At 46.8% G+C, this 61,944-nt stretch overlaps 2 protein-coding genes across 2 annotated transcripts; one reads left to right on the top strand and one right to left on the bottom strand.

Annotated features, from left to right (window-relative positions):
• Positions 1-13,986: 13,986 nt before the first annotated feature.
• Positions 13,987-28,963, bottom strand: LOC137304998 (zinc-binding protein A33-like). The gene is made up of 5 exons (XM_067973770.1): positions 28,943-28,963; positions 19,414-19,644; positions 18,027-18,049; positions 15,790-15,905; positions 13,987-14,538 (listed from the first exon to the last, which is right to left on the bottom strand). Exons 1-5 carry the CDS (start codon positions 28,961-28,963, stop codon positions 13,994-13,996), a joined length of 936 nt encoding a protein of 311 aa, XP_067829871.1. The 3' UTR covers positions 13,987-13,993.
• A 5,918-nt stretch (positions 28,964-34,881) lies between these two features.
• LOC137304929 (zinc finger and BTB domain-containing protein 22-like) lies at positions 34,882-44,916 on the top strand. The gene is made up of 2 exons (XM_067973714.1): positions 34,882-34,962; positions 43,465-44,916. Exon 2 carries the CDS (start codon positions 43,478-43,480, stop codon positions 44,906-44,908), a length of 1,431 nt encoding a protein of 476 aa, XP_067829815.1. The 5' UTR covers positions 34,882-34,962; positions 43,465-43,477; the 3' UTR covers positions 44,909-44,916.
• The last annotated feature ends 17,028 nt before the right edge of the window (positions 44,917-61,944 follow it).

Here is a 61,944-nt window from a genome sequence, read left to right as displayed (position 1 = left end):
TACCTCACAGACCCTCGTCCCACACAAATCATCCTACAATACACTATAAATAACTGTGTCGTGAGTCAGAGAGTTTAAAGATACAGAAACAATCACACTGTTCTACATTTTAAATATCTGTGCATTGAGACAGAGTTTTTAAAGCTGCAGAGACACTCTTCTATTAAAAAAATTCAAGATATACTTTATTTCATAGAATTTAAAGATACACACAGTTCAATGTAAAAAACACAATTCCAAAGCAATACAATTCAAAACAATACAATACAGATCGTACACAAAACGATCCCAATATTACAATTCAAACACAGCGTTTATCTCCTAATACATGGTGTACAATACAAGGTGTGATGTCCTTACTCGGTGGCCTTTCCCATCGTGTCGTCCGCACCTCTCTTCATTGCGTCTCACAGCACGTACTCCTGGATCTTGAAGTGTGCCAGTCGGCAGTACTCGGTCATGGACAGCTCCTTCAGCTGGAAGACCAGCAGGTTTCAGGTGGACCAAGGGGCCTCCTTCACTGAGTTGATGGTCTTCCAGTAGCAGTTGATATCTCTCTCGGTTTGCGTCCTGGGGAACAGCCCGTAGAGCACAAAGTCCTGTGTTACCGAACGGTTGGGAATGAACCGGGACAAATACCAACGCATCTCACTCCACACTCTCTGCACGAAGGGGCAGTCCAAGATGGGCGACGGTCTCATTCCCACTTCAGCCTCGACGGCAGCTCGCAGTGTCACTGAGATTCTGTGCATGCTGGAAAGACCACACCAGGAGGGCCCTTCTCACCACCATCCAAGTTACATCCTATCCCTGTTGGTCAGTTCCGGCGACAAGATGTTCTGCCAAATGGTTTCGACTGTCTGGTCGTGGAACTGCTCGATCGGATCCACCCTCTCCTTTCCCTGCAGGACCCCCAGAAGGTCCTACTGTCCAGACCACTCGCTGACAGCCTTGTGATCGAAAGGGTTCCTCTTCAGGAACTTCACCACCTGGGAGAGGTCGTGGGGTATGGTCCAGCTGGACGAGACGTTCTTCATCTGCTTGGCCAGCATGGCCAGACCCACCCTTCTCAGTGTGGTGGACAGGTAGAAACTCAGCATTAATGACACTTGGTGTTTGCCTAATGGGGCCCTACACAAATCTTGAGGCAGCCACTCAAAGGTGGCCATCAGGATCAGGGCAGCATTGGGGACGCCCTTTCCCCCTGTTGTCTGGGGGTTTGTACATGGTGGCCCACCGGACGGCGTCTGTCTTGGATCTCCAGACAATGTGGAAGATGGCTAGGGTGATTGTGTGGCGGAGCATCGGGGAATGGGCCAGACCTGGACCACCTAGACCAACACCTCAGGCAGCTCACACATTATCACCTGGTGTACTCAGTCTAACCTTCATCCATCTCTCTCTGCTGGTGTCTCTCAGTATTCATCGAGGGTCGGGTTCTCGGTGCTGGGAACTGAATCACATTTTCACGTTGTTCATGAAGTACTCCCAGGTGAATTACACCACGTGCTAAATTCAGAATAAAATTCCCTGTTCTCTGGCTGAACAGTATATTGAAATTATACATTTAATTAGCAAGTGACAATGCAGATATGCTCACTGACCGCACTGTGATGGCGCAATGTTAAGTTATGTTTTCTTCCCTTTTCTTTTTCAGGAGATTAAATGCCTTCTTCAGTGGTACCGAACTTATTTACTCATTTCTTTCTTTTCTTCTTTTTCTTTGCATTTATTTGATCTGATCCCAAAACACACATCACTCCCCAATCAGAGGGCACTCAGACAATCGGCCCCCTGCGATCTGCCAACACTGCTCTGAAAAGCAGTCCTAGGTCAGGCACAGCACCGTTTAGCGACAGAGTAAAGCTCCCCCTACACTTTCCATCATATAATCCCAAGGCAAGTACAGCACGGGTTAGATACAGAGTAAAGCTCCCTCTACACCGTCCCATCAAATACTCCCAGGGCAGATACAGCACGGGTGAGACACAGAGTAAAGCTCCCTCTACACTGTCCCATCAAATACTTCCAGGAGAGGAACAGTATAGGTTAAATACCGAGTAAATCTCCCTCCACACTAGCCCTAAGATGTTTATGATCTCATCTGAAAGATGGAACCTTCGACACTGCAGCACTTCTTCAGTACTGCACTGGGAGTGTCAGCTTGGATTATGTGCTCAAGCCTCTGGAGTGGGATTTGAACACATAAGCGTCTGACTCAGAGGCGAGAGTGCTCCCCACTAAGCAACGTAGCACTTCAGTCTGAATAAATTTTCGATGCTTATCTATTCTATGTCAGTATCAGTGACTGGTGTACATGAATCTGTTGTATTTCAGTATCAGTGACTGGTGTACATGAATCTGTTGTATTTCAGTATCAGTGACTGGTGTACATGAATCTGTTCTATTTCAGTATCAGTGACTGATGTACATGAATCTGATCTATTTCAGTATCAGTGTCTGGTGTACATGAATCTGTTCTATTTCAGTATCAGTGACTGATGTACATGAATCTGTTCTATTTTAGTATCAGTGACTGGTGTACATGAATCTGATCTATTTCAGTATCAGTGTCTGGTGTACATGAATCTGTTCTATTTCAGTATCAGTGTCTGGTGTACATGAATCTGTTCTATTTCAGTATCAGTGTCTGGTGTACATGAATCTGTTCCATTTCATTATCAGTGACTGATGTACATGAATCTGATCTATTTCAATATCAGTTCGTGCTCTACGTTTATTTGTTCTGTTTCTGTTGATACTGGAAATTTTAAACAAAACTTGAAAAGAAGAGGCAGCACAGGATCAAAATATTCTTCAAAATAACATTTTTATTCTCCAACAGGACCTGAGATTTACAGTATTCATTTTGTACACGTTACACGGGCAGACAGCTGTATAAACTCCCAGGAAACACAGTTTCATGCACACACTGCACCTTTCCACAGAATTGTATCTTGTTTCTCGTCATAGAATGAAAGAAAATACAATTGATTCCAGTTTGAACAACAGAACAATCTGCAGAAACTCATTCGGATGCTGATGCGATATAAACACCCCGCAGTCTGAAACAAACGGAGGTACAAACTGCCTTCCGCATTAAGCGGGTTTTCAACCCTCTGACTCTGCTAATTATGTGTTTCCTATTGATGACGGAGGGAGGAGAACATTTGAATGAAAACGGACTCAGGATTGTCCGGTCTCCACTGTGTTACCGTGAATCTGACAGAACCGGATTAAACAATCCGGATTGGGCTGGGGTTATTTTGACCCTAAAACGGCCACCGGTAACCTGACGGGATTCGGGGCGACGCTGGTTTGACACCCCGCCCCGATTTTTACTCTCCGCTGAAGTCAATATTGGGCGGGGTGTAAATCCGGTGTGATTCCCGCCCGGCCAGTTTAGGTTAAAATTAACGCCCTCATTCTCTCTCGTACTTCCCAGTCGTTTCTTACACAGTAACTTCGGCGGCCGGTTGCAAGTCCCCCCACCTGTGATCATTCACCCTCTCAGACAAGGGAACTGAATGGGGCGCAGGCGGACAGGAAGGATTGGGAGAAAACCCACAGAAAATGGGATCAAAGCTGCCATACGATTGCTCGATTTGCATAGAGGGAGGAACCAAGGCAAGCTCATGAATATTAATCAGCGCCCAGTACAAAATGCTTTTGCTTAGAAAATTATTCACACATTAACATCCAGCACATTGAACTGAAAGGGAAGGCCGGAGGCGAAGGACTCAGGAAAGCAGGTAAGGAGTCACTCGTTTTAAAAAATAAACTTATCTACAGTTCAGTACTTTAGATCTCGAAACAATCGAGCTTGAAATGGGTTAGACGGACTGGGTAAATTCACAGATATTAATAATGACAGAGTAGTTAATTCATAGATATTAATAATGACAGAGTGGTTAACTCATAGATATTAATAATGACAGAGTGGGTTATTCACAGATATTAATAGTGACAGAGTGGGTAGCTCACTGATATTAATAGTGTCAAATTGGGTAACCCACTGATATTAACAGTGTCAAACTGGATAACCCACTGATATTAATAGTGTCAAACTGGGTGACCCACAGATATTAATAGTGACAGACTGGGTGACCCACAGATATTAATAGTGACCAGACTGGGTAACATATAGATATTAACGGTGTCAGACTGGGTAACTCACAGATATTAATAGTGTCAGACTGAGTAAGCTACAAACATTAATAGTGACAGACTGAGTACCCCACAGATGTTAATAGTGACAGATTGGGTAATGCACAGATATTAATAGCGACTGACTGGGTAACCCACAGATATTAATAGTGTCAGATTTGGTAACCCACAGATATTAACAGTGTCAGGCTGTGTAAGCCACAGATATTAATAGTGTCAGGGTGGGTAATGCACAGATGTTAATAGTGTCAGATTTGGTAACCCACAGATATTAATAGTGACGGACTGGGTAATCCCCAGATATTAATAGTGTCAAACTGGGTAACTCACAGATATTAACAGTGAAAGACTGGGTAACTCACAGATATTCATAGTGACAGACTGGGTAACCCACAGATATTAATAGTGACGGACTGGGTAACCCACAGATATTAATAGTGACAGACTGGGTAACGCACAGATATTAATAGTGACAGACTGGGTAATGCACAGATATTTCTGCTCCCATGTGTTAGTGGGGGTTGGAGTATGAAAATGCACTTGTAGATGGTCATAGCGTTTCATCCAATTATGATACGCTGTTCTCAATATTTTTGCCTTAATATATACATAAAGGGTATAATTGCACCACAGTAGTTCCTTCTAACCTATGGGCAGGTGGTCACATAAACTGCCAGTCATCTAATTCAGCCCAGAATTTACTGTGTAGGATATTAGGATACAAATCTCTGAGTAATATGAACATACTAACCTTAGAAGATGTCCCATGAACAAGTTCAGCGCTTGGACGCTGATGTTGCAAACGAGTGGCTCAGTGGGGAGCACTCTCACCTCTGAGTCAGAAAGTGGTGGGTTCAGGCCCCACTCCAGACACTTGAGTGCATAATCCAGCGTGACACTCCCAGTGCCAGTACTGAGGGAGCGCTGCACTGTCAGAGGTGCTGTCTTTAGGATGAAACGTATGCCCTCTCAGTTGGACGCAAAAGATCGCTATTTCAAAGGGGAGCATTGGAGTTCTCCCTGGTGCCCTGGCCAATATTATCCCACAACTAACATCACCAGGAAACAGATTATGTGGTCACTATCACATTGCTGTTTGTGGGATCTTGCTGTGTGCAAATTGGCTGCCGCGCTTCCTACATTACAACAGTGACTACACTTCAAAAAAGCTTCATTGGGTGTAAAGCGCTTTGGGACGTCCTGAGGTCGTGAAAGGCGCTATATAAATTCAAGTTCTTTCTTTAACATTAATTTCTAAGTTTGAGCTTTTTTGGCACCATGCACTAGGTAGTTTTTGCAGTAAGGCCCATTTGATAATTGGAACAAATACACTTAAGTATTGCCTTGTGCCGTGGAAATGAGTCAAAGACCTTCATGCAATGAATACTGTTTGAAGAGCAGTGCCACGTCTCGTGCAGGCAGTTCTGGGATATCATAGAACTGACATTAGTCGCTGGCTCCTTGGTTCCTGCCCGACCTCCAGGTCAGAGGGCAGAGGTCACCATTTTGGAATGAATCTCCGCCCTTGAAAGTTTGTGAGCTGCTGACTCTACACGTTCCGTGTTGGTGCGACGCGGTTTGTCTTTGTGTCTACATGCGGCGGACAAAGGATTTCACTGGCAGTTATGTGCAAGGACATTGTAAGCACATCAAAGAACAACGGGGGTGGGCCATTGGGGGGTGGGGGGTGAGAAGTTGGTCTTTGGCCATAGTCTGAAACGGGCGAAAGCCAATCGGTTTCACCGCGGACGGTTTGAAAACGGGAGGGTCACCAATTTGCAATCACCGGTTTCACGCTACTGCCGAGGACCAATTTCACCCCTGACATGTTTACAAATGGGGGTTAATTTTAACATAACTCGCCGGGCGGCAATCCCACAGGATCGGGTGGAACGTCGGTTTTACACACCGTCCAATATTGACTTCAATGGAGAGTAAAATTGAGGCGGGGTGTAAAACCAGCATCGCTCCCGATCCCTTCAGTTGCCTCACAGGATTATGTTAAAATTGCCTCCAATGTCCTTTACCAGGCCTCAGTGTGTGGGATTACTGGGGAGTGAAGCTACAGAATGTCATTCTGCCAAAAAAACATGGGATCACCCCCCAGAAATCAGTCTCGTTTATGTAGAGCTTGCCACAGGTTGGTATCTTTCTAGATGTAATCTTCAATCTAACATTAAACTTAATCATTCAGTGGATAGGCGTGCACAGCACTGCTCCCACTAGCCCTATAGCTGCTTCATCAATGACCTTCCCACCCACATAAGGTCAGAAGTGGGGGTGTTCGCTGATAATTGCACAGTGTTCAGTTCCATTTGCAGCCCCTCAGATAATGAAGCAGTCTGTGCCCGCATGCAGCCACACCTGGACAACATCCAGGCTTGGGCTGATAAGTGGCAAGTAACATTCGCATCAGACAAGTGCCAGGCAATGACCATCTCCAACAAGAGAGAATCTAACCACCTCCCCTTGACATTCAGTGGCATTACCATCGCCGAATCCCCCACCATAACACCCTGGGATTCACATTGACCAGAAACTTAACTATACAGCCACATAAATACTGTGGCTACAAGAGCAGGTCAGAGGCTGGGTATTCTGTGGTGAGTGACTCACCTCCTGACTCCCCAAAGTCTTTCCATCATCTGCAAGGCACAAGTCAGGAGTGTGATGGAATACTTTCCACTTGCCTGGATGAGTGCAGCTCCAACAACACTCAAAAAGCTCAACACAATCTAGGACAAATCCGCCCGCTTGATTGGTACCCCATCCACCACCCTAAACATTCACTCCCTTCTTACCAGTGCACTGTGGCTGCAATGTGTACAATCTACAAGATGCACTGCAGCAACTCACCAAGGCTTCTTGGACAGCACCTCCCAAACCCACGACCGCTATCACCTAAAAGGACAAGGGCAGCAGGCACATGGGAACACCACCACCTGCACGTTCCCCTCCAGGACACACACCATCCTGACTTGGAAATATATCACCGTTCCTTCATCGTCGCTGGGTCAAAATGCTGGAACTCCCCATCTAACAGCACAGTGGGATTACCATCACCACGCAGACTACAGTGGTTCAAGAAGGCGGCTCACCACCACCTTCTCATGGGCAATTAGGAATGGGCAATAAATGCTGGCCTTGCCAGCGATGCCCACATCCCATGAATGAATAAATAAAAGCACTGCAGTACATCGTGTATAACTTCGCACAACCTTTCACTCCAACTTTCCCCTTTACTGAGGAAGAACTGTACTGTCGGAGGTGGCGTCTTTCAGATAAGATGTTAAACCGAGGCCCCATCTTCCCCCTCAGGTGGATGTAAAAGATCCCAGGGCACGATTTAGAAGTAGAGCAGGGGAGTTCTCCCTGGTGTCCTGGCCAATATTTATCCCTCAACCAACATCAATAAAACAAATTATCTGGTCACTTTCAAATTGCTGTTTGTGGGACCTTGCTGTGCGCAAACTGGCTGCCGCGTTTCCTACATTATAACAGTGACTACACTTTCAAAAGTACTTCATTGGTTGTAAAGCGCTTTGGGATGTCCTGAGGTTGTGAATGGCGCTCTATAAATGCAAGCTTTTCTTTCTTACTATGGTCCCTTGTGATGAAAGCAAAGTTTTGTCCTGAGTCAAATCGGGAAAAATAGGTCAAATAGGGATTATCTGTAATATATTTTCCTTATTTGACTTTTGATAGGTTATGTAACTGTGGACTGGAAATTGCGTCCATCTTTAAGAGACCTCATATGTCCTTATCTCAGGGGAGTGGCCAATACACCTAACTGTTGGGCTTCTCTCTGTCTGTATTCAGAAACTACTTAGCACATTTAGAGTACAATTGGAGTACAGTGCATGCACTTGGAGTACTGTGCACACACGTTGGAGTACTGTGCACAGTTCTGGTCTCCATATCACATAAACGATATAGAAGCACTGGAGAAGATACAAAAAAGATTTCTAAGTGTGATACCAAAACATTAGAGGTTACAACTGTCAGGAAAGATTGAACAGGCTGGGGCTCTTTTCTCTAGAAAAGAGAAGACTGAGAGGTGACCTGATGGAGGTCTTTGAAATTATGAAGGATTTTGATAGGGTAGAAGCAGAGAAGATGTTTCCACTTATTAGGAAATCCATAACTAGGGGTCATAAATATATGGTAGCCACTTAATAAATGCAATAAGGAATTCAGGAGAAACTTCTTTACCCAGAGAGTGGTAAGAATGTGGAATTTGCTACCACATGGAGTAATTGAGGTGAATAGCATAGATGCATTTAAGGGGAAGCGAGATAAATACATGAGGGAGAAAGGAATAGAAGGATATGCTGATAGGGTTAGATGAAGAGGGGTGGGAGGAGGCTTGTCTGGAGCATAAACACCGGCATAGACCAGTTGGGCGGAATGGCCTGTTTCCACCATTTTCTGTTTATTATATCAGGTCGAGTCTGTTTGATAGCTGGGCAAGTTTTTCTTTGACTTGTTAATGAATGTGAGCTTGTAGACTGGGAGGAATTAGACAAATACAATATCCCTAGTGGTTGCTCCATTACGAGATAGCTTCGTGACAAAGACAGCTAACATCTCAACGTTAACAGCTGTGACATGAAAGGCTTCTTTTGGCATAAAGGCACTGCCATAGCTACTCAATGTTAGTTCAGTTTGGTTCAGTTTCTTGAATTGATGCTTGAACTCAGTGTGGTGTGCAACGTTAGCACCTCACCAATGTACAAACATCACATCTGGAGGTCTACAAAAAGAAATGTTCCTCCAAAAACCTTGCAGATTATTAGACTGTAAGAATAATGTCCCAAAGAAGCTTTTTTTGAACTCTTGTGGGCTGACTTGATCTTTATTGCTTTCTCAATATTTGTACCCATTAGTATTTTGCTTTGTTATTATGCATCTGTATAATCGATTTACCTGTAAATAAATCTAGCTGTCAGTTTTAGCCTGAATGTAACAGTCTGCCAGTGTGGTATTTACAATGATTTGGAATGGACAGAAGAATGTGTTGGGCATCCCACATGGACTCTGGTGCATTACATTTTAATTGAAGAGTAATTGTGTCAAGTGGTCTCATTTGCAGCATACATTAGGATGCAGATTTTGGTTCATAGGAGACTCGACCTGCTTATAAAAGCTGACTTTTTGCAGTGAATATATGTTAAAGATTTTGGGAGAAATTCTGAATCATGCCAGTCCTCTCTTCTACATTATATCACGTGGCTGAAATGCTGCATTCCCCAATGAAGCCTAGAAATTACTGTAGGTGATATTAATGGGCAAACACTTAACACACTGACATTCCTCTGTCCACTATTTTAACAAGCGTTATTTCATTTAAAATAAATAAACTAACATGTGCTTTAAAATAACAGGCAGAGGAACATATGACGTGCTCGCTACCTAACATCAACAACTGCATTTTCTCAAGTAATATCATCCTCTGATATATTATACAACACAATTCAGTATGCCACAACAGCGACTATAACTGATTTGATACTACTTTCAATGTAAGACGTTCTAATGTACCATAGGCCTCGCTTTAACACCCCCAACATACCATTATTTTCATCGTAACACTTTGTAAAGTGCCACACCCTTCACAATAGCCATGTGATGTACGACATCCCCACTACAATATTCAGTCACATGCTATAACACATTGATATACCACACAATTCATGATCGTATTGTTTGATATACCACAGCTCTCACAACAGCATCCTCTGATTTACCATATCACATCACCATGACAATAATACACCTCCTTTTAACACGTACAATGATACATAATATCGTCCAATGTAACTTGTTCCGACATAATGTACTGTTCTGCTATCAACATCACTCATCATAAGACTGTAATATGTAACATCAATTTAATACATTTATCAGCAAATGAATAGAGAAACCTTTACAGATATACTACTCTCCTCACCATGACATACTGTGATATACCATAACCCTCACCATCACATACTGTGATATACCATAACCCTCACCATCACATACTGTGATATACCATAACCCTCACCATCACATACTGTGATATACCATAACCCTCACCATCACATACTGTGATATACTATAACCCTCACCATGACATACTGTGATATACCATAACCCTCACCATGACATACTGTGATGTACTATACTCCTCACCATGACATACTGTGATATACCACACCCCTTACCATGACATACTGTGATATACCATAACCCTCACCATGACATACTGTGATGTACTATACTCCTCACCATGACATACTGTGATATACCACACCCCTTACCATGACATACTGTGATATACCATAACCCTCACCATGACATACTGTGATATACCACACCCCTCACCATGACATACTGTGATATACCACACCCCTCACCATGACATACTGTGATGTACTATACTCCTCACCATGACATACTGTGATATACCACACCCCTTACCATGACATACTGTGATATACCATAACCCTCACCATGACATACTGTGATGTACTATACTCCTCACCATGACATACTGTGATATACCACACCCCTCACCATGACATACTGTGATATACCACACTCCTCACCATGACATACTGTGATATACCACACTCCTCACCATGACATACTGTGATATACCACACCCCTTACCATGACATACTGTGATGTACTATACTCCTCACCATGACATACTGTGATATACCACACCCCTCACCATGACATACTGTGATATACCACACCCTGATGATTCAATTTTCTAACACTCCATTCTGTAACAGCTATAAATATTGTTCAGTGTTACTAACAGAGAAACTCTCCTTCCCCTAAACATTGTTCACATTGTTCCAGAGACAGTGATAATTTGAGACTATAATCATATGAATATCTTTTACAGCTGTAATATCACATGGTCAACGTTAAACTCGCCAAATGACCAGGAACCATCGGGGGCGGGTGGGTGGTCGGGAAGGCATGGGAGATGTCGACTGTTTTGTTGTTTACAATGAAATGGTGAAGATCTGAATGAAGAATAGGTTTACAATTTCTCTAAACAGCGAGCTGTGCAAACCTTCTCCCCTGGTCAGCGCTGAAGAGCGAAAACGGTTTTAAAAACAAAAATCCGCAACGTCAGGGTTAGGAGTTACCACAGCCGACTCCTGGTGGCCAGATTTCCTGGCGAGCTCTCCGCCTCCGCCGCGGTTCGGCAGAAATCCCGTTTGCGCGTCTAAGCGGAGTTCCCGCTGAACCAGCGCCATGGTGACAGAGCCGCAGGGGACAAAGCTCCGACCGAAGTCCCCCTCCCCCGATAATTCATTTATTGCCCATCCCCTAGTTGCCCTGAGAAGGTGGTGGTGGGCCTTCTTCTTTGATGCAACTGAGGGGCTCGCTGGGCCACTTCAGAGCGCAGTTAAGAGTCAACCATGCATGGGGACTGGAGACACATTTAGGCTGGACTGGGTAAGGGCGGCAGGTTCCCTTCCCTAAAGTGAACCAGTTGGGTTTTTACTACAATCCCGATAGCTTCACGATTCACTTTTACTGAGACCAGCCTTTATTTCCAGATTTTTTTTAAAAAAACTGAATTCAAATTCCCTTGGCTCGGGATTATGAACTCATGTTGACCTGAATTATTAGTCCAGGCCTTTGGATTTCTGGCCCAGTAACTTAACCACTGACACTGCTGTAGCCTGAATTGTCACATCACGTGACGTGACAAATGGATTTGAACGAGATGTCTGCTTCATTGGTGATGTCAGCAGATGAATGTTTGATGCAATTTGTGAGGCATTTCTCTCTGCTATTTGAACGGAGACATCAAGCCATTTATTTTAAATGGGTTAACACTTCGCGCTAAATGGCAGACTGGAATTTCATAGAAGCATGTTAAGTGTTTGTCTGTTAACAGGACTAAAGTGATTTCAAGGCTATTCTGGTCATTGCTAAACAATTAGAATCTCAGTTTTTGAAAATGAAGAAATATAAATTTGTTAAAGGGTTTAATTATGAGGACAGGCTGCAAAACTTGGCATTTATTCCCTTGAGTATAGAAGATTGAGGGGTGATCTAATGGAAGTGTTTAAAGTGTTAAAAGGATTCGATATGCTGGATAGAGAGAAACTATTTCCTCTGGTGGAGGGAGGGAGTGTCCAGAACAAGAGGGCATAATCTTAAAATTAGAGTTAGGCTGTTCAGAGAAGCACTTCTTTTTCACACAAAGGGGAGTAGAAATCTTGTACTCTCTTCCCCAAAAGACTGTGGATACTGGGGGACAATTGGATCTTTCAAGACTGAGATCCATTCTGAGATAGAGTTTTGTTCGGTAACTGTATCGAGGGATATGGAGCTAAATGGGGTTGAGGTGCAGTTCAGCCATGACCTAATTCAATGGGGGGAGCGGGCTCGAGAGGCTGAATGGCCTATTCCTGTTCCTATGTTCCTAATTCTAAGCAAAAAAATCAGAAAATCTAGGCTGACACTCCCAGTGCAATACTGGGGGAGCGCCGCACGGTCGGATGAGACCTTAAACCAAGGTCCCAACTGCCCTCTCAGGTGGACGTAAAAAGATCCCATGGCACTATGCGAAGAAGAGCAGGGGAGTTCTCCCTGGTGTACTGGCCAGTATTTATCCCTCAACCAACATCACTAAAAACAGATTATATAATCAATATCACATTGCTGTTTGTGGGACCTTGCTGTGCGCAAATTGGCTGCCGCGTTTCCTACATTACGGCAGTGACTGCACCTTAAAAAAAAAAGTACTTCATTGGCTGCAAAGCGCTTTGGGACGTCCTGAGGTCGTGAAAGGCGCTATATAAATGCAAGTTCTTTCTGTTTTTTACAGGGGCTGGAGGAGCTTTCCGAGATAGAGTTGGGTAATGTCATGGAGGGGTTTGAAAACAGGGACATGGATTTTAAAGTTAACGCACTGGGATGGAGGTGGGGAGGGGGGTGGTGAAGGGAGCCAATGTAGGTCGATGAGGTCGGGATGGGAGTGCTGAGCGAGCCAGGCAGTGCGGGACAGGATTTTGAAACATGACCTTACGATGTCTACTGCGCGTAGGAAACAGAAGAAGAATTCTCACTCACGACATTTCTAAACTCAAACAAAATAATGCGGACTCCAACTTATTCATTACACGAAGCTATCATTAATTACAGTCCCTATCAAAGAAAGCAAGAGACTCTTCTTGTTATATACTTATAAGCTATAAGGAAAGACCCTTTAAGTTGCAAATAAAGGTTCTTAAGCAGAATTTCTTTCTTACACTGATATATAAACATCCGCTGGTCAGGGGTTGGGGATAATGGTGGGGAAGGGGGTAGGGATGGGGGTGGAGTGGAGGGTGTGGGGGAGGGGGAGATGGGGATGTCAGGGTGGGGTAGGATGGGGGGGTGGCGGTGGGGGTATAGAGGGGTGAGGTGGGGGGCGGGGGTACGAGAGGGCAGTGGAAGAGGTGATTAGTGCAACAAATAGAAACAGGTCCAAGTGGCCCATCAAAGGGCAGCCGAACAGGCCTGCAATGAAAGTCAGGAATCAAAGAGCCGAACACGACAGTCTCAGTTAAGAGTTGGGGAGAGGGATCGTCCGCACTTAAATCTCCATCGAAGCGTTTAAACTTTACAATTAAAAAAAAAACGAGCCAGCCTAGAAATACAGGGATAAAATCGCTTGAAACCGTCCCATGAAACTTCCCATTGCAGCGACAGAAAGTTCGACGTTATCAAAACTGCACCTTTGTTGCAAAAAAAAAAATCTTTCCACAAATACTGTATCAAAATATACAGCTCCTGAATTGTCTAGTGTTTTGGTAAACTGGAAGTTCTACAAGTGGAGGAGGCAAAGTGTTAGTGGCTCTGCGTTTTTCCCTCCGTCGCTCTCGCCTGGACTAAAGTAAGGGAAGAGTCTCTCGTTGAACGTGTCAGTGAATGTGTAGAGGACGGACATGTCGTCGGCATTGTAGAAAGAGATGTGGCCCCTCTCGTAGTCCAAGAAGACCCCGATCTTCTTGGGCTTCACCCTGAGGGAAAGGAAGGCCGAGGGGGTGGACAGGGCCTCGTACTCATTGCCGTTGCGCAGCCAGACCGTCCAGAACCCGTCCTCGGGCGACAGGATGATGTTGCCCTTGCGACTGATGGACTCCTTGGCCAGGCCCACGTCCCACATAGTCTTGCTGCCCACTTCGACCTGCCAGTAGTGCCGCCCCGAGTCGAAGCCCTGGGCGGACAGCACGCTGACGCAGTCGTCGAAACGCTCGGGGTTGTTGGGCAGCTCCTGCCACGTGTCGCTCAGCCGGACACTCCGGAGGTCTTCGGAGATCGAGAGCTCTGGGTGGGCCGTGTTGGGTTCCAGGGTCAAGGCGGCTGGGACTGAGAGAGAGAGAGAGAGGAGGACGGGCATTACTCTCAATGGACGTTGCTACATTCCCCCCTTTACACTAAAACCTCTTCCATTTATAAGAACATAAGAAATAGGAGCAGGAGTAGGCCACACGGCCCCTCGAACCTGCTCCGCCATTCCATCAGATCATGGCCAATCTTCGGCCTCAACTCCACTTTCCTGCCCGATCCCCGTATCCCTTGATTCCCCCAGAGTCCAAAAATCTATCCATCTCAGCCTTGAATATGCTCAACAACTCAGCATCCACAGCCCTCTGGGGTAGAGAATTCCAAAGATTCACAACCCGCTGTGTGGCCAGATACAGCGGGGGGGAGGGGGAAGAGGGAGCGTGGAGAGGGGAGACAGCCTGTTCCCAGCGGAAAGTATGGCGGCCTCTCTGCCACCTTCTCCATTTGGCGGTTAATTAGACACTTTTGGACAGCATTGGACACCTTACTCTTAAAGTGTCAGCCTTGGCTCACTGGGTCGCACTCTTTCACCTCTGAGTCAGCAGGTCATGGGTTCAAGCCTCACTCCAGAGACTTGTGCGACATAATCTCGGCTGACACTTCCCAGTGCCAGTACTGAGGGAGCGCTGTCTTTCGGATGAGACTTTAAACCGAGGGCCTCGTCTGCTCTCAGGTGGACGTAAACGATCCCACAGCACTATTTTGAGGAGTTCTCCCCGGTATCCTGGCCAATAATTATCCTTCAGCCAACATCACTAAAAACATTTTATCTGGTCATTATTGTTGTTTGTGGGAGCTTGCTGTGCGCAAATTGGCTGCCGCGTTTCCTACATTACAACGGTAACTACATTGCAAAAAGTACTTCCTTGGCTGAAAGCGCTTTGGGACGTCCTGAGGATGTGAAAGGTGCTATATAAATGCAAGTCTTTTTTCTTTTCTTGCCCCCGCCCCTTCTTTCCCTGGCTCTGTACTTGCTTAAAAGCTGTTCCTCTCGAACATCTTCCAGTCCTGACACAGGGTCATCGACCTGAAACGTTGACTCTGTTTCTCTCTCCACAGCTGCTGCCCTGACCTGCTGAGTACTAGAACCCTGAATCCTAGCCCAGTCAACAACTACAGCCGACCAAGCCTGAGACGAAACCCCAGGGGCACACGGACCAGCAAGGGACACAGGTAAAGTGGGCAAAATGGCCGTTGGTATATCAGGGCCGTATAATTAGACCTGGTGGAGAAATAAATAAATGCCACTGACCACAAGCAAGATTATGTTACCTGGACTGATGACACTTAACATCCGTCTCCACACGATTAGCTGCAGAGGGCCGGCAAATTCACCAAGAAGCAGATTGAGAGGAACCTCCGCTGGTTTCTTAAACTTCATGTAGGACCTTTGGAGGAATGGCATTTTTTTTTCGAAAGTTAAACAGTTTCCTTCTTCCTTTAAATTTCCATCTGAAAATACTTCGGGTTGGAAATCCGTCTCGGGGCGGTGGCGGGAAGCGGGAGATATCGGATCGTCCGGCCCGTTCTACGCCCAGCCCGATATCCAGTTCCATTCACCGCAGCGGAACTGAATATCGGGTGTTGGGCGGGGGGGTGGCGGTAGAACAGGCGGCCGTTTCGCGATACTTGTCCGAGTTGGATTTCTACCCTTCACTGCCTGTGCGGTGAAATATGAGCAACAGCTCGGGCTGGTTATGGGAGGGTGAAATGAGCTGAGGCATTGATGGCTGCTTTTTTTTGTACCACACGCCTGATCCCCAGATCCAGTGTGGAATGAATCCATGGATCCAAAGTGTCTGATGGGCCCATGACATTTCAGGTCAGCAGCAGAGATAAGGTCAAAATTGGACACGTTGGCCGTTAAAACAAAAAGGCGGGTGCATCTTACAAAGAGCCGGCACGGGCTCGATGGGCCGAATGGCCTCCTCCCGTGCTGCAACCATTCTATGATTCTATGGTTAACAACGTTCTAGCACTGGATATTGCCAGGACATTTAATGTGCTATCTCAAAGGCATGACGTAGAGGGCAATTCCATGATCCAATGGGGAAAGCCAAGCTCGAAGGGGCGTGCATCTCCGAGATGAAACCACGATATTGTAGCCCTGATTCTCCCACTCGCCCTCCCTGTAGGCACAGCTTCCCAATGGGAATGTGGGATTTTGTAACTCGTCCATTAATGGTGGATATCTCTTCATATGTTGCATTTACAAAGCCTTGTGCCCACTCATTCTTGGATTATGGATTAACATGGACGTGGACAAACATGTAGCTATGAGGGAGAGTGGGTTAGCCTGAACCAACTGCACCTCCACTCGGACTCTTTGAATCCGATATTCGACTTGGGTATTGAAGCTTGAATGGCCTCCTAGTTTTGGAATCCTAGTTTTCTTTTTAATTAATTCTGGGGATGTGGGTGTCGCTGACGAGGCCGGCATTTATTGCCCATCCCTAGTTGCCCTGAGTGGGACTTATTTTTGAACCACTAGAAGTGGTTTGATACAACTGAGTGGCTTGCTAGGCCACTTCAGAGGGCAGTTAAGAGTCAAGCACCTTTAGGACTGTAGTCACATATAGACCAGACCGGGTAAGAGGAAGGCAGACATGGCCTGAGGGAATATATAGAGCTACACAATGAGACAAGCTAGACAGTTAAAGTGGCCACTTCTGATCCATATGTCTGAGTTATGTTCTTCCAAATAGCCCTTCATCGGTGACTTCACAACTCAAGTCAGACTTATCTCCAATACTGAAGTTAACAAGAACTTGGTCATCTTCAATAGTGAGGTTAACCAGAACCTAGTCATCTCCAATAGGGAGGTTAACTAGAACCCAGTCACCTCCAATAGGGAGGTTAACTAGAACCCAGTCATCTTCAACAGTGAGGTCAACTAGAACTCGGTCATCTCCAATAGGGAGGTTAACAAGAACCTACTCATCTCCAATAGTAAGGTTAACCAGAACCCAGTCATCTCCAATAGTGAGGTTAACTAGAACTCGGTCATCTCCAATAGGGAGGTTAACTAGAATCCAGTCACCTCCACTATGAAGCTAACCAGAACCTACTAATCTCCAATAGTGAGGTTAACTAGAACTCGGTCATCTCCAATAGGGAGGTTAACCAGAATCCAGTCACCTCCACTATGAAGCTAACCAGAACCTACTCATCTCCAATAGTGAGGCTGGCCATAGCCCACTCTACTGCAGTAGTGAAACTAACCATAGCGTCGTTATTTTCCACATTGAGGCTAACCATAAACCATTCTCTTCAATAACCAACTCAGACCCTTGGCTCACTCTTGAGTTGTCCTTGGATTTATCGTGTCACACAGTAATGTCTCCCCTATTAATTGGAGGGGTCACTGGTCAACATTGGCTCGGTTTCGTGCAGGTCAGGTTCTCTGTGTTCCAAGATCATGCAGATCAACATTCATTAACAACAATGATGTGAGATTTTAAAAAAATGATGTGATAATACAAAGAAACTCTTCGAGAAACAGCACTTACCTTTCGATCAGAGATTTAACATCCTTCAGGCAGAAAGCAATAAAAAGAATAAAGAAAAGTTATAATTTTGCATATAGAAAATAACAGGGTTGTAATCGACTCACATCTAGCAGATGAGCCATAAAATGTAGAAGCAGAATACTGGAGCCATCTGAGCCCCAGCATTTGTTGAAAGCCCTGGGCTTGCTCACTGCTGTCTGCTTGAAAACTAATCTCCGGAAAACATTATTTCATTGAGCGAGTGGTCAATCTATGGAACAGGCTCCCCCAGGGAGATGATAGAAGCAGTTAGTGTCGATTCATTCAATTGCAAAATTGGATAGATTTCCTTCAGATAATAACATTTTGGGGATCCAGTATATAAATAGTTTGAGACATGACATGTGGTCAGTGCAGCATGTTTGGGAGGAACAGGTGACTTTGGACCAATGGTTCCCAAAACTCTCCATCACTGGGGGTTTTCCTCGCCTCATGGCTGGGTCTGTTGTAGACTAAATGATAGCGATTGATTGCTACGATTAGTCAACAACTCCATTAATGTATCAGGCGATTACCAGGATGGTGGAAGGTGAATTAGATGGACCTCGGTCTTTTCTCGTCTAGCGATTCCTACGTGGTGATCCACACTCACGTGGAGCAGATTTTGAAACTGCTACAAAGAAACACATTTCCCTCAGGACCTCCATAGCTGATTGAGAGAGGAGACTTTTCATCCCATCAGTGTGGGCTGGATTCAAAGCGGGGTCCCAAAGGTGAAAGGACAGCATACCAATCCCGCCCTGACCTCAACGTAACAGTAACGGTCCTGTTTCAAAATTCATTCAGGGGATATGGGCGTCGCCAGCAAGTAGAGTTGCCAACTCTGGTTCGATGTATTCCTGGAGGTTTCATCACATGACCTCCCGCCTCCAACATCCCCACCTCGGTCAAACAGCCTTTTGTCCCATCTCCAATATCTTTCTAAGTAATAAACAAAATTGTTCAAAGAGAATGAAAAAAAACATACAATTGTTTGTAACGGCCTAATGATTTTTCTCCCAGGTTTGCTTGTAGCAGTGTCCAGGAGATTAATCTTTAATTCCTGGAGTCTCCAGGGCAAGGCCAGCATTTATTACCCAACCCTAGTTGCCCCTTGAGAAGGTGGCGGTGAGCTGCCTTCTTAAACCTCTGCATTCCATGTGGTGAAGGTACTCCCACAGTGCTGTTAGATAGTGAGTTCTAGTTGGACTATGAAGGAATGGGCGATGTACATATGTCCAAGTCGGGACAATGTGCGACTGGGATGGGAACTTGGAGGTGATGGTTGTTCCCATTGCACCTGATGCCCCTGTCCTTCTGGGTGGCGGAGGTGGTGGGTTTGGACGGCGCAGCTGAAGAAGATTCTTACCGCAAGGAAGGCTGTCTCCTGGACATTGAGCCTCTCCTGGATTTCGAGGATTGTACTCTCGATAGAAGCCCGCTTCTCTGTAATTTTTTGCAGGTTCTCCCTCAGTTGCCTGGAGATCCTCTCCACGTCTTCCTTGAGCTTCCCTTTCATCAGCTCCTCTTCCTCATTGAGGAACTGATGCAGCGTCGTGAACTCGGCAGCGATGTTCTGCCCGAGACTATCTGCCATGTTCTGTCAAAGTCAAGAAGCCGATTAGTTTCGAGAGCAAATACCAAGCAAGGCGAACCTCGGCGGAGTTCAACCCTCGGAGGACTGAAGGGGTCTTTCTTTTTAAGTAACTGCAGTACAGCGAGGAGAGCCACTCGCTCTCCGTTCACTGGCACCGTCTGCACTGGATTCTCAGCCGACCAGCGTTACCGCTCCTTACAAGGCTTATTCTCTACTGTCAGATTACCAATTTTATATGTTGATGGCCAACGGTAAACAAACTGGGCATCCCTTTCGCTCCTCTCCTTGCCTCTGCCTCTCATTTTTTAAATTCATTCTTGAAGTATGGGCATCGCTGGCAAGGCCGGCATTTATTGTCCATCCCTAGTTGCCCCTTGAGAAGGTGGGTGGTGGGCCTTCTTCTTGAAACTCTGCAGTCCCTGTGGTGAAGATGGTCCCACAGAGCTGATAGGGATAATCGCACAGTGTTAGGGGTAATCCTACAATGCTGTTAGGGGTAATCCCACAGTGTTGTTAGGGGTAATCCCACAGTGCTGTTAGGGGTGATCCAACAATGCTGTTAGGGGTAATCTCACAGTGCTGATTGGGGTAATCCCACAGTGCTGTTAGGGGTAATCCCCCAGTGCTGATAGAGGTAATCCCCCAGTACTGTTAGAGGTAATCCCCCAGTGCTGTTAGGAGTAATCTCACAGTACTGTTAGGGGTAATCTCACAGTGCTGTTAGGGGTAATCCCACAGTGCTGTTAGGGGTAATCTCACAGTGCTGTTAGGGGTAATCCCCCAGTGCTGTTAGAGGTAATCCTCCAGTGCTGTTAGGAGTAATCCCCCAGTGCTGTTAGGGGTAATCCCCCAGTGCTGTTAGAGGTAATCCCATAGTGCTGTTAGGGGTAATCCCCCAGTGCTGTTAGAGGTAATCCCCCAGTGCTGTTAGGGGTAATCCCCCAGTGCTGTTAGGGGTAATCCCCCAGTGCTGTTAGGGGTAATCGGACAGTGCTGTTAGGGGTAATCTCACAGTACTGTTAGGGGTAATCCCCCAGTGCTGTTAGGGGTAATCCCCCAGTGCTGTTAGGAGTAATCCCCCAGTGCTGTTAGAGGTAATCCCACAGTGCTGTTAGGGGTAATGCCCCAGTGCTGTTAGAGGTAATCCCCCAGTGCTGTTAGGAGTAATCTCACAGTGCTGTTAGGGGTAATCCCCCAGTGCTGTTAGAGGTAATCTCACAGTGCTGTTAGGGGTAATCCCCCAGTGCTGTTAGGGGTAATCCCCCAGTGCTGTTAGGGGTAATCCCCCAGTGCTGTTAGAGGTAATCCCATAGTGCTGTTAGGGGTAATCCCCCAGTGCTGTTAGAGGTAATCCCATAGTGCTGTTAGGGGTAATCCCCCAGTGCTGTTAGGAGTAATCCCCCAGTGCTGTTAGAGGTAATCCCCCAGTGCTGTTAGGGGTAATCCCTCAGTGCTGTTAGGGGTAATCGCACAGTGCTGTTATTGGTAATCCCAGAGTGCTGTTAGGGGTAATCCCACAGTGTTAGGGGTATTCCCCCAGTACTGGTAGGGATAATCCCACAGTGTTAGGGGTATTCCCCCAGTACTGGTAGGGATAATCCCACAGTGTTAGGGGTATTCCCCCAGTAGTGGTAGGGGTAATCCCAGAGTGCTGTTAGGGGTAATCCCAAAGTGCTGTTAGGGGAATCCCACAGTACTGGTAGGGATAATCCCACAGTGTTAGGGGTATTCCCCCAGTACTGGTAGGGATAATCCCACAGTGTTAGGTGTATTCCCCCAGTAGTGGTAGGGGTAATCCCAGAGTGCCGTTAGGGGTAATCCCACAGTACTGTTAGGGGTAATCCCACAGTGCTGTTAGGGGAATCCCACAGTGTTAGGGGTAATCTCACAGTGTTAGGGGTAATCCCACAGTGCTGTTAGGGGTATTCCCCCAGTACTGTTAGGGGTAATCCCACAGTGCTGTTAGGGGTAATCTCACAGTGCTGTTAGGGGTAATCTCACAGTACTGTTAGGGGTATTCCCCCAGTACTGTTAGGGGTAATCTCACAGTGCTGTTAGGGGTAATCTCACAGTACTGTTAGGGGTATTCCCACAGTACTGTTAGGGGTAATCCCACAGTGTTAGGGGTAATCTCACAGTGTTAGGGGTAATCCCACAGTGCTGTTAGGGGTAATCTCACAGTACTGTTAGGGGTAATCTCACAGTACTGTTAGGGGTAATCTCACAGTGCTGTTAGGGGTAATCTCACAGTGCTGTTAGGGGTAATCTCACAGTGCTGTTAGGGGTAATCTCACAGTGCTGTTAGGGGTAATCTCACAGTGCTGTTAGGGATAATCTCACAGTGTTAGGGGTAATCCCCCAGTGCTGTTAGGGGTAATCTCACAGTGCTGTTAGGTGTAATCTCACAGTGCTGTTAGGGGTAATCCCACAGTGCTGTTAGGGGTAATCTCACAGTGCTGTTAGGGGTAATCTCACAGTGCTGTTAGGGGTAATCTCACAGTGCTGTTAGGGGTAATCTCACAGTGCTGTTAGGGGTAATCTCACAGTGCTGTTAGGGGTAATCTCACAGTGCTGTTAGGTGTAATCTCACAGTGCTGTTAGGGGTAATCTCACAGTGCTGTTAGGGGTAATCTCACAGTACTGTTAGGGGTAATCTCACAGTACTGTTGGGGGTAATCCTATAGTACTGTTAGGGCTAATCCCACAGTGCTGTTAGGTAGGGAGTTACAGGATTTTGACCCTGTGATGATGAAGGAACGGCCAATGTGTGTCCAAGTCGGGACGGTGTGTGACTTGGAGGGAAACTTGGGAGGTGATGGTGCTCCCATGCACCTGCTGCCCTTGTTTTTCTAGGTAGTGGAGGTGGCGGGTTGGGAGGTGCTGGTGAAGAATCCTTGGTGAGTTGCATCCTGTAAATAGTACACACTGCAGCTACGGTGCGCCGGTGGGGGAGGGAGTGGATGTTGAAGACGGGCGATGGGCCGCTGACCAAGCAGACTGTGCTCTAAGAACCAGAATTGCTTGCAATTATTGTATTGCAACTCGTTCAAGAGCAGATTTCCCTGCCCCTGCGTTTGGGGCTATATGACTGTCCAGGTGCAGTAGGAAAACTGGGCAGGGAGGAACGCATGTCCGTAAGGGAGCCCGCCTAATCTTGTGCCCGTTTAAACGATCGGGAAGGTTTCACTTGGGCCTGCGGTCCAGCCTGCCTGGTGTCCCCGTGTTCATTGCTCACCATGTTAAATCAAGGAGTGTTATAATCAGTGGTGTTTTATATCAAAGAGTATTTCAGTGAAGTGTGGCACAGTGAGAGTACTTATGTGGCTTCACTATTGATGAGGGGGCCTTCTAGTGTGTGTTTCCGTCCCAATGGGTATCACAGTGAGGGTCTGTTAAAGAGAAAGGACCTGAAATTTCCATGGGCACTCCTCCGGACACCCGCTGTAAACTGTGGCAGCAGACCAGCAGAAACGCTGGAGGGAAATAGACATTTAATGCCAATTCCCTAGCGTTCCACTGCTTTCCCATCGGAGTAACGGCAGGAGATTGGGAAAACCCTCGCAGAATTCCACAGTGGTTGAATTGTCAACGAAGGAGTCACAAACACCAGTGCTGCGTAGAAGTGGTGGCGTGAGATCACTGGCTTTGGTGCATTATCTCCTCGCTGATCCACCATTCACCGCAGTGAAACACGAGGGCGGGAGGCGGGGGGTTTCCATCTCAGCACGCTGGCAGCGCACATCGGGAGACCACGTACCTCCAGCCCCCGTGATGTTCTGACCATTGAAACGAATGGTCGCAGAGTCATGGGCTGGGGATGCGGGAATATTTCCCGTTAACCGCTCCCACCCAGTCTGTGCCGGGAGCCGAGGGCGATTGGACCGACTGACTGACTGAAACGGCCCTTATTAACATCACAGGAACATTGTGTGGTGAATGGGACTAACAGATTTATGGAGAGATGTTTTATGGGTGTAAAACCCTCCCGGCGGGCGTTTGCCCAGCTGCTCGAGAGCGGAGACTGCCAGTAAACTATGGCCTCACCACGCCATCTCGGGCAGGTGAAGCTCACTCGCCATTGATTTGTAGCCGCTTAATATACGTGACATCCTACCCGGCTCCCTGATGGCATAAGTGGGTAAGTGCGCTGTGCCATGCCAACCAGGAAGGTCCCAGGTTAGATCCCCACACGACGCTGAGGTGGTTAACGTCTTCCAGGGTGGCGATAGGGGCATTACATCCCCCCCACCCTCACCCCCAACGCCCCTGGGCTAGGGAGGAGGAGAAAGAAGAATGATCCCCCTCCTGAAATCACTGTCCAGTGTCACCCTCTCCAGTTGGAACGTACATGTGGAAGGATATACTTGCCTTAGAGGGGATGCAACGAAGGGTCACTAGATTGATTCTTGGGATGAGAGGGTTGTCCCATGAGGAGAGATTGAGTAGAGTGGGCCTATGTTCTCTGGAGTTTAGAAGAATGGGAGGTGATCTTATTGAAACTTCTGAGAGGGCTTGATGCTGAGAGGTCGTTTCCCCCGGCTGGACAGTCTAGAACTAGGGGTCATAGTCTCAGGATAAGGGGTCGGCCATTTAGGACTGAGATGAGGAAAAATTTATTCACTCAGAGGGTTGTGAATCTTTGGAGTTCTCTACCTCAGAGGGCAGTGGATGCTCAGTCATTGAGTATATTCAAGACTGAGATTGATGGATATTTGGACACTAAGGGAATCAAGGGATATGGGGATAAGGCAGGAAAATGGAGTTGAGGTTGAAGATCAGCCATGATCTGATTGAATGGTGGAGCAGGCTCGAGAGGCCAAATGGCCTACTCCTGCTCCTATTTCTTATCTTCTTATGTGGGTGGTCATCGGGCATGGAGCGGATTCGGCTCAGTTGTGATATACCCTCCCTCCACCCTCACCCACCCCCACGCCCAGGTTAAAGTGCTTACACGGAGATTGTCCACTTGGATGAGGGCCCACCATATTATAGCCCAGCAGGAGGCATAACCTTCCGGAGAGGAGGGGGGCAATGAGATACCAGAAAGAAATGAAAGAACATCCTTTCTTTGGTAGTGCGACAGTAGAAAATCGACTGCCTTGAAAGGGTGGCAGAATCCACGCCCAATAAAGGTAATCAAGTTCTTCAGTCCATTCAGGGTTAAACTAGTTCAGCGGCTGAGGGTGACCCAGCTGGAAAAGGTGAGGAACTATCTACCATATCTTGATATATTATATTTGAGTGGCAAACAGATCCAGGGAATGAGGAGCCCAGCCCCATTTCCACTGGATATCAAGCGACACCTCTATTACCATGATTAGCATCACAAAACTTTTAACACCTTCTTTACATTTTATTGCAGCCACCCATATATAATAAAAGAGTAACACACAGTCGGGTGGTGCAAGCTGCCTTTCATTTCACGAGAGTGAGAGAGAGAGAGTGAGAGAGATAGTGAGAGAGAATGAAAGAGATAGAGAGAGCGAGAGAGAGATTGAGAGAGTGCGAGAGTGAGAGAAAGAGAGAGAGAGAAGGTGAGAGAGAGAGTGAGAGTGAGAAAGAGAGAGAGTGAGGGAGAGTGAGAGAGAGAGAGATAGTGAGAGAGTGTGAGAGAGAGAGAGTGAGAGAGATAGTGAGAGAGAATGAAAGAGATATCGAGAACTAGAGAGAGATTGAGAGAGCGCGAGAGTGAGAGTGAGAGATAGAGTGAGAGAAAGAGAGAGAGGGTGAGAGAGAGAGTGAGAGTGAGAAAGAGAGAGAGTGAGTAGAGAGAGAGAGAGTGAGTGAGAGAGAGCGAGTGTGAGAGAGAGTGAGAGTGAGAAAGAGAGAGAGTGAGTAAGAGTGAGAGAGAGAGAGATAATACAAGAGAAAGAGAGAGAGAGTGAGTGAGAGAGAGCGAGTGTGAGATAGATTGAGATAGTGAGAGAGAGAGAGACCCGGATACCTCACTGCGGCACCAATGACCTTCACATACCTTCTATCCAAGTAAAATAGAAGGCAGTAATACACTACCGACTGAGTATCACCCTCTGTGTGTCGAACCTAATGTCGTGATATGAAGTCAGTGGATAGACCATATGTCAGAATGCTCTACAGCTGTGAATGAACGCATTGGTTTTCCACCATATCAGAGTGCACAGTGAAAATAGGCCTAGAAAACAGGCCCTCGAATGGCCGTCCAGACGTCACCCCTTAAACTGCACAATGAATCATCTCAGTCTCCATGGATATTGACAAGAATGAATATTAAAATTAAAACCACCCAGGTCTACTTCTCAGTGATCTCCCCTGGATAATATTGTCCAGTAATGAAAGATATATATCAGTGCACTTTAATATGGCAGCCATTAGTGATCTACTAAGTGCTTAGGATGGTCTATAAGTTGGTGTTTAAACAGAGAACCCAATTAAGTTCAGATCAGAGTGATCGGAACAATTTCCACCCTCCGCACCTCTACATCTGTGTCTCTATTTCTTCTCTGTTTAAATCATCAGACACTAGTTATGTGTAAAAGACCTGACATTTATTTGTGTTTTGACTGATACCAAGAATTATGTTGAGCTGGTTGCTCAATGCCCACTAGTATGGAATTGGACTGATAGTAGAAATAAAATTGATGTGTATGAGACAAGCTGTTTGGAGATTTGGTTTTGCTCTCAACCAAATCACTCCAAGCAAAACCAGTCTAGACGAACACGTTCTGAACTATCCCAGGCCAAACCAGACCAATTCAAGCAAACGCAGGCCAAACCAAGCGAATGTGAACCAGACCAAACAAACCAGACCAAACTAATTCATCCCAAGACAAATCAGGCCAAGTCAAATGAACTAACGCCAAATCAAGCGAATCCAAATCATATGCTCCCATAATCGAAGTTAATCCAAACTCTATGATACCTATTCAATAATCAGGGGCCAACTCAATACAATTTGAACCAATTAAGGGGAAGCTTTTAAAAGGTGTAACCCTATAGAGCATCAAAGGGGGTAATTTTAACCTAACCGGCCGGGCAGGAGTCCCATGGGATCGGGTGGAACGCCAGCTTTACACCCCGCCCAATGTTACTCTCCACTGACTTCAACGGAGACTAAAATCGGGGTGGGATGTAAAACCAGCGTTGCCCCCGATCCCGTCAGTTTCCCGATGGGCGGTTTGGATTAAAATTGACCCCAAAGTCTCTGCTCCAATATTTCATTCAGTTTAGTTGGAGTTAAAGCACACTAGCCTCATCTAAAACCGACTGGTTTAGCTCAGTCAAAACAAAAGTTCAAATTCAGGCCTAATCCAGGAACCAAGCTCTGGATGAGGTAAGAGATTACCAATTTTGTCTTTTTTTACTGGAACTGTAAGTGAGAAGCCAAAGTCCGAAGTGCAGAATAGCTCCAAGACTGAATAGAGCTACCCAAGGATTGTTCATTATATCACCCGAACTAAGCAAGATCTTATATCTACAGGACAAGTCTGTTCGAGTTCCAACCATAAAAGTTGCTTTGTGCCGAATTCAAAATGTATTTCCACAAGAAGTCTGGGTCAGTTCTCCTGTCCAATCCCACAGAACACCTGTTCAAACTTGTCCAATCCCACAGAAAACCAGGTCAAACCTGTCCAATCCCACAGAAAACCAGGTCAAACCTGTCCAATCCCATAGAAAACCAGGTTAAACCTGTCCAATCCCGTAGAAAAACCGGGTCAAACCTGTCCAATCCTATAGAAAACCAGGTCAAACTTGTCCAATCCCATAGAAAACAAGGTCAAACCTGTCCAATCCCATAGAAAACCGGGTTAAACCTGTCCAATCCCACAGAAAACCAGGTTAAACCTGTCCAATCCCCATAGAAAACCAGGCCAAACCTGTCCAATCCTATAGAAAACCAGGCCAAACCTGTCCAATCCTATAGAAAACCGGGTCAAACTTGTCCAATCCCATGGAAAACCTGGTCAAACCTGTCCAATCCCATAGAAAACCGGGTTAAACCTGTCTAATCCCACAGAAAACCGGGTTAAACCTGTCCAATCCCAATAAAAACCGGGTTAAACCTGTCCAATCCCACAGAAAACAGGATCAAACCTGTCCAATCCCACAGAAAACCTGGTCAAACCTGTCCAATCCCACAGAAAACAGGGTCAAACCTGTCCAATCCCACAGAAAACCGGGTCAAACCTGTCCAATTCCATAGAAAACAGAGTCAAACCTGTCCAATCCCACAGAAAACCTGGTCAAACCTGTCAAATCCCACAGAAAACCGGGTCAAACCTGTCCAATCCCACAGAAAACCGGGTGAAACCTGTCCAATCCCATAGAAAACCGGGTCAAACCTGTCCAATCCCACAGAAAACCGGGTCAAACCTGTCCAATCCCACAGAAAACCAGGTCAAACCTGTCCAATCCCACAGAAAACTGGGTCAAACTTGTCCAATCCCACAGAAAACCGGGTCAAACCTGTCCAATCCCATAGAAAACCAGGTCAAACCTGTCCAATCCCATAGAAAACTGAGTTAAACCTGTCCAATCCCACAGAAAACCGGGTCAAACCTGTCCGATTCCACAGAAAACCAGGTCAAACCTGTCCAACCCCATAGAAAACTGGGTTAAACCTGTCCAATCACATAGAAAATCGGGTCAAACCTGTCCAATTCCATAGGAGACCCCCCTATACGCCCCCCCACAACACCAAGACTAATGCCATTAAAAAGGGATCTTGGTATCAGTGAGAAAGGCTTCAACAAATAAGAGAGTGGAGCTGCCATCAGTCTGACTCTGATGTGCATATGAGGAGAGGGCTCATGCAAGTGTGTATGAGACATGATGAAGCAATAACACACGCCTGAAAGATTGAGGGATACGTATAGACCAACTCTACTCTCTAGATAGTCCACTTACACAGGGGTGTCCGTGGTGAGGGTGCAGGCTGAAAGGTGAAAGTTTTACTTGTATTCAACGTCAATAAGTCCATAGACAACACGTTCAAGAGGAACACTACAAACAAGGCCACACACTTTTGAATGCACATTGCATGTGCACACAAATGCACACCCACACACTTTTGCACACATATTGGACGTGCATACACGTGTACACCCACACACTTTTGCACACATATTGCACGTGCACACACGTGCACAAGCACGCTCTCAGCTGATGCACACATCTATGTCCATATTTCACACACACGTTCATGGAAATGCACGTACACACGAGTGTGCGCGTACACACATACGCCCATTCTGTCATCCGCACACTCACACATACATGCTCAGTCACACATGCATGATATTCATGCATCCACACATGCACTTACTCGTACATACTTTGCACACATCGATGTGGATCATTTGTTAGAGAAAACAGCCAGATTTCAACGGAAATGACAATCAGGAGGTTTCTATAATGAGAAGCCAATCCGCAGCCTCAGTTTGACACCCGGGCAGCAATTTGAAAATCTCGGCCATAGGCTCTGAAATTCTGCGGGGTTTTGTCCCACTCTCCGACCAAAGTTCTGGTGGCAGAGCCGACAGAGCCCCCTCACCCCCACCCCCCGAGATACGACGGAAAATGTCTGGGAACCTGCGCGGACCCCTTGCAATTTCGGCGCACGCATGAACGTGCGCGAGTAAGCATGCGGGCGCAAGCCCCTCACACCAATGGTCGCCCACCGTTCGGGCTCCAGGGAGGACTCTGCTCCAATGCACACCCGGCAAAAGCGTCAACACCCTCCCTGTGCTGGGACCTCCTGCTCTCCCGGTTTAGTTCAGGTCCGGTGTATCATTAGAGGCTCAGTGAAGTGAGGTGCGCCAGCCTCTAGATGGACACCAGTGGGTGCCACTGGGTTGTGGTTGTAGGTCAGGGCGGAGCGCTGGACATCTGAAGGCAAGTAAGCAGCTACAATTTTAACACAGGGAACCAAGGTGGGGGGGGGGGTCACAGGGAGGGCACCATGGGGTCACAGGGAGGGCATCATGGGGTTACAGGGAGGGCACTATGGGGTCACGGGGAGGAGCACTGTGGGGTCACGGGGAGGAACGCTATGGGGTCATGGGGAGGGCCACATGGGGTCACGGGGGAGCAGCACTATCTGTTCATGGTGAGGGCACAATTGGGTCACGGGGAGGAGCACTCTGGGGTCACAGGGAGGGCACCATGTGGACATGGGGAGGGACACTATGGGATCATGGGGAGGGCACTATGGAGTCACGGGGAGGGCACTATGGGGTCACGGGGAGGGCACCATCGGGACACAGGGAGGATCACTATGGGGTCACGGGGAGGGAACCATCGGGACACGGGGAGGATCACTATGGGATCATGGGAGGGCACTATGGAGTCACGGGGAGGTCACTATAGGATCACGGGGAAGGCCCTATAGGGACATAATGGGTTTTTGGGGAGGGCACTTTGGGGTCTAGGAGGGCACTGTGGGGTCGAGGGGGGGCAGCATGGGTTCGCAGGAGGGCACAATGAGGTGATGGGGAGGGCACTCTGGGGTCGCAGAGGGACTATGAGGTCACGATGAGGGTACTATGGGGTCACAGGGGCACTATGGGGTCACGGGGACAGTATGACGTCTCAGTGGGGACTATGGGGTCTCAGGAAGAGGGGGAATTATGGGGAACCAGGGGGAATTATGGGGTCTCGGGGGGGCACAATGGGATCTCAGAGGGTGCTACGGGGTCAGGGGTCACTGTGGGGTCACAGGAGGACTATGGGGTCATGGGGGCACTATGGGGTCTTGAGTGGTACTGTGGGGTCTCGGGAGGATTGTGGAGTCTTGGGGGGGGACTATGGGGCCTCAGGAGGCACTATGGGGTCTTGGGGGGGAGTCACTATAACATCTTAGGGAGGGCACCATGGGGTCACTGTGAGCAGAATGGGGTCACGGGAAGTGGCACTATGGGGTCACGGGGGGCGAGTGAGGCACAGTCATCTCCCATTGGCAGGCAGATGCCGGATTGTCCAGCTGTGCAGGGCGGGCAGGTACCGTAAGGGTGGCCCGGTGACATCCAATGGGCCCCTGGTGAATGGGACGCCCTCCGCTGACCCCGGCTAACCCCAGCGGGAAGTCACAAGGTAACAGCCGAGATCCCAGCCCATGGACTTTTGGGCCCAGAGTTAATCGCCTGCCAGCGTCTCAGAAACAAAAGAAAATGAATGAATGTGACATTTGGCTTGCCTCTCCGCTGGCTCGGCAAGTCCATCCAGACTGACACCTCTGGAATAGTCACCGTCTTTAGCAGATGGTGGGAGGGGAGAGAATCAGAGAGAAAAAGAGATTAATAAAGAATTTCTGGGCCCTTTCGGTTACTAAACCCAATCGGCAGCAGATCAGTGCCCACCTGAGTTTTATTATGAATGAATAACACCCTTGCAATCTTAAATGGCCCTAGGGTCCTGGGTTTACCGCAAGCATCAAAAGAACTGAAAGGGAAAATTCCAGTCTAATCGCTTGTATGATAATTACCGATTATAAACGAGGAGCTTCCATTTCACGTATTAATGCTCGACATTAGTTTTTGCACAAACTTGCCTTCAGTTGGATCATATTTCCTTCCTCCTCACTCTGGCTCCTAAAGACCTCCTCCATCTGCTGTTGCAGAAAACTTAGTGACTTTTCAAGCTTATCCTGAAATGAAATTTATAACTAATTGAAATGCATATCATAAGGTCTCATTATATATAAATATATATATATATATAAATCTATATGTATCAAGTATGGAAAACCCAACAGTGGATATCAGGCTAGTGGAGAATAGAAGATACTCCTACTTATGGCACCTAATGTCATAACGCTCCCCAGCTCAGATACAGCACAGGTTAGATACAGGGGGCCATTTCCCAAGTACACACTGGCAAGTGGAAATCGGTAACTGTCCATTGATTTCAATTTTCCAATGCTCGTTGCCAGTGGGAAAGGTACTCGCCATTAGTGCGTACTTGAATAATTAGCCCCATGGAGTAAAACTTCCTCTACGCTGTCTCATCAAACACTCCCACGTCAGGTTTGGCACGGGTTAAATACAGAGTAAAGCTCCCTCTACACTGTCCCCAACAAACACTCCCAGATCAGGTACAGCACGGGTTAGATACAGAGTGAAGCTCCCTCTACACTGTCCCATCAAACACTCCTAGGGCAGGTACAGCACAGGTTAGATACAGAGTAAAACTCCCTCTGCCCTGCCCCATCAAACACTCCTATGACAAGCAAAGCACGGATTAGATACAGAGTAAAGGTCCCGCTACACTATCCCATCAAACGGTGGGTGTTTAATACTCTGGAGATTTAACACTGGGTATTTAATGCTCTGGGTATTTAATACTCTGGATCATTAATGCTCTGGTTGTTTAATACTTTGGGTGATTAATACTCTGGGTGTTTAATGCTCATGTGTTTAATGCTTTGGGTGTTTAATGCTCTGGGTATTTAATTCTGTGGAGATTTAACACCAGGTGTTTAATACTCCAGGGTTTTAATGCTATGGATGTTTAACACGCTGGATGATTAATACTCTGGGTGTCTAATGTTCTCGGTGTTTAATGCTCTGGAAGTTTAGTGCTCTGGGTGTTTTGTATTCTGGGTGTTTAATACTCCATGTCTTTAATGATCTGTGTGTTTAATACTCTGGGTGTTTAATACTCTGGTGCTTTAAAATTCTGGGGGTTTAATGCTGCAGGTGTTTAATACACTGGATGTTTCATACTCTGGGTTTTTAATGCTCTGAATGTTTAATTCTCTTGGGGTTTAATGCTTTGAGTGTTTAATGCTCTGTGGTTTAAAACCTGGGGGGTTTAATGCTGCATATTTTTAATACTCTGGATGTGTAATATTCTGTGGGTTTAATACTCCAGGAGTTTAATGCCTGGCGGTTTATTGCTCTGGGTGTTTATTGCTCTGGGTTTTAATATGCTGGTTGTTTAGTGCTCTGGGTTTTTAATGCTCTGATTGTTTAATACTCTGGGTGTTTACTACTCTGGGGATTCAATGTTCTGGATATTTAATACTATGGGTGTTTAATGCTCTGGGTGATTAATACTCTGGGGTTTTAATGCTCTGGGTGTTTAATGCTCTGTGTGTTTAATGTTCCATGGTTTGATGCACCAGGGGTTCAATGCTCTATATGTTTCATACTCTGGGGATTAATCCTCTGCATGTTTAATACCCTGGGGCTATAATGCTCTGAGTATTTAATGCTCTGGGGTTTAATGTACTGGGTGTTTAATGCTCCGATTGTTTAATATGCTGGGTGTTTAATACTCTGGGGATTCAATGCTCTGTGTGTTTAATACTATGAGGGTTGAACACTGGGCATTTAATCCTCTGGGAGTTTACTGCTCTGGGTGTTTCATATTCTGAGGGTTTAATGCTCTGGGTGTTTAATGCTCTGGCTGTTTAATACACTGGGGTTTAATACTCTGGGTGTTTAATACACTTTGGTTTAATACCCTGGGTGTTTAATATTTTGGGGTTTAAAGCTCCGGGTGTTTAATACTCAGCGTGTTTAATGTTCCAGGTGTTTAATACTCTGTGTGCTTAATGCTCTGGGTGTTTAATACTGTGTATGTTTAATACTCTGGGGTTTAAAGCTCTGGTTATTTAATGCTCCGGGTGTTTAATGCTCCGGGTGTTTAATGCACTGGGTAGTCAATGCTCTGGCTGTTTAATACTCTGGCTGTTTAAACTCTGGATGTTTACTACTCTGGGGTTTAATACTCCAAGCTTTTAATACTCAGGGGTGTAACTCTCTGGTGTTTAATACTCTGGATGTTTAATACTCCAGATGTTTAATACTCTGGGTGTTTAAAGCTCTTTGTGTTTATTAGTCTGGGTGTTTGATACACTGGGTGTTTAATAGTCTTTGTGTTTAATACTCCAGATGTTTAATACTGTGGATGTTTATAACTGTTGTTTAATACTCTGGATGTTTAATACTCCGGGTGTTTAATATTCCTGGTGTTTCATACTCCAGCTGTTTTATACTCCTGCTGTTTAACACTCTGGGTTTTTAATGCTATTGATGTTTAATACTCTGAAAGTTTAATGCTCCAGGTGGTTAATACTCTTGGTGTTTAATACTCCGGGAGTTTAACGCTCTGGGTGTTTAATGCTCTTGGTGTTTAATACTGTGGGAGTTTAATGCTCTGGGTGTTAAATGCTCTTGGTGTTTATACTCCGGGAGTTTAGTGCTCCGGGTGTTTAATGCTCTTGGTGTTTAAAGCTCTGGGTGTTTAATACTCCGGGTGTTTAATACTCCGGGTGTTTAATACTCCAGATGTTTAATACTCTGGGAGTTTAATGCCCTGGGTGTTTAATACTCCATGAGTTTAATGCTCTGGGTGTTTAATGCTCTTGGTGATTAATACCCTTGGTGTTTAATACTCAGGGTGCTTAATGATCTGGGTGTTTAATACTCTGGTTGTTTAATACTCTGGGTGTTTAATGCTCCGGGTGTTTACTACTCTGGTGTTTAATACACTTGGTGTTTAATACTCTGGGAGTTTAATGCTCTTGGTGTTTAACACTCTGGGTGTTTAGTACTCTTGGTGTTTAATACTCTTGGTGTTTAATAATCCGGGAGTTTAATACTCCTGGAGTTTAATACTCTTGGTGTTTAATACTCCAGGAGTTTAATACTCTGGGTGTTTAATACTCCGGGAGTTTAATGCTCTTGGTGTTTAATACTCCGCGAGTTTAATGCTCTTGGTGTTTAATACTCTGGAAGTTTAATACTCTTGGTTTTTAATACTCCGGGAGTTTAATACTCTTGGTGTTTATACTCCGGGAGTTTAATACTCTTGGTGTTTAATACTCTGGGAGTTTAATACTCTTGGTGTTTAATACTCTGGGAGTTTAATACTCCGGGAGTTTAATACTCTTGGTGTTTAATACTCCGGGAGTTTAATGCTTTTGGTGTTTAATACTCCGGGAGTTTAATACTCTTGGTGTTTAATACTCCTGGTGATTAATGCTCCGGGTGTTTAATACTCCGGGTGTTTAATGCTCTTGGTGTTTAATACTCCGGGAGTTCAATACTCTTGGTGTTTAATACTCCGGGAGTTTAATACTCTTGGTGTTTAATACTCTTGGTGTTTATTACTCCGGGTGTTTAATACTCCTGGTGTTTAATACTCCGGGAGTTCAATACTCTTGGTGTTTAATACTCCGGGAGTTTAATGCTCTGCCCGCTCAGTGCCATGCTGTGCCGGCTGGGGGCGCTGCCCCTTGTCGTCCCTCGGAGCCCCTGAACCGGACCGGGAGCCGCGGCCGCTGCCTGGCGCCGCCCCGCCTCAGTGTCAGTGTGACCCGGAGCCGCCTGCCAGCTCGCGGTGAGTACCCAGCGCCGAGGCCTCGGGGGCCGGGCCGGGCCTCGCCTCGCCTCCTCCCCTTATTCTGCCAAAGCCGCGTCCGCAATCGGACCGTGAGAGACGGCAGCCCCGAGGCCCCGCGAGCGGAGGGAAGCCTCGGTCTCTGGTACCAGCTGTGCCCGGGGCTGCGAGCACTGTGTGTGGGGCAGAGGGTCAGGGAGAAGAAAAGGGACAATGTTACCAAACGCCGAGCCGCCGATTGACGGCCACCGGCCCGCACCCGGGGCTCAGCTGCTCACTGAACCCCTTTATTGACTCCTTTTCACTGCACTAATATTTGCACAAGTACCCGTCCTGGTTAATATATATATATATATACATGGACACATCTGTGTACATGTGTGTGTGTATATAAAACTCTACATATAAATGTATGTAACTGTCTGTGTGTACATATAACTATATAACAGTATATATCTCCATGTGTGTGAATACATATCTGTGTGAATACATATCTGTGTGTATATATCTCTGTGTACATATCTCCGTGTGTACATAGCTCCATGTGTGTGTGTATATCTCCGTGTGTGTGTATATCTCCGTGTGTGTCTATAACTGTGTGTGAGTGTGTATATAACACTGTGAACGTGTGTATATATAACTGCTAGCTATAACTACGCGTGTGTCTATATATAACTGCGTGTGTGTATGCCTGTATATCTGTGTATTTCTGTGTGAAAGCATCTGTACGTATATCCATGAGTCTCTGTGTGTGTATGTATAAAACTGTCTATGTTCGTATATTTAACTGTGTATGTTAATGTGTATATATAACTGTATATCTGTGTATGTACACCTGTATATCTGTATGTATGCCTATATATCTGTATGTGGAAACAACAGTGTGTATATATACAGACATATGTATGTGTATATACATATATATATATATATATATATATGTATGTGTATATCTATATATAACGGTATATCTGAGTGTGTGAAAATGTGTGTGTATATCTGCATGTGTGCATATATCCATGTGTGTGTTGGTGTGTCTATAAGTGTGTGTATATATGTCTATATATATATATACGTCTGTGTATACATATATACGTCTGTGTATACACATACATGTGTCTGTTTATACATACACATGTAATTGCATATATTTGTGTATGTGTGCATATATATATATGTGCAATTGTGTATTTAAATGTCTGTGTGTGCATGTATATATGCATCATGTATATGTGTGTATGTGTATATGTGTGTATGTGTATATGTGTGTATGTGTATATGTGTGCATGTATGTGTGCATGTATGTGTATATATGAATATGTGCGTGTATGCATGTATATGTATGTGTATATATGTATATGTGTACGTGTATGTACATTGTACACATGTATGTATGCATGTGTGTACAAGTGTATGTGTGTGCATGTGTGTACAAGTGTATGTGTGTACAAGTGTATGTGTGCACGTACGTGCTTGTACATGCATGTACACATATATCTGTGTGTACACGTTTATATCTGTGTATATGTATGTATATATATGTGTGTATGTATAGATTTGTATATGTTTGTGTATGTGTATATATGGATGTGTATACGTATGTATATATTTGTGTATACATAGAAACGTGTATGTATGTGCATGTGTATAATGTATATACATGTGCAAGTATAAATGCATGTGTGCTCGTGTATACAAGTGTGCTTGTACATGTGTGTGTACATATATAGGTGTGTCTTTATAGGTATATATATGTAAATATGCATATATGTATGTGTGTATATGTATATACGGTTATGTACATGTGCATATGTATGGATATAAGTGCACACATGCATATGTATGTGTGTATATATGTATAGGTACATGGGTGTATATGCATCGATACACACATTTGTCTATGTATATGTACATATACGTATGTATATGTTTGTAAATGTATATATGTACATGTGTGCGTATGTATTTGTGTATACATAAAAATGTATAGGCGTGAGCATGTATACATGTGCGCGTTTATACGTGTGTATGTGTGCGCGTTTGTATATGTGTGTGCGTGTATACATTTGTATACACATGTATATAAGTGCATGTATATGTGTACATATGCATACATATATGGGTGTGTATATATAGGTATATATGCATATATAGGTGTATGTATGTAAATATGCATGTGTATGTATATGTGTATATATATGTTTATCTACATGTGTGTGCACATGTATGGATATAAGTGTGCACATATATGGATACATATGTGTATGTATATATGTATGGATATGTATTTGTGTACATATGCATGGATATACACATTTTTGTCTGTGTATATGTATGTGCGCACGTTTATATGTATGCATGTGTATCTATCTGTATATATGTATTTATGTATATGTTTGTAAATGTATATGTGCATATATGTATGTATATATGTGTATGCATATATGTATGTATATATGTGTATGCATATATGTATGTATATATGTGTATGCATATATGTATGTATATATGTGTATGCGCGTGTATGCGTATACTCGTGTGTGCGCGTGTATGCGTATACGCGTGTATGCGTTTACACGTGTGTATGCGTGTGTATGCGTTTACACGTGTGTATGTGTGTACACGTGTGTGTTCGCGTGTCTTTGTACACGTGCGCGTGCGTGTCTTCGTACACGTGCGCGCATGCGTGTCTTCGTACACGTGCGCGCATGCGTGTCTTCGTACACGTGCGCGCATGCGTGTCTTCGTACACGTGCGCGCATGCGTGCCTTTGTACACGTGCGCGCATGCGTGCCTTCGTACACGTGCGCGCATGCGTGTCTTTGTACACGTGCGCGCATGCTTGTGTGTACACACCTACGCATACGCGTGTCTCTAAACACGTGTGGTGGTATATGTGTATGCATATATGTATGTATATATGTGTATGCATATATGTATGTACATATGTGTATGCATATATGTATGTACAAATGTGTATGCATATATGTATGTACAAATGTGTATGCATATATGTATGTACAAATGTGTATGCATATATGTATGTACATATGAGTACGCATATATGTATGTACATATGTGTACGCATATATGTATGTACATATGTGTACGCATATATGTATGTACATATGTGTACGCATATATGTATGTACATATGTGTACGTATATATGTATGTACATATGTGTACGTGCATATGTATATGTGCGTATATGTATGTGTATGTCGATATGTGCATATATATGTAGATATGTGTATCTGTATATACATGTGTATGTTCATGCATTTATATTTGTGTATGTATATATGCGTGTATGTACGCATATGTGTGTCTGCATATATGTATGTATAGATGGGGATATATGATTGTGTGTATATACACATGTGTACGTATATATGCTTGTGTATATGTATGTATATAGCTATATGTATGCAGATTATGCATGTGTATAGATACATGTAAGTGCATGTGTGTATATTTGTATAAGTATGTGTATGCGTGTCTGGATACGAGTGTGCATGCATGTCTGTGTACGCGTGTGTATGTGTGTCTGTGTATACGCGTGTGTATGCGTGTCTGTGTATACGCGGGCGTACGCGTGTCTGTGTGTACGCGTGCGTACGCGTGTCTGTGTAAGCGTGCGTACGCGTGTGTGTACGCGTGCGTACGTGTGTCTGTGTGTACGCGTGCGTACGTGTGTCTGTGTGTACGCGTGCGTACGTGTGTCTGTGTAAGCGTGCGTACGCGTGTGTGTACGTGTGCGTACGTGTGTCTGTGTGTACGCGTGCGTACGTGTGTCTGTGTGTACGCGTGCGTACGTGTGTCTGTGTGTACGCGTGCGTACGCGTGTCTGTGTAAGCGTGCGTACGCGTGTGTGTACGCGTGCGTACGTGTGTCTGTGTACGCGTGCGTACGCGTGTCTGTGTGTTCGCGTGCGTACGCGTGCCTGTGCGTACGCGTGCCTGTGTACGCGTGCGTGCGCGTGTCTGTGTGTACGCGTGCGTGCGCGTGTCTGTGTGTACGCGTGCGTACGTGTGTCTGTACGCGTGTGTACGCGTGTCTGTGTGTACGCGTGTCTGTGTGTACGCATGTCTGTGTGTACGCGTGCGTACGCGTGTCTGTGTACGTGTGCGTGCGTGCGCGTGTATGCACGTTTGTATGCCTGTGTATGTGTATACACGTGTGTATGTGTATACGCGTGTGTATGCGTGTATGTGTATACGCGTGTGTATGCGTGTGTATACGCATGTGTATGCGTGTATACGCGTGTGTATGCGTGTGTATACGCGTGTATGCGTGTATACGCGCGTGTATGCGTGTATACGCGCGTGTATGCGTGTATACGCGTGTGTGTATGCGTGTGTGTATACACGTGTGTGTATGCGTGTGTATGTGTGTGTATGCGCGTGTGTATGCGTGTGTGTGTGTGTATGCGTGTGTATACGCGTGTATGCGTATACGCGTGTATGTATACACGTGTGTGTACGCGTGTATGTATACACGTGTGTGTACGCGTGTATGTGTACACGTGTGTGTACGCGTGTATGTGTACACGTGTGTGTACGCGTGTATGTGTATACGTGTGTATGCGTGTATGTGTATACGTGTGTGTACGCGTGTATGTGTATACACGTGTGTGCGCGTGTATGGGTATACACGTGTGCGCGTGTATGGGTATACACGTGTGCGCGCGTGTATGGGTATACACGTGTGTGCGCGTGTATGCGTATACTCGTGTGTGCGCGTGTATGCGTATACGCGTGTATGCGTTTACACGTGTGTATGCGTGTGTATGCGTTTACACGTGTGTATGTGTGTACACGTGTGTGTTCGCGTGTCTTTGTACACGTGCGCGTGCGTGTCTTCGTACACGTGCGCGCATGCGTGTCTTCGTACACGTGCGCGCATGCATGTCTTCGTACACGTGCGCGCATGCGTGTCTTCGTACACGTGCGCGCATGCGTGCCTTTGTACACGTGCGCGCATGCGTGCCTTCGTACACGTGCGCGCATGCGTGTCTTTGTACACGTGCGCGCATGCTTGTGTGTACACACCTACGCATACGCGTGTCTCTAAACACGTGTGGTGGTATATGCGTATGCATATGAGTAGGTATATATGTTTGCCTGTATGTGTACATATATGTGTATGTGTATATATATGTGTATGTGTGTATTTATGTCTTATGTATGTAAATATACATCTTATGTATTTATATATGTGTATGTATATATGGGTGTGTATATATGCACGTTTATATGTATGTATGTGTGCGTGTGTATGTACATGCATATGTGTGCATATATATGCATATATGCATGTGTATATGTATTAACGTGTGCGAATATATATGTATATATGTGTGAATATATATGTATGTATGTGCGTGTATATGTCTGTATGCATATATATGTGTGTATATGTGTATATATGTATGTATGTGCATGCGGATATATATATATATATATATCTGTCTCCGTACCTAATGACATCACAGCCCTGCTGCCTCCAAGTAGCCGGGTTTCCAGGACATCAAGTACCGTGGCAAAAAACAGATTAAAATGCGATTGAATTAATTTACTAACAGATACCCTGGGAGTGAGTCACAGACTGGAATCTAATCGAGGGGTTCAGATGGTTTATATATAGAATAATGGATACCTGGGAGTGAGTCACAGGCTGGAATCTAATCGAGGGGTTCAGATGGTTTATATATAGAATAATGGATACCTGGGAGTGAGTTACAGGCTGGAATCTAATCGAGGGGTTCAGATGGTTTATATATAGAATAATGGATACCCGGGAGTGAGTTACAGACTGGAATCTAATCGAGGGGTTCAGATGGTTTATATATAGAATAATGGATACCTGGGAGTGAGTCACAGACTGGAATCTAATCGAGGGGTTCAGATGGGTCATATGTAAAGTAATTGCGTTCAGATATCATTAGTTGTAAGACAAGCTCAATCCAATACCTGAGGAGACGGCCGCCTTGAACTCACCTTCTTCCCTGCTGTCTTCTAGCTGGATGCGTGTTCCCACTAATGATGATTCCTACTGTAAACAGGGTGGACTAATTCAGTTTGAGGTCTGGGTCTTTGTGCTGAAGGTGACTTGGTGCAGACCCAGTCTAACAGGTTAAGCAGCTCTCCCCTTTCTTTTCCAACCCGATGACGACTTGCACTGTGTGAAAAGCTGCCCAGCCCCGGTTGGGTAGTGATGGGCACAGCTTATCGCACATCATTTGCAGAACTGAGTGGCTTGCTGGGCAACATAGGGGCTTTAAGAGTCAACCGCAAGGCGTGGACTAGAATCACGTGTTAACATGGCGCGTAGACAGGCCCGGGCAAGGGTGGCAGATGTCCTTCCCCAAAGGGCAGTTGTGCTTCTGCTATAGTGGGATTGGAACTCGTGACCTCTGGGTTGCTAGTGCAGCATTTTAACCACTACATTACGGTACTCTGGGCCCAGTCCCTAGGTTTTCACAAGGTGAGGTTCTGGTAACGGTCCTAGACATGTGAACTTGTCTCTCTAATATCCATTGCTCCATCTACAGGCCATTCCAAGCCCTCAGTTAGATGCGGCCTCCTGGTCAATCCCAGTTCTCTGCTGCCCTTGTGTCCTGCCGTCGACACAAAGCACAGCACGCCCATCATCGACATTGGGTTCCAAGCAATGTCAGCGTCAAAATTCCCGTCCTGGCCTTGAAATCTCGGCCCGTCTCATCTAGGTGATCTCCTCCAGCCCTCCATCCCTCCACGCGTACTCTGCTCCTCTAACACCAGGCACCTCCTTGTCCCCTGCTCCACCGTAGGTTTCCATTCATTCATCCACTACATTCCTTGCCCTCTGGAATTCCCTGCCTTCAGAAACCATCCCAAATCCCTTCTCTTTTACCCCGCCGTTGATATCTCCCATCCTAACCCCTCTCGAGTTTCCCCTTCTTCCTCCTGCTCGGAAGCCACTGTTCTGTTTTCCTTCCGAATGGAAAGCACTTTGAGGCAGCCTTGTGCGTTCCAGGAGCACTATAGAAATGCAGGTCGTTGCCGATGCTGAGTCGAGCTGTTTTATTGTCTTGAGAACACGGCAGGGGTATCAGCCGTGGCTCAGCGGGCAGCACTCTCGCCTCTGAGTCAGAAAGTCATGGGTTCAAGTCCCACTCCGGAGACTTGAGCACTAAATCCAGGCTGACACTCCCAGTGCCAGCACTGAGGGAGTGCTGCACTGGCAGAGGCGCCGTCTTTCGGATGAGACATTAAACCGAGGCCCCGTCTGCCCTCTCAGATGGGCGTAAAAGACCCCTCAGCACTATCTTGAAGAAGAGCAGGGGCGTTCTCCCCGCTGTCCTGGCCCATATTTATCCCTCGACCAACAACACTAAAAAACAAATTATCTGGTCATTATCATGTTGCTGTTTGTGGGATCTTGCTGTGCGCAAAATTGGCTGCCACGTTTCCTACATTACAACAGTGACTACACTTCAAAAATACTTCATTGGCTGTAAAGCGCTTTGGGATGTCCTGAGGTCACGAAAGGCGCTATATAAATGCAAGTTCTTTTATTTTTTGTCATAACAAGATGAAGCCTTAGGCCCAAATTTAAACATTCGGTACGATATTATCCTTTCGGATTTTGAGACTAGCCAAGGACAAAAGGCAGAAAATCTACTCTTTCCATGCTGGTTGAAAAAAGTCTCACGTTTTGGGACCGTCTCAACCCAGTTCCTAAGAAAACAACAGTCAAGAACTGAACTGAAATATTCTTGAGCGGAAATTACAGTCTCAATATATAATATCATTTTTTTGGGTGGCCCAGTGACTTAACCACTGACGCTACTGTACCCTGAAACTTGGCTTGTATTCCCTTGAGTACAGAAGATTGAGGGCTGATCTAAAGGAAGTGTTTAAAAACGATTAAAGGATTTGATAGGGTAGATAGAGAGAAATTATTTCCTCTGGGGCGGAGTCCAGAACAACCTTAAAATGAGAGCTAGGCCATTTAGGGGTGATGTCAGGAAGCACTTCTTCACACAAAGGGTTGTGGAAATCTGGACTCTTTTTTCCCCCCCCCGGCCCCCCAAAAGAGCTGTGGATGCTGGGGGGGTCAGATGAAGTTGTCAAGACTGAGTTCGATCGATTTTTTTTTTGTTAAGTCAGGGTATCAAGGGATATGGAGTAAAGGCGGGTAAATGGAGTCGAGGTGCAGATCAGCCGTGATCCAGTTGAATGGCGGAACAGGCTCGAGGGGCTGAATGGCCTCCTCCTGCTCCTGCGCAGGGCAATTTTAACCTGACCCCCGACCGTCGGGAAACTGAGAAGTCAGTGGAGAGTAATATCGGGCAGGGGGTGTGAAACCACGTTCCACCCGAACCTGTGGGGGTTTCCCTCCCGGCCACTTAGGGTAAAATTGCCCCTCCCATATGTTCTGATACCTTTTACCATCTTTCTGTCCTGTACTCTTCCCCCTCCACCACCCCCCCGCCTCCCTCCCCTTTGCCATCCAGGAGTGAAGACGCCATGGAACCAGGGAGCAACATGCTGTACGTGGACTTCCCTAACTTCAGCAGCAGCCTTCTGGAGAACCTCAACCAGCAACGCCTGGAGGGCAAGTTCTGTGACATCTCCATCCACGTCCAGGGCAAGGTGTTCAAGGCCCACCGGGCCGTGCTGGCGGCCTCCTCGCCCTACTTCCACGACCAGGTCCTCTTCCGCAACGCCAGCCGCCTGGTCCTGCCCGGCGTGATGGACTCCAGGGCCTTCGAGGGGATCCTGGCCTCCTGCTACGCCGGGAGGCTGGCCGTCCAGCCGGCGGAGATCGTCAGCTACCTGACGGTGGGCAGCTTCCTCCAGATGTGGCACGTGGTGGACAAGTGCACGGAGCTGCTGCGGGAGAGCCAGCCCGTGGCCGGCCAGCGCTCCAGCCGCACCACCGAGAACCAGTCGCCCAGCAGCAGCAACTACTTCAGCCCCCGGGAGGCGGGGGAGGCCGAGCCGGCGGAGACGGCCCACAGGGCGGAGGGCGAGGCGGCCAAGTCGGAGGGCAACCACCGCCACCAGGAGGAGGAGGAGGAGGAGGAGGATCCCGACGCTGCCTTCCAGGGGAGCCGGCCAGCGGACAAGGAACTGGAGCACAAGGTCACGAGCAACGTGCCCGCCGACGGGGGGGAGCTGGCGGACGGGAGCGGTGACGGCGACGGCGACGGCCTCCTCCTCCCGGACAGCCTGTACCGACGGCCGGCCTACATGCAGCCCAGCATCGTGCCGCACAAACGCTGGGTCTACGTCAAGAAGGAGAAGCCGGAGCAAGACCTGGTGCTGACCTGCGAGGAGGACGAGCACCACTTTGTCAAGACCCCCGGCGCCCGTCCCACAGTGGGGGGGACGGGGGGTCCTCTGCTGCCGGCGACCGCGGCGGAGCAGACGCTCAACATCACCGACGTGTGCACCCTGGCCGGCCCGGAGCTGCCGGGCCCCGAGGACCAAGGCTTCGACGAGCAGATCGACTACTGCGGCTCCTCCGAGGACTTTGCCTACGAGCCCGCGGACCAGAGCCCCCGCGACTACTGCCACGGCACGCTGGCGCCGGGGGGCCCGCTCCCCGGCTACCGGCCCCAGGCCGACGCCCGCCACGGGGCGGTGCAGGCTACCTCGGGCCCCGGCGGCAAGATGTTCGCCTGCCACTGCGGCAAGACCTTCACCCACAAGAGCCAGCGGGACCGGCATATCAACATGCACCTCAACCTGCGGCCGTTTGGCTGCACCATCTGCAACAAGAAGTTCAAGATGAAACACCACCTGGTGGAGCACATGAAGATCCACACGGGCCTGAAACCCTTCGAGTGCCACGTCTGCGGCAAGAAGTTCATGTGGCGCGACAGCTTCCTGCGGCACAAGGCCGCCTGCGAAAAACTGCAGCGGGCGACTGCCGGCAATCCCGGCCTCAACTGAAAGGCCGCCTGGTGGGGGGATGGGGATTTGGTTTTGTGGGGGGGGGGAGGGCCGTTAACTGTTGTTTGTTTTTCTTTTCCTTTCATCTCTTGTTTTTCTGTCTAAGGGTGGTACTGTACATTCCTGTAGAAGCTAACCTCATGTGTGTGTCTGTCCGCGTGCGTGCGTGCGTCCGTGTCGAGAGAGGAAGAGAGCCGAGATTGGCGAGCCAGACAGGCGGGTCGGTTATCCGTAACGAGTCAACCGATACCAGCACCGATCGCCGGGCAAGGCTTTCCGATCAGGGAGAGCTTCTGAGAACGGCCAGCCCTCCCCACCTGTCTGTCGGCTCCCCTTTAACTGCTGCCCTTTCACTTTTGAAGAGGCACCATTTGCCTGCTAATTTGGGGGCCATTTGCCCTTTTTTTTTTGACCAGGCCCCTGTAAATCTTCACCATCGCAGCCCGTGACAATTTTAAGTGCCCCTAGTGAGTTTTCTTTTGCATTCAGAGTGAGGGGTTGCCATGTCTGGAGAACAGAAGACTTTGCTTTTCGTTTTTCTATTAGCCCTCTTTTAGCACCAAATACTCCCAGGGGTCAGCTACGGCAGTTAGATGCAGCGTACAGCTACACTGCCCCCCCCCCCCCCACCCTGTCCCGTCCCGCTGCCCCCGCCCCACCACCCCAGCTTGCACCACTGCGACACTTTTCCATTGTACTCTCAGTGACACCTCTCAGTGAGGGAGCCCCAGGGGACCAGCTTCCTGCTATGGGCCCAACGACGTAGGGGGGTTTGAAAAGTACTGAGCAGGGGGGGTGGTTACCCAAGGCTCAGTGTAGGAACCCCCCCCTACTGTTTCTAATGCCTTGGAATCCGAAATTGATTGCAAATTGGCCATGTTTCAGGAGGTGCTGAAGCGGGGGAATGGTCAGGTCTGCAAAAATAAAAAAGCAGCCAGACCAACCTGAAAATGGCAGATTTGGTTCAATATGGATAAGTGGGCTGGCACACTGGAAAATAAGTCGGACGCCCGTGAATTGTGTCGAAATAGTTACGAGCGAAGTTGCGAGCGACCGAGAATAGTGGTTATAAGTAGAACGCCGATTTGTATCGACACACCGGTCGAGTGTTAAGTCGGAGACGGTCTGGTTGAAACTGCGTTGTGCTCTGGTCAGATCCGAGCTCGAGGACCGCGTTGAGTTTTTGGTCACAAGACCTGACCAAAGTACCGAAACCTTGCAGGCGGTGCTGGGAAGAGGGTCAGCTCGTGTCAGAGGTCAAGGGTTACGAGGAAAGGCAGGAGAAACTCGGAATCTTAAAGCTTCTGAGAAGTCAACTGAAGGAGGGGATCTTAAGAGATACCCAAGTGGTAAGCATGTGGATGGGTAAATCAAGGACAGTGCTTCAAGTCGCCCCCTCCAGCCACCTAGGCCCTAAATTTCTGGAATTGCTTCCCTAAATCTCTCCGCCTCTCCACTCTCCTTTAAGACGCCCCTTAAAACTCTTTGACCAAGCTAATATCTCCTTATGTGGCTCGGTGCCAAATTTTGTCTGATTTACGCTCCTGTGAGGCGCCTTAGGATGTTTTGCTACGTTCAAGGCGCTATATAAATGCAAGTTGTTGTTGTAACCATTGGACGACGGGACACAGGTTCAAACAAGTTCGGGGGGGGGGGGGTGGGGGCGTAGCCAAATTTGAGGAGCCATCTTTGGAAGTTCTTTGTCACACAAAACGATCGACATTTGGAATTGTCTTCTGGGTAAAATAGTAGAAGCAAAAAAAAAAATCCTTGAGGTCAACTGAGAGATAGATGCTAAGATGATGTTACCATGAGGAGGAACTGTGTAGGCTTGTCTGGATGGATAAGGTGAGAGGGGCCAAATAGCCTTCCTGATCTCTCTCTCTGTCTCTCTCTCTTTCTCTCTGTCTCTGGAGAAAGCTCAGACTCATTTCACCAGGACCCTTCCGGGCAGCAGGCAGACAAGGTGACATGTTCAGGGAGGGGGACGTTTTCGGAGGTTGTGCAACCAGCAAGGGAATCTCGGCGGCCAACTGCGCGCACCGGGAAATGGCGGCCAGCGCACCAGCGATCTCCCCAACGTGCGAGAATCCCGGCCAGTCGGGCAATCTCCCTTTAATCGACCCTTTAATGCCCGGCTCAGCAAAAGGACTAACTCCAGTATCAAAGTGTGAAACACAGTAAGGATTTACTGCAGATTTTCCTACAAATCTCTACCCGTGCGATTATCGTCCTGGTTGACCAGCCATACGGACCACGGAGGTCCTCAGCCTGACCTCCAGCCGTAGCTGGGCTAGGAAGGAGAGGAAGGAATTCGGACAGAATTCCCACTCTGTCGAGAGACTGCGGCTGAAAGGTGCGTGTGTGTCCCCCCCCCTGGTGAGGACAGAATTGGACTTGGGGGTGGGGGTGAGGGGCCTCCCCGGTTAAACATTCAGCCGGCGCTCGCTGTTCGGGGTCACGGGGTCAGAGAGCAGCCACTCGGCTGAAGTACCAGAGGGCGACTTGTCACCGGCGAAAACCACACACCGGCTCCAGACGCCAGCCTTCGGATCTCCCGGGTCCCACCCTGGTCGGAGATCGGCAGAGCCCCCCCCCGGAGAAACGGCCATTTAACCCATTTCCCTGAGGGACCCGCCAAAGTTGCAGCGGGACAAAGGCCAAGGAAGTTACAACGGTTTCGGGAGGGGGGTTAACGGGAAATAAATTTTAGCGGGGAACACAATCGGTCTGCTGAGGTACTAGAGAGAGACGTTTGAGGGACATGGGAGACGGAGGGGGACACAATAAATCGGTTGATGGAACTAGATACAAGAGAGAAGTTTGCGGGACGGGTGAGACGAGGGAACACAATAAGTTGATGAGGTACAAGAGAGAGAGGTTTGCGGGACATGGGAGACGGAGGGGACACAATAGGCTGATGAGGTAACTAGATACAAGAGAGAGAGCGTTGCAGGACATGGGGGAGACGGTGCTCCATCAGAACGGGATTGTTTGGGCCTCTTGGTCTTTTCTTCCTAAAAATTCAGCTATCTCCTAAAACAAATATTAGCAGGCGCTATTATATTCACAGAGGGCAGGTTAATGTCTGACCCCTGTGTCTCACCCTCCCCTCCCCCCCGCCATACCCGACCCCAGCCACCATCAATAGCCAGAAGGCTGCTCCCACTACACCTCGGAGACAACCCAGTAGATGTCACAAAATGGACACTGAGCTTTGCAAAAAAAAAAATTCATTCCCGTGCACTCCCCGTCACCGACACCGTCCGCGCTATCACCGTCAGCCGCCTATATCGGGCAAATGGCGCCAACCATTTACCGTCACCGTAGGCTTCAATTAAACCGTATTAAGCGCGTCGGTATTTCGTGGCCGTTCAGTCCTCACCGATTTAACAGCTCCGCTGATTTCGGCCTGAAGTCGGGTCTTTGAGCAGCATCAGTCAGCTGCTCGCACCGTAAAACAATTACGGGAGGCAGTCTCGGAAGGTGGAGACTTTGGGCAGCTTCATCCAGACCGTTTTACCGCCCACAGTGGGCAAATCGCGTTGGCACCAGCGTGCCCACCGTGTGCGGGGGAGGGGGGGGGACTGTACTGCCTCGAATAGTGAGAGCGTTCACCATCTGGTTCAGGTGCCGGTTTAAAAAGCTTTTTTTCTGCAAACTCGGAATTTCTCACAAGGATTCAACAACTCGCGCGGCCTCAAAAGACGGATTCTGTTGCTGTGAGCAGCAAGGCTCCACCCCTCACCTTGGAATGCAGCGTGGGGTGGGTGCATTTAATAATCTACGTGCCTAGTCCGCCACAACAGTTCCCGCCGCCGCGGAGTCCAGAACTGCTTTAATACTTGCACCTCAACAACTTGCATTTATATAGCGCCTTTAACGTAGTAAAACGTCCCAAGGCGTCTCACAGGAGCGATTATCAAACAAAAATTTGACACCGAGCCACATAAGGAGGCATTAGGACAGGTGACCGAAAGCTTGGCCAAAGAGGTACGTTTTTAAAGGAGGAGGTTTAGGGAGGGAATTCCAGAGCTTAGGGCCTAGGCGGCTGAAGACACGGCCGCCAATGGTGGGGCGATGGAAATCGGGGATGCGCAAGAGGCCCGAATGGGAGGAGCGCAGAGATCTCGGAGGGTTGTTGTAGGGGCCGGAGGAGGTCACGGAGATAGGGAGGGGAACGAGGCCATGGAGAGATTTTGAAAACAAGGATGAGAACTTTTAAAATGGGGGGGGTCTGCGCTGGCAGGGAGGAGCTCGGTTCAGGTTTGCGGACTATCTTTTCATTCAGGAGAGCTGTACTGGGGTTGCAGCTCTGCTGTGTGGTCACATTGTGAAGAAAGGAATCGCCACTGCTTTACTGCGTCGCCTCACGTACACTGTCAAGCTATCCCTGATTGTCCAAATCCATCACTCCTCATCCCAGAAAATCCAGAGCAGCAGAAGGCCATTCTGCCCTTCAACCATGCTGTATCCACAGCCCATGTGCAGCTGTTACATCACGGACTTCACCATTGATCCCCTACTTTAGGGAAGTCCTGGGGCTGGGGTTGGGGGGAGATGGAGCAATGTTGTTAAGTGTTTCTACAACCCTCAGTCCCCCTTCTGAACGGCTTTCCATCTCCTTTTTAAATCGTCAATTGATCCCAAATCAAGTCCTTTCTCCTGGATTTTGTTCCATATGTCAAGTGTCCTGGGGGAGCAGGGGGAAAGGTTCTCTAATGTCTCACCTTGCCCTGGGATTATGAATATTGTACCTGTGTCCTCCAGTCTATGCTCATAGTCCAAGGTAAGTAGCTTTTTTTTCCTTTCCCCCTCCATTATTTTGAAGACCTGTATCAGGGCTACGGGGAAAGAACAAGGGGCAGTGGGACTAATTGGATAGCTCTTTCGAAGAGCTGGCTCAGGCAGGATGGGCCGAATAGCCTCCTCCTGCGCTGTTTAATTCTATGGGGGTAATCTTAACCTAACTCGGCTGGGCGGGAATCCCATGGGATCGGGTGGAACGCCCGAAATTACTCTCCGCTGACTGCAGTGGGGCGTAAAAGCGGGACGGGATGTGAAATCAGAGTTGCCCAACTGATCCCATCAGTTTCCCAATGGGCGGGTTAGGTTAAAATGCCCCCTACCTCTCCCATCGGCCTTCCTTTCTACGACGAAACTAAGTTCAGTCCGGTGACTCCCTCCCAGCCCCCAGATCACTCGTCTCTGGACCCCCTGTCTAATGTCTCTGTGGTGGTACATGGTTTTACTGTGGTAGAAATAATAATTCATTTAGAAAAATGGTGCTTTTATATTTACATTGTAAACATACCATAGTGTAATATGCTATAACTTTATATGGTGCAGGTTAGATAACCAGGGCCAGTATCAAGTGCTTCCTACACCAGTGTTGCCCACCTTGCTTTTTTTGATTTGAGGGGTGGTAATCCCAAAGTCTTGCCCCAAGGGCCGCTTTTGAGAAGGCTGCATGCGGAGTGGTGGGACAAGACTGTCTACATCCATGATTCCCGCCCTTGCCCTAACAATGGAAAGAGCAGGGGGTGAGTGGGACTAATTGGACAGTTTCAAAAGAGCCGGCACAGGCACGATGGGCCGACCGGCCTCCTTCTGCGCTGTGTGATGCTACGAACGAGCATCCTGATTTCAATTGTGCCTCAGTGGCCTGTTGCAGGCCAGGCGCGTCCCCATACAAGGTGTGTGGGGCGGGCGGGGGGTTGGAATAAAGCGATCAGACCAATGGCTCTGTCTCAATGGGGGCCCCCAGGGCAAGCTGTCGATGACCCTGCTAGTTTTCCCTTCGCCCCCATCTTGCTGGAGAGGGAGCATCCCCCGCTGGGATCTCAGACCAACGGAGACCCACGGGGAGCAGCAAATCGGCCCCGGTGGGAGGGGAGGGGAGGGGGGGGCAAATGGCCCCTCCCCCACTCTGCGCCATATTGCTCGACACCCAAGACTTTTGCGTCTTCCTCCCCCCCCCCCCCCCACTTTTGCTGTCCGAGTGGTTTTCTGTCGAGTTGTGTGTGGTGCAGTTAATCTCGCGGCAAATAAGAGCCGCTAACGAGCGCAGGTCATTTGCTCTCGGTAGGGTTTGCCGATTCGTTGTTTTTATTTTGCCAGAACGATGTACAAACCCACAGGCTTGCCGATTGCAAATCCACAGTGAAGGAATGTAAAATTATAAATGGAGCCTGTTAAGAAATTCAGTCTCTCTATCCGAGAAGTTACTATTTTCTGGGGGTAGCACTCTCAGAAGGTCGTGGGTTCAAGTCCCCAACCCCAAGAGACTTGAGCCCAAAATCCAGGCTGACGCCCCCAGTGCTGTACCGAGGGAGCGCTGCACTGTCGGAGGTGTCGTCTTTCGGCTGAGACATTAAACCGAGGCCCCGTCTGCCCCTCTCAGGCGGATCGTAAAAGATCCCACGGCCGCTATTTCGATGAAGAGCAGGGGGAGTTCTCCCCGGTTTCCTGGCCAATGTTTATCCCTCAACCAGCATCACTAAAAAACAGATGATCTGGTCATTATCACATTGCTGTTTGTGGGATCTTGCTGTGCGCAAATTGGCTGCCGCGTTTCCTACATTACAACAATGACCACTTCAAAAGTACTTAATTGGCTGTAAAGCGCTTTGGGACGTCCTGAGGTTGTGAAAGGTGCTACATAAATGCAAATCTTTTTTATTTCCCCAAGTTGATTTGAATGTCAAGCACAAGGGAACCTTCATTACTTGCACTCCTATTATCCGATTTTCCTGCCCAATTTTCCTTATGCATCATTGTCCAGCCTACCAAACCCCAATCTCCCTCTGATTCACATAAATCAACTTCACAGCTCCCCCCACCCCTCAAAAAAAAAAGCTTATGGGGCTGTTCCTGAACCTGGGAATATTGGCTCACCCGGATGCAGTGAATACAGGGAATTTGGGGGTCGAGGTTCGAGGAGCTCGTCTATTTAATGGATAGAAAATCATGTAGGCTACTTGTAAGTGTGCACTCCTCCCCTCCCCCCACTCCCAATTTTCCTGTGTTTACTGTGCCCAATAGTCCCAAAAAAAAAAATCTACTCCTAAATTCCAATTTTTATTCCTGTGCCCAGGTCATTGCTGGCAGATCAAAATGTGGGATGTTTCGATTAGCTGCCAGTTTCCATTATCCAGCAGGGGGAGTCCTGTACAAGGGAAGGACTTGTGTAGCATTTGTACAGCTGTGTTTACATAGCGTTACATGGAATGTTCAGTGCAGAAACAGGTCATTCAGCCAAACAGGTCTGTGCCGGTGTTTATGCTCCACACGAGCCTCCTCCCTCCCCTCTTCATCTCACCCTATCAGCGTGACCTTCTATTCCTTTCTCCCTCTTATACTTATCCAGCGTTCCCTTAAATGCATCTATGCTATTCGCCTCATTGTGGTAGCAAATTCCACATTCTCACCACTCTCTGGGTAAAGAAGTTTCTCCTGAATTCCCTATTGGATTTATTAGAGACTATCTTGTGTTTATGGCCCCTAGTTTGGGATTCCCCCCACGGGAAACATCTTCCCTACGTCCACCCTGTCGAACCTCTTTCATAGTTTTAAAGACCTCTATCAGGTCACCTCTCAGTCTTCTTGTTTCTGGAGAAAAGAGCCCCAGCCTGTTCAGTCTTTCCTGGCAGTTCTAAACTCTGGTATCGTCCTTGTGATGCCTTGCTTAGGATGCAAATTGACTGAGCTTCCTGCCACTGTTCAGCAAATCCTGCTGGAAAAATGGACATTTACCGACGCCGGCTGAGACCAGGAGCAGCCTGTCGCGTTGGGGTCGCAGATGACAAAATGACCCCCGGAGTGAGGCAGTAAAGGTCAGGCAGCTCCTCTGGAGCTGGACCCCGGCATGAGTTCAGTGCCATCAGGAGAGGGAGGGGAGAGTTTCTCTCTTCAACCAGCAACCCCCCCCAACACAGTGTCCAGGACTTGAACCCAAAATTTACACTGCCAGAGATACCGTCCCATGAATGAGATTTTAAAACCGAGGCCTCTATTTGCCTGTTCCAGTCGTCTCCGCATGCATGTCCAAAGGCACGTGAGGTAAGCCGTTTCTTCCACTGCTTTACCTCCAGCGGATTGTGCTCTGGGTTGCGTTCGTAATGAAGACCTTCCTCATATCATGAGCCACACTCACTACGCCTTACCAGGAGAACCAGCTAGCTGTGATGGAGGAGGGTCACCACTCCACTCCCATCGGACGCGAGTATCCCGCTGGAAGTCGCTGGATATCAGGGGCCGAGGCTCTGATATCTCCAGCTCGACGATGTGTGTTTGGGGGGAGGGTTACACTCCACTCCCATCAGATGCTAGTATCCCCTTTTTTTTTTTTAAGTTGGGCGCCAATAACCTTTATGGTCCGCCCGCTGTTATGGAGGCCCTGAAAATTCCACCCCCCGCCCTCGCTTTGGAGATTTCCTCATTCCCACCTTGGGGATCTCCGACCTGGACTTCTGGCGGAACGTTCAGGAGGGAGGAAAAGCCGCAGACGGCCGTCGCCACCATTTCTCCGGCCATCCTGGCATAGGAGATCGGGGGAGAGCAGAGTGTTGAGAAGTAGGCCCGGTGATCGTGCAGTCTACTGGTACACAATTGTCCAGAGTTCCATTGCACAATATATACAGGAGCATTATACCATTTGAAAGACTGAGTCGGCTGGGGCTCCTTTCTCTAGAAAAGAGAAGGCTGAGGGGATGACCCGATAGAGGTGTTTAAGATAATGATAGGGTCGACGTAGTAAAGATGTTTCCACTTGTGGGGGAGACCAGAAATGGGGGCCATAAATATAAGATAGTCCCCAATAAATCCAGTGGGGAATTCAGGAGAAACTTCTTTACCCAGAGAGTGGTTAGAATGTGGAACTCGCTACCACAAGGAGTAGTTGAGGTGAATAGCACTGATGCATTTATGGGGAAGCTAAATAAACACGGGAGAAAGGAGTAGAAGGATATGCTGACAGGATTAGATGAAGAGGGGTGAGAGGAGGCACATGCGGAGCATAAGCACCGGCATGGACCTGGTGGGCCGAATGGCCTGTTTCTGTGCTGTAAATTCCATGTATTTCTATGTATTATATCCGCATTGCCCAAAGTTTGCCGTACAATATGCGTGGGAGCTTTATACTTCTGTAACACTCAGTGTGTTAGGTAAAATATATGTTATTACCAGTGTAATGCAAAGTGGGCGGTAAAATTGGACATGGGGTGTGAAGCAAAACGGGTGGTATGTCATCAGTTGCCTGTTTTACGCCCTGTCTGGTATCTACATCCATTGATTTCGCTAGCAACGAATATCGGGTGTGTGGTATAATGGGCAGAAAAAGAGATTCCACCTGTTTTGTGTCACCTGCCAAGTCCAATTTCACCTCCAGTGTGTTACATGGTGTATCTCCCGGCAGTGCTTATGGTAAGTCAGGTGGTCCACTGGTCTATAAGAACAGGAGCGTTACGGCATGTCATGTATTATTCTGCTGCTAAGGCACACCCGTGTTTGACCTGGTTCGATCCCCTTTAAGGTCGCAACATCTGAAGTGCTATAAATAGGTTTTGCCCCGAGGTCGGTGAGAGATCCATCGCTGCAGGTCAGGGGCTTTAGCAGGTTGGCGGGTGCCGGTAAATTTCTGGCTCCCCGTTGGGAAGAAGGCAGCGGCCTTGGGATTCCGTGGGAGCTCTCCTGGCCCTTAACCGTCGCTTTGGTGGAATACTGGCGGGACCTCCAGGAAAATGGTGCTTATGGCTGAAAAAAATGGCCGCTAACACACCAATTCCCCAGAGGTTGCGCTGGCGAGAGATCCCACGCGGAATTTCACGGCCTGCGTTATTTTGTACTTTGCACACTTGAAGTGTGACTTTTTTTTACACACGCACTCTTGCAGATCTCCCATGCCACTACTCACGGTTAGTCAGATGGTTCGCCATTTTATAACAATGGTGGGGGGGGGGTGTCATCAGCATAGTACGACAGGGCAAGTGCACAGGAAGTAAGTGTGACACAGGAAGTGCATGCTATACATAAGACTCTTGATATATTATGGATATACAGGACTCTTTACCTGTGTAACATGTATATATGCTGTAGAATGCATTAAAGTCCAGGTTGCCCACAACCTGCCCTTGATCAATAGGTAACCACAAGAAGCAATAGTAACTCTCAAAAGGGAATTGGATTATATAATTGAAAAGGAAAAAAAAAAATTGCAGGGCTACAGGGAAAGAGCAGGGGGAGTGGAACTAATTGGGTAGCTCTTTCAAAGAGCTGGCAGAGACACGATGGGCTGAATGGCCTCCTGCGTTCTATGATTCTAAGCACCGCCCACAGAGAAGGGTGCCCATCTTTTTTTTTCTCATTGGCTAGGAGTGTGTAATTCCGGTAGATGGGTGGAAGTTACTCGCACTGAATTCCTGAGCAATGCTTGTACCTCATTCGCAGTTGGGTAGAGTGGAGCACTCTACTGACGAGTCCCCCTCTGGAGGGGGGACGACTCATACTGCGGGCACTGAGCGGGATTCCAATTGGGTGCAAACCCAACTACTGGCTTGTGTTATACTGATTTCAGACAAAGGTGGTAAATTTGACTGAGGCCCTCTGACTTTGCAAACTCCGCACAGCCTGGGCAAAACACGTAGGGCAACCCATCGCCGTCGACATAGCCCGTGGGAGATGCCAAGGCATCCATTGGTAGCTAACCCCTGACCTTTGCTAATGGAGCGAGAGGTCATTTATACCACACAGGTCAGGGAGACCCTGTGAAATTCGTAAGGCAGTTTTATAATGCTTTACCTAAACCGTAAGAGACATTGAATAGCTTCACGGGACTCCCACACAACATGCAAGTCCCAGTAGTGTTGCCAACTCTCGTTGGACGTATTCCTGGAGGTGTCATCACATGACCTCCTGCCTCCAACCGCCCCGCCCCCATACGCCCGCCATTGGTCGGTCATACTCGCGGCCCACGGCCAATGGGAAAGGTAATAGACTCTTCATTACCCGATTGGATGATTTCTGACTGTCAGTCTAACAGCCTTTTTTCCCATCACAGATACTTTTTATAACTAATAAACAAAAGTGTTCAAAGAATTTTTTTTTAAAAAAACACCAATTTTTTATTTTATTGCCCCTATGATTTTTCTCCCCGGGGTTTTGCTCGCAGCAAGTGTCCTGGAGATTAGTCTTTAATTCCTGGAGACTCCAGGGCAGTCCTGGAGGGTTGGCAACCCAAAGTCTCAATCACTTGCCTACGGTATACCCCACGGTGAAGTAATGCGCAGGTAGTGGGCGGCGAGTGGGTCTGATTGTGTCACGAGGCAGTAAGATGCCTCGGAATTCAGGCCATGCCATCTAAATCTTTGAGATGCCGATACCTCAGCCTGTGTATTCCTTGCAATATATAACCCAGTGCTCGGGAAGTACACATTCCTGAAACTGTCGAGTACATTTGATGGGGAGGGGCCAGCCCTCTAACAGACAGCAGGGGGCCAAGACTGAATTTGTGCAATCCTTACTGGGTGATAGTTTTATTTAAGGGTCCACTCCAGGATAATTGTGGATATATATATTATGTATATATATAATGTGTGTGTGCTTATGTATGTATATATGTATGTGTGTGTATTTTATATACTTGTATGGCTATATGTACATATGTGTGTGTACATATATATATGTGTGCATATATATATATGCATGTACATGTGTGTACGTATATATGTGTGCGTGTATATGTGCGTATGTATGTGTGCGTGTATATGTGTGTATGTATGTGTGCGTGTATATGTGTGTATGTATATATGTGTATGTATATATGCGTGTATATATGTGTATGTATATATGCGTGTATATATGTGTATGTATATATGCGTGTATATATGTGTATGTATATATGCGTGTATATATGTGCATGTATATATGTGTGTATATATGTGCATGTATATATGTGTGTGTATATATGTGCATGTATATATGCGTGCATATATGCGTGTATATATGCGTGTATATATGTGCGTGTATATGTGTGCATGTATATGTGCGTATATGTGTGCATGTATATGTGCGTATATGTGTGCATGTATATATGCGTATATGTGTGCATGTATATATGCGTATATGCGTGCATGTATATATGCGTATATGTGTGCATGTATATATGCGTATATGTGTGCATGTATATATGCGTATATGTGTGCATGTATATATGCGTATATATATATGTGCATGTATATGTGTGCATGTATATATGCGTATATATATGTGTGCATGTATATATGCGTATATATATGTGTGCATGTATATATGCGTATATATATGTGTGCATGTATATATGCGTATATATATGTGTGCATGTATATATGCGTATATATATGTGTGCATGTATATATGCGTATATATATGTGTGCATGTATATATGCGTATATATATGTGTGCATGTATATATGCGTATATATATATGTGTGCATGTATATGTGTGCATGTATATATGCGTGTATATGTGTGTGCGTGTATATGTGTGTGCGTGTATATGTGTGTGCATGTATATGTGTGTGCATGTATATGTGTGTGCGTGTATATGTGTGTGCATGTATATATGCATATATGTGTGTGCATGTAGATATGCATATATATGTGTGCATGTATATGTGTATGTATATATGCGTATATATGTGTGCATGTATATATGTATGTATATATGCGTATATATGTGTGCATGTATGTATATATGTGTGCATGTATATATGTATGTATATATGCGTATATATGTGTGCATGTATATGTGTATGTATATATGCGTATATATGTGTGTGTATGTATATGTGTGTATGTATGTGTGTGCATGTATATGTGTGCATATATATATGCGTATGTGTGCGTGTATATGTGTATTTATATATACGTATATATATATATACGTGTGTGTGTATATATGTATAGTGCATAAACTACTTTAAAATGTAACTTAAATAGTGTATTTGTCAAGTCATACACTGAAAGGCCCTTAAGCAGTTTTATCCGACAAGTTATTTGGGCTATTTTAGCTGTGTCGATAGGTGTAGGAGCCACAGTGACCAGGGAGGTCCTAGATCCAATCTCTGGTCAGTGGTGATGTTAGCTGAGGCAGTGATCGGGTGCCATAATTAGCCGCGGATTCCCCTGAGCTGAGGCGGAAAACAAATCAGCTGAGGTTTCCACTCCTGGTCACGATTCAGTCATCCCGACTGAAAAGAGGCACCAGGTGAGGACACGGTCGAGCTTGGCGGTGCTGCTGCCCACGGTCGAATAGCCTGACAACACTCCCTGTCTAGTTTCACGTGTGGAGCATGGCCTCGCGGGTGAGAAGCTGGAAGGGTGGCCGGTGAGCAATCAAAAACGGCAAGGGAAAGGGGGAAAGTTGTTGGTTATTTTAGCAAGAGAAAGAGGGAACCCCTGAGTGGCCCCAGTGGAAGGAATACCCAAAGGACATGGAGAATGTTTTCAATAAAATGGACGGGCGCTAAATAAGAAATTCAGAAGAGATTTTTTTTTGTGGAGGGACTGGAAGGGCGGCTTTCTTTTTGATGAAACTGACTAACACCTGGTACCTCAACATAGTCGAGCCATAGCTTTATTGATGGCCATTATCTACTGGTACTGTGCTTGTAGTGACTGTCCTTCTCTCCGTGTGACAGTACAGTCACTCTGTGCTTGTAGTGACTGTCCACTCCGTGTGACAGTACAGTCACTCTGTGCTGGTAGTGACTGAACTATCTCCATGTGACAGTACAGTCACTCTGTGCTTGTAGTGACTGTCCACTCCGTGTGACAGTACAGTCACTCTGTGCTGGTAGTGACTGAACTATCTCCATGTGACAGTACTGTCACTCTGTGCTTGTAGTGACTGTCCACTCCATGTGACAGTACTGTCACTCTGTGCTTGTAGTGACTGTCCTTCTCTCCATGTGACAGTACAGTCACTCTGTGCTTGTAGTGACTGTCCACTCCGTGTGACAGTACAGTCACTCTGTGCTGGTAGTGACTGAACTATCTCCATGTGACAGTACAGTCACTCTGCTGGTAGTGACTGAACTATTTCCATGTGACAATACAGTCACTCTGCTGGTAGTGACTGTTCACTATCTCCGTGTGACAGTACAGTCACTCTGCTGGTAGTGACTGTTCACTATCTCCGTGTGACAGTACAGTCACAGTGCTAGTAGTGACTGTGCACTATCTCCGTGTGACAGTACAGTCACTCTGCTGGTAGTGACTGAACTATCTCCATGTGACAGTACAGTCACTCTGTGCTCGTAGTGGCTGTGCACTGTCTCCATATGACAGTACTGTCACTCTGTGTTACTAGTGACTGTTCACTATCTCCGTGTGACAGTACAGTCACTCTGCTGATAGTGACTGTGCACTATCTCCGTGTGACAGTACAGTCACTCTGCTGGTAGTGACTGAACTATCTCCATGTGACAGTACAGTCACTCTGTGCTCGTAGTGGCTGTGCACTGTCTCCATATGACAGTACTGTCACTCTGTGTTACTAGTGACTGTTCACTATCTCCGTGTGACAGTACAGTCACTCTGCTGGTAGTGACTGTTCACTATCTCCGTGTGACAGTACAGTCACTCTGCTGGTAGTGACTGTTCACTATCTCCGTGTGACAGTACAGTCACTCTGCTGGTAGTGACTGTTCACTACCTCCGTGTGACAGTACAGTCACAGTGCTCGTAGTGGCTGTTCACTATCTCCGTGTGACAGTACAGTCACAGTGCTCGTAGTGGCTGTATTGCCTCATAGTATTTGCCCCATGACTCTGTGCTGGTATTGGCTGTTCATCCCTCAGTTTAGCATTATCGGTATGCACTGTTATATTTCCAACCGTGTATGTTTGTATGTGTCTGCGTGTATGTAAGTTGCATCTTCTAGTCTGCCATGATCACCTACAGTATTGTCGTATTGTAACATAAAAAGTATTGTAAGATGTGAGTGCGGAGAGCCATGTTTTCCGGTCTTTAATACGAAATATGTAACTTAACGATCATTAAGTAGTGCCTATTTGGAACACCAAAAAAAAAGGTAGAAAGACAACTAGAAATGGACCTTTTTAGTTAGCAGTGTAATTGCCTGTGTATAAATTAAATATTAGCTTTGTTGTAATATCTTAGTATTAAAACTGGATTTGTATAAAGTTTTTTAAATAAATTTAATTATGGTTATTATTGCCTGTGATGAAAATATTAAAAAAATTGTTCCGAGCAGCATGTTTCGAAGTGCGTAATATTTTTCTTTTTAGATAAAAGAATAGTAAATGTTTGCAGCTCTCCATAGAAGATCAAGTGGTTAAAAGATTGCACATGCGCTCACAAAACGTTCAGTCTTGCAAAAGTTGCTCCTTAATTTTGTCGTGGGTACACTGTGGTGTTCCTCACAAGGCCTCGGGCCTGCTCGGCCCCTGAACCGGCCCCGGGCCTGAACCAGCCTTAGGCCTGCTCGACCCCTGCTCCAGTCTCAGTCGTGCTCGACTTTTGAACCGGCCTCGGGCCCGCTCGGCCCCTGAACCGGCCTCGGGCCCGCTCGGCCCCTGAACCGGCCTCGGGCCCGCTCGGCCCCTGAACCGGCCTCGGGCCCGCTCGGCCCTTGAACCGGCCTCAGGCCCGCTCGGCCCTTGAACCAGCTTCGGTCCCACTCGGCCCCTGAACCAGCCTTGGGCCTGTTCAACCCCTGCTGCAGACACTAGCGTCCCAAGGCTGGTTAAACTGAGGCAGGAATGGGGCCTGGAGAAAATGAGGCAAAAAAGCAGCCAGAGTTGCCATGAGTGAATCAGATTGTCAGCATACAATAAGGACTGAGCAAGCTAATCAAATGATAGGAGGAGGACCCAAACTCGACAGTTTTAATAAAATAGATGTAATTTTTCTCTCGTTAAGTGGAATATCGTGTAATAGTAGTTAATATATGTTTGGAGCTATATAGAGTTACAATATGCTGTATATCTATAACAATGGTATGGCATTTTCTGTTTGTCACATTTCAAATGTCACACTCAGATTTCTGTCACATTTCAAATGTCACACTAAGAATCCTGACACTCCTGCTGTCACACTAAGATTCCTGTCACACTCCAAATGTCACACTAAATTCCTTCACATTTCAAATGTCACACTCAGATTCCTGACACATTTTAAATGTCACACTAAATTCCTTCACATTTCAAATGTCACACTAAATCCCTGTCACATTTCAAATGTCACACTAAATTCCTGTCACATTTCAAATGTCACACTAAATTCCTGTCACATTTCAAATGTCACACTACATTCCTGTCACATTTCAAATGTCACACTAAATCCCTGTCACATTTCAAATGTCACACTAAATTCCTGTCACATTTCAAATGTCACACTAAATTCCTGTCACATTTCAAATGTCACACTAAATTCCTGTCACATTTCAAATGTCACACTAAATTCCTGTCACATTTCAAATGTCACACTACATTCCTGTCACATTTCAAATGTCACACTAAATTCCTGTCACATTTCAAATGTCACACTACATTCCTGTCACATTTCAAATGTCACACTAAATTCCTGTCACATTTCAAATGTCACACTAAATTCCTGTCACATTTCAAATGTCACACTAAATTCCTGTCACATTTCAAATGTCACACTACATTCCTGTCACATTTCAAATGTCACACTAAATTCCTGTCACATTTCAAATGTCACACTACATTCCTGTCACATTTCAAATGTCACACTAAATTCCTGTCACATTTCAAATGTCACACTAAATTCCTGTCACATTTCAAATGTCACACTAAATTCCTGTCACATTTCAAATGTCACACTAAATTCCTGTCACATTTCAAATGTCACACTAAGATACTGTCACACTTCAAATGTCACAGATTCCTGTGTCACATTTTCAAATAAATCTTAAAGAAACAATAGGAACTTTGCGGAAATATAAAATACCAGAGCCAGAATGATTGTAGCTCTGTAATTGGTTGTGTATGAATTTACCCACAGTTATAGAA

Source organism: Heptranchias perlo, chromosome 39, assembly GCF_035084215.1.
Source record: "Heptranchias perlo isolate sHepPer1 chromosome 39, sHepPer1.hap1, whole genome shotgun sequence".
Taxonomy (NCBI): domain Eukaryota; kingdom Metazoa; phylum Chordata; class Chondrichthyes; order Hexanchiformes; family Hexanchidae; genus Heptranchias; species Heptranchias perlo.
Note: the sequence above shows the minus strand (reverse complement) of the source record. Positions and strands in the feature narration are given on the sequence as shown.

Bases quoted from the DNA above. Each gene is read 5' to 3' on its own strand.
- LOC137304998 (XM_067973770.1), bottom strand. From the start codon at position 28,963: ATGTGTGCAAAGTATGTACGA. The intron at 15,906-18,026 runs GTAAGTGCTGTT...ATTCCTCCAAAG, and splicing joins GTTAAATCTCTGATCGAAAG to GTCCTACATGAAGTTTAAGA. The intron at 14,539-15,789 runs GTAACATAATCT...TCTCTCTCTCAG, and splicing joins GTTAAGTGTCATCAGTCCAG to TCCCAGCCGCCTTGACCCTG.
- LOC137304929 (XM_067973714.1), top strand. From the start codon at position 43,478: ATGGAACCAGGGAGCAACATGCTGTACGTGGACTTCCCTAACTTCAGC.